This window comes from Alnus glutinosa, chromosome 7, assembly GCF_958979055.1.
Source record: "Alnus glutinosa chromosome 7, dhAlnGlut1.1, whole genome shotgun sequence".
In the NCBI taxonomy this organism is placed as follows: Eukaryota; Viridiplantae; Streptophyta; class Magnoliopsida; order Fagales; family Betulaceae; genus Alnus; species Alnus glutinosa.
This window is the reverse complement of record NC_084892.1, coordinates 2,140,815-2,212,903: the sequence shown is the minus strand read 5'-3', so window position 1 is coordinate 2,212,903 and position 72,089 is coordinate 2,140,815. Positions and strand designations below refer to the sequence as shown.

The following is a 72,089-nucleotide window of genomic DNA, read 5'->3' as shown; positions in this document are numbered from 1 at the left end:
TGGACTTGGTTCGGTCTAGTCTAATCCCATGCCATCAAAAGCCGCCACAGAGAGACGAAAACAAACAGATCCAATCTATTCCCTGCATCTCGCAGCTCCGCCGTTCAGGGATTAGGGTCCGACCGGGCAAGGCGGAGAGCTTCTTGGCTGTAAAATTCAAGCGCGGTGTGGTTGAGATGCCCAGCATAACCATCAACGACTTCATGAGATATCTCTTGCTGAACTGTGTGGCGTTCGAGCAGTGCCACAAGAGCTGCCCCAAGCACGTCACGGTTTACGCCACTTTCTTGGACTGCCTTGTGAACACCTCCTCGGACGTCCAATACCTTCGCGAGCACAATGTTATCGACAATCACCTAGCGGACGACGACAAAGTTGCACGCTTCATCAATAGTCTGGGCAAGGACGTGACCTTTGATATCCGTGACTTTTATTTGTCCAAGCTGTTCAATGATGTGGACAAGCATTATCGGAATAACTTCTGTGTAAACTGGGCGAGCCTCAGGCGAAGATATTGTAACACGCGCTGGTGGTTCATCTCGGCGTGTGCTGCCATTTTGCTCTTACTACTTACGTTTGCGCAGACCTTCTACACCATCATCGGCTATGTACATCCCAAAAAATAGACCTTCTACTGTTCAATCTGCACCATTGTCGCTTAATTATGTGCATCCCAAATATCAATGGGCCTTCTTTTTCTTTTCCATTTTTTATTCTTAATTTTAATCAAGCAAGATCACTGCTAGGTCCCGTTGGGGGCTTCTTCGATTGCATCAAATTACGATCAGATCACAAGAGAGTGTGTGGTGTGTGCGTTTGTGTTTTTTTTAATGATTATTATTAATTACACTTAATCTTTGTTAATTAACTTCCACTCATTTAGAAATTGTTCCCATTAATCATGTCCTCAGTCATACCCAACACGCTTAAATTACCAATCATTAGCAAAAAAAGAGAGAATTATCCTCCCTGTTTCATTAGGAGTCGGGGAACATTTTCAGCAAGAGTAATCAAAATAATTATTGAAAAATTATAAATTTTTATTTTAACTATTCATTTTTTTATATACATTTTAACAAATTTTCTATTCTACTCATCATCTTCTTTAAATGTTATGTGGGAAAGAGTGCGAAATTGGGGGAGAGAGAGAGAGAGAGTGTGAAAGAAGGAAAGGGAAAGAGAGAGAGAAAAAAAAAAAAAAAAAAAACTCTTTGTAGCTGGTGTGAATAGTAAAAATATGTTTTTATGCCTATCCACTATTTATATTACAATGAAAAATTTTAATTTGTCTATTTTGCTAGAGACAAAAAAAATAAAAAAATGACGCATAACCTATTATGTTGGAGATACTCTTAAAAGGGTAAAAATGTTTGAAAATATTAAAATGACAATTTTACCCCTCTAAAAGTAAATGACCAGCTTCTCATTTGAAATAGAGAGAATCCGTTTTACCCCATATTGTTCAAATGGAACCAATTTCCATGATGTGGCATGCACATGCGTTTTTTAGGCCAAATTTAATTCCGTTGCCCTCAAATTTTTTTCATCTTTTTATTTTATTTTTTAAAAAACAAACCAAATAATGATATGGCACATCAAACTAATTAATTAATACCATGTAATTATTATTTGACACATTATGGGCCAATTATACGTACCATATGGCACATGAAATTATGCAAGGGCTCTTCGTATTGCTTTAAAAAATAATTGGTTTTAACTTTTTTATTTTTAGTTTTTAATTTAAGGTATTTTTGTAATTTGAAGTAACTATGTCACATGATACATTCAATTGGCACAAACATGTTAAATGAGGGTCACATGACATTAATTAATTGATTAATCTGACATGTATACCGTTCATCAATTGGACAGTTGGTTGGCAACTTAACAGAGAAATCTATTTAAGATCAGACAAAAGCTGAATGACTTAATTGTCGCAATTAAAAACCTAAAGATTAATTTGAAATCGCATGAAAAAGGACTAAATTTGATTTTTTTTTTTTTTTTTTTCCTTAATATTAGTGGCTACCATCTACCAAAGAAAAAGAATCGCAGCCCTTCCATTTTTTTTTTTCTCCCAAATAAGATGGTTCAGATTAAAAAAAAAAAAATGAACAAAAGATAAAATTCCAGGAATGAAATTATAAAGACTTAATTAGGCAGTTTCTAATTTATATGCGCAATTACGCCCTTGGAATTGTATTGTGAACAAATTAACTTATACTTCATGCTTCAACGTACCTTCGACTCTACAATGAATTGTCGATCTTCATCGAAGGGCTAGACTGGTTGCTTAAATCTTCAAAGAAGCTTTGGGCTACATGGCATTTCCCTCGGCTGGGGCGGGCCAGCCTAACTGTACGTTCTTGATAATTTTGTGAAAGCAAAAGTCAAATAGTTTCATTTCACACCGCGCGAGGACCCAATACAGCCTACTGCTTGTAATTTCAGTGTCTTTGTAAATTGCTCGGAATCTCACTTTGATACTCAGAATTCCATTGAAAGGGTGAAGCTGCTTGTAATTTCAGGGGTATGTAAATTGCTCGGAACCCCACATTGATACTCAAAACTCCAATGAAACGGTGAAGCTCCTTGTGATTTCTCGGAATCTCATTTTGAGGGTCGAAGTTCCATTCAAAGAGTGAAAGCTCATTGAAATTTCAGTCACTTGTAAATTACTGGGAACCATTAGAGTGAGGTTCCGAGCAATGTACATGAATATTCAGCTCCAATAGACACACCCCAAGAGAAACTTGATAAATTGCTCGCAAGAAAACTTCCATTTCACGCCCATTCATAGTCTAATTAAAACACCAAACTCCGCGATGGGAAGCAATTTTGTTCAAGGAGAAGCCAGTCACATAGTCAGTTTTGATGAAAACCAAGAAGACTACTTCAACAATATAGACCACTCTCTGCCCAGACTCCCCTCAAGGTCAGGAAGCGAAGCCACGATAGTAAGTCATCATCAAGAAGTGGTCAACGATGGCCTCAATATAGACCACTTTTTGTCCAGACGCACCTCAAGGCTAGGAAGCGAGTCCGAGATAGAAAGCCATCATCAAGAAGGGGTCAACGAGGGCCACCTAGCGATGATGAGAAACAGGATCTCCCAGATCGCCCCATCATTACGAAGAGAACCCGCCGCCGGTGAAAACCCTTGCATCTTCAGGCTTCCGCAGAGGTTCAAGAACATCAACGGAAAGTCGTACGAGCCCCGGATGGTCTCCATCGGGCCCTACCACCGTGGCAAGGCTCACCTCCAGATAATGGAGCATCACAAGTGGCAGTGCCTCGCCTACTTTCTCAAGAGGCCCGAAGATCTAAAGCTCTACATGGAAAACTTAGTTCCACTTGAAATGAAAGCCAGAGAGTGTTATTCCGAAACCATCAATTACCTCACTACAAGTGAGTTCCTCGAAATGATGGTTCTTGATGGTTGTTTTATTTTAGAATTGCTTCGCTTCCTTTACTTGGTGGAAATCGAAGAATTAGGGGAAGTGAGCCACCCTCTTGCCCGGATGGGGAGGGTAAAATTGTTGAAGATATATGGGGACTTGCTCTTGCTCGAGAATCAGATCCCGTCTTTTGTTCTGCAACGGTTATTTCAACATTCCAAGATGACCTGGTATTGGGGGTATACAGAGCGGCCCTTGTCCTTTATCGGCATAAATGTTTTTTCAGCGATACTGGGAATTCAATACTCCGGAGACAAGTCTCGGTTCAACGGGAGTTTCTTGCATTTACTAGACCTGGTTCGGTCCATTTTTATTCCACCCGATCATGAAGCCATGCTTCAGGATCGTGATGATCAAGGATTCCCACTAGAGTACTGGTACAGACCATTCGATACTATTCCCAGTGTCTCGAAGCTCCGCCGTGCGGGGATTAAGGTCAATCCGCGTAAAGACTGCTTCTTGGTGGCTGAATTCCGGAGCGGTGCGATTGAAATGCCAAATATAATCCTCAACGACTTAATGTGTTCTTTCTTGGTGAACTGCGTCGCATTCGAGCAGTTCTACAACAACAGTTCCAAGCACTTTTCGGTCTACGCCCTTCTCTTGGACTGTCTTGTGAACACTGCCGGGGATGTCGAGTACCTTTGCGACCGCCATGTCATTGACAATTACATTGGGACCGACGTCGAGGCTGCAAGCTTCATCAACATTTTGGGAAAGGACTTGACCTTTGATATTGATTACATTAATTTGTGGAGCTTGTTCTTCAATGTTAACGAGTATTATCAGAATAGGCTCAATAGGCAGTGGACGAGCTTCAAGCGTGAGTATTTTAACAAGCCATGGCTGTGGATTTCAGCATTGTTTGCCTTGGTGCTCTTCGTGCTTGCATTTTTGCAGACCTTTTTTTCCATCTATGCTTATGTACATCCTAAAAACTAAACTATTTGGGCTGAAAACAGAGGAGCCAAAATATCTATGCAGATTTTTTTATTTTTTATTTTTTTTTAGAAGGCTGAAAATATGGGTTGTAGTTAATTTGTTGTAGCTTTTCGTTTGTTTAAGTAAAAAGATGCTTATTCATTATTATTATTCCAAAATATGCCCAAAAGATTTTCATTTTTATTTTTTAAAGTAATGATTATTATATAACTTTTGCACAACTCTAATTATTATTATTATTATTATGATTAACCATTAGATTTATTTTCTGCATGTGGGTTCTAAATATTCTTTTTTGAACAAAGCTCAGAAGATCTTCATTGATAAAAAACTGATCCCAAAGTACAAAGATTTTCAGGATCTAGGGACTCTCTGTTCCCTAGTTACAACATCAATAATACAAGCAGAAAATTGATCAAACCAAGAGTCATTACAAGGAGACGCAGCTCCTGATTTAGCAAGGATGTGAGCTGCTTCATTACAATTTCTCTCCACATGAACAAAAGAATAGAAATTTAAGTTTCCAGCCTCCTGCTTGAGTCCTTCTAACAAATGTCCACTTCGAGAAAGATAGGGGGGACGAGAATGAACATCCTTTATAACTTTCAAAGCATCACCCTCAAAAATTACATTCAAAAAACCAGCTTGATTGCAGAAAATTACAGCTTGAGAAGCTGCCATAAGTTCAGCGTTGTAGGCATCAGTTAGAACAGGAAAGGAAAGACGCTTAGCAGCCTTTAAATGACCCATAAAATCCCTAGCAACCAATCCCACCCCAACATAACCAGCATTACTATTGATGGCTGCATCAAAGTTAACTTTAAAGGTTCCCACAGGAGGAGGCTTCCAACATGATAGCACAGGAGCATTCTCATGTGTAGACTTAGACTTCTTTTCATCACCTTTATGACACCTTTTATAGTCATCAATTAATCTAACATCCTCTTCATAACTCTTATTAGGATGTACAGAGACACCTTCAAAAATCATGGAATTTCTCCTCATCCATATCTTCTTAGCAATAGCAGCAAAGAGAGCCATCTCAAACCTGTCAAAACGATTTAAGCCTTGTTGAAAAATGTCCAGAAAAGATTGATCAACAAAAGCACATTTATGAAAAATCGAATGGTCAGCATTCCACACATCTTTTGCAGCTGGACAAAACCAGATTGCATGTGCTGTGGTCTCCTCCTCAAAGTTACACCAAGGACATCTTCCATCATCAATAGTTGATTTTAAAAATAAATTGTAAGAGTTGTCTAAGAATCGTGTAAGAAACATTACTTTTTTTTTTGACCTATCCTACAAAAATGAACAAATTTTTTTTACAAATTGGTTTGCAGAAAATTTCACACAACCCACATATAAAAGTGATATGTGTCATTTAAATATATTAAAAACACATTTTTTTTTTTTTTTTTTTTGAACAGGCTCCAGCATCCTTCATTGCAGAAAGAAACCCCAAAGGGGAATACAACAGGGTAAAGCCACAGAGCAAATATAGAAATACAGAAGCTGAAATCTCTGCCCGAAGGCAACAACAAGCCCGTAGGCCATAGCAGTGAATGAGGCTAAAGAAACTCCATCCACAAAGTCCGGAAAATCCAGACTTAAAGCAGCTACCGGAAGGGTAGACTGTGATCAAAGAAAAGAATGTACAAAAACAGATACAAACAGAGGAAATCCAAACAACAGCACCATGAGAACCGCAACCGGAGCACAGCCGTGAAAAGCACGTGCCTACTCCGGGAGCCCTTCCAGCATCGAACGACCTCCAACAGCCCGGATCGACACAAAACGAAGCCGGATATGCAAACCGTGACCCACACACGCTAAACCAGGGAGGACACTCCCCAGCGCGTGCAGGCCACGCGCCGCTCAGGACAACACCGCACAGCTCCATCGAGTGACTACCGACACCAGAGAAGGTCGGCGAACACAATAGAAAAGCTCCTGTCGACGAACACCCAGCCGAGGCTTCTAGATCTAGAAATAAAGCACAACTCCGCCGGAGACCGCCAACATTCGCCATTCCACAGGCCAGAGCCTGGGTCCAACAGTTTGCACCAACAACAAACAAAACAACAAAGAAAAAATACTAACCTCACCGAATCTAACTCCGGGTGGGACCCCAGCTCCACAACCCTAAGGTTGGGAGAACAAAACACCCACCACTGGAGACCAGTGGGGTGACAAAAACCCATCCTAGCCCTCACGAGCTAGGGGGAAGACCAACGCCAGGAGGGGGAGACGTGAAGCCTCCCCCCCCCCAGCAAGCAAACTCGAAAATTTCCTCTGTCTCTAGAACCTTTCAGAAAGAGAGAGAGAAGCTCAAGATTTCTGTTGAGCCCTCACTTTATATAACACATATTTTTTATTCTCACATGTTATTAAAATAATATGTATTTTTTATGTGTTAAAAAACACATATCAATCTTATATTTAAATTGTATAAAATTTTTTACAAATCCAATTTGCAGAAAATTTTAGTCCTAACAAAATAAGTGCCATACATTTAACGATCTAGAATGACGCGGCCCAGTTGGAGCTTCTTTGACTGCATCAAACGCAATCAGAATCTATGAGGAAAAAATAAAAAATAAAAAAGGGGATGTTATGGGCTGTTTTTTCAGCCCATAAGATACGGAATCATATTCGAGGCAAGAAGGGCTCGATCCGATTGATGTCGAAAGTCTAAATCAACGAGTTTATATGTGGGGCCAAATGTGCCTAGGAAACAGCCGACATACGTTATTGCTACAAGCCTGCACAGTTTAGGATATGAGAAATGCTCCCTTTTTTATTAAAAAATAAATAAAAAATTGTCATTCAATTTTTGGGACTCACAAGTGGGCCTTATAACTTTAACGGTAAATTTACATTTTTTTTTTTTTTTACGGAGATCAACAAAAAAATGCGCAAAAAAATTAAATCAAATATTTTTCTTAAGTCATTAAGATAAGTGATGATCATTTAATATGATATGGAATTTGATTCCTGCACTATGCTTTCACAACAAGTGCACAAGAACCCCTCACATGAAGGTAGACCCTAGTGTGTGGGGTCCACCCTCATGTAAGGAGTTGTTGTGCAATTGTTGTGTTTGTGTTATAAATCTAACATTTTTCATATGGTATTAAGAGAAATGATTAAAACACTCACACTACACAACAATGACACAACACCAAGACACAATGGAGTGGGGCCCACACATGGATCAATCGTTATACAACGGTTTTAATTGACGGGATTTGATTCTTGTACAACACCAATATAACAACTGCACAATAACCCCTCACATGAGGGTGGGCCCCAGTATGTGGGACCCACCCTCATGTGAGGAATTGTTGTACAGTTGTTGTATTGGTGTTGTAAATCTAACATTTTCCTTAATTGACATATGATCAAGAGGATTAGATAGACCATGCCTAGGGAAGACGGATTGTACTACACCCTAGTTTAGTGTAATTTAGGTAGACAGTCCGTGCCAACCGAAGATGTGTTATACTATTCCATTGATTGTGTGTATATCCTATTAAAGACGTAGCTAGTCCATGCCTAGGGAAGACGGATCGTACCGCATCTTAGTGGTTAGGTGGACGGTCCGTGCCAACCGAAGATGGATTATACTTATTCTTTAGAGGTAATTTATTGACTACTCGAGTGAGACGAGTCCTATATCATGCATAGTATGAATTTTCCTTGTTAATTTATGATTGACCATTGTTATGCGGTGAGTGGTGAAATCAATCTCCTATTCTTTATCTCATCCCTACTATCTTTAAATTTATGTCTTTTACTTTTATGCATTTATTTTTAGAAAACAAAAACCAAATCAAACATATTTTTAATTAAATTATATTAAATCTCGATAAGCTTGATAATAATACCCTACAGTCCTTGAAGTTCGACACCCTCTCTATAGCCTTATCCTACAAGGATTAGTTCAATTGCGAGTGGTTAATTTTATTATTGATATATTTTGGTAAACAAAAGACCACATCATGTACCACGATCTATCACACTTAGATAGTACCACGATCGATCATACATGCATAATTGTACCACGATCGATCACACAGATTATGCCACAATCGATTACATTGATTGTACCACGACCTATCACATTGATCATACTAGGACCGATCACATAAATTGTACAACGACCTATCACATTGATCGTACCACGATCAATCACATAGATCGTACAACGACCTACCATATTGATCGTACCACGACCTATCACATTGATCGTACCACAATTGATCACATAGATCGTACAATGATCTATTATGTGTCAAATGTTCCCCCTGGAACTACTAAAAAATGTCAATGTTCCCTCTAATGACAAAAATACATTTCATAAAATTATTAAAATTAAAAAATATATATAAGATAACAAAAAATTATAGAAAATAAATTTAAATAAAAACTGGTTTTAATTTTTTTTCGTTTGTTTATTTATTTATTTTTTTTAATAATTTTCAATTTTATTTTAATTTTCAGGTTTTTTTAAACAAAAATTTGTTTTTTCCTTTTTTCTTTCATTTTTTTAGTTTTTTTTTTTTTTTTTAAGATTATTTTTCGTTGGAGCCCTTTTGGGCGAAAACGACTCCAAGTCGTTTTGAGGGGTGCTCGACTTGGGGGGCTCGCGGGACACGAAAATTTTCATGTCCTGCGCGCCCTCATGTTTTTGTTCAAAATTTTTCAAATTTTTTTTTTGTTTCTTTTTCTCTTATAAAATGTACCCAGTCCCACTGGCCTGCCCCCACGCAACTCCTTTTTTCTCCTTTCTTTTTCTTTTTCTGTCCTAATTTCTTGTATCTCCTCTTCTCACTCGAACCCAGAGAGATGAAAAGAGAGTTTGAGAGAGGGTGAGACTGAGAGATAGAGATCGAGAGAGAAGAGTCTGAGAGAGGGTGAGATCGAGAGTGAGGGAGTTCGAGAGAGAGAACTGGGAGCCAAGAGAAACGCCAGTCGGAGTAGAGAGGAGATCTGGCGAACCCGTGACCCAAAGACCCGATCTTTCATGGATCGACAACCGGTGGAGCCAGAAGCTGATTTCCGGTGATTAGAAGGGGTTTTCGGCGACTGGGAAGGGGTCGAGTCGGAACCCATGATTTTTGGACGTTCATTGCTTTTAATCTATTGGCAGTGGCTGTTACTCTGTGTTTGATTTTTCTTGAGTTGTGGAGCTGTGTGCTTCTTGCTTCTTTGGCTGTATTGTGTTGTGTGTTGTGGTGTTTGCTCTGCTGTTGAGATGGGTGTGTCTTGGTTTGCTGTTTAGATGCAGGCATAGGGCTGAGCATGGGGGGGGCGGCGGGGATGGGAATTTTTTGACCCCGCACCCCGCTGATAAACCCATGCACCTGCACGGGGCGGGTGGGGATGGGGCGGAGTTGCGGGGCGGGGATCCCCACGGGTTATGCCTCAAAAAATTGGAAAAAAAAAATAGAACCAGATGTGCAATAATTATTATCTCTCTTTATTTCCAAGAGTTCCCTCAGAAACCAAACAGAGACCGACTACATTTTTGAAAATGATAAATTGTTAATATTTGGCCATATAGCAGAGAAATGTAACACATACGTAAGCCTCTCCCTTCTTTTCCTGGAGTTTTCTCGGAAACCTAACAGAGACTAATAACTATAAAGAGAGAGAAAAAAAAAAAAAAAGCAATACAATGTCTGAACCAGAGAGAGAGAATAATTCTGTCGGATTGGCGCGTACAGAGAACCTTGAGAGGGAGAGGAGCAGCAGCAGAATGAACCCTACGCACCTTCAGGGTGGGGAAATGAGAGTCCTCTAGTAGATCGACTCTGGTGGCGGTGAGTGGAAGGCGGGGACACAAAATATCGTTGAGCGGCGTGTGTATGTCCGCGTGGCAAAGAGAGAGGCGCAGGGAGAGATGAAGTAGAATATTAAATGGCTTTGGTGATCTGATAATCCAAATAAAACCCAAATTTCAGTTTGTAAAATTAAATGACTGTGTGCAAGAGAAAAAGTAAAAAATTGAACCTGTAGTTGCTTGAGACGACTGCGGGTGTGTCCCGATGTCCGTGCGTGCGGGGATGAGGGCCGTGCTCGTGCAGGCCGTGAGGGCGCGACGACGTGATGCTGGGATTTGCTCGCTGCAGCACTTAGAAGGAATGAAGGATAGAAGTTAGAACTTAGAAGGATAGAAAAGTCAAGAAAATTTAAAGGGGCCAAAGCCCAAAGGGCTGTAATTTAGCCTGCAGGCCTGGCCTGCTGCCTGCTTGTTTTTTTTACATTTTTCTATTTTTTTTTTTTTTTCAAAATCGGCGGGGCGGGGCGGGGACCCGAGAAATTTCAAGGGCCCCCCCCCCCCTCGCACCGCGCGGGGAGCCCAAATAAGCCCCCGTGGCCCGCACCATGGGTGCGGGTTTTAGGCGGGGCGGGTATTGTGGGGAGGGGCGGGTTCTGCGGGGATTTGCTCAGCCCTATGCAGCAGGCATCCGGGTTTTGTTTCTTGTTGAACTTCGAATCCAGTTTTGATTGGAGTGTAGTTTGCTGTGTTTGGTTATAAAGCTTTTAGTTCATCAAAAGCAAAAAAATAATGACGTCCATGATTTCCGATGATTTCCAGAACCCTTGATTTCTGGTTTGTTTCTGCACAATGACTTCCATGATTTAATTTGTGTATTCTTATCCTTTTCTGGGTGAGTTTGAGTCGCTGTGTGTGGTAAAAGACAATGAATTGCTTAATGCAATTTCGTCGATATGTTGGTACTGGCTTGAGAAAACGACAAATTGCAAGACCCACATTTTATAAATTGGTATATCGGTATATAATTTTTTTTAATTTCTTTTTATTTAGAGTCGTTTATTCTAAAACGACTCAAATTTATTTTTTTTTTTTTTTAATTTTTCTTTACTTAGAGCTGTTTTAGGGACCTTAAAACGGCTCTAAAAAAAATAATGATTTTTTTTAAAAAAAAAAAAATTAGAGCCGTTTTAGGGTCCTTAAAACGGCTGCAATTAATTAGAGCCGTTTTGATCCAAAACGACTCCAACCGATTTGAGCCGTTTTAAAAAACGGTTTAAACCGGTTTGAGCCGTTTTAGTCCAAAACGGCTCAAACTGAGATTTTAATACGCTAGTGTTGAGCCATTTTGAAAGCGGCTAAAAAAAAAGGGCGCAAAACATTTTGAGCCGTTTTAAGACCTTAAAATGGCTCCAAAAAAAAGGGCTCAAAAAGCCCTTTTTTTTTGTAGTGTAGAAGAGTGTAAATTAAGTTCTCTGAGTTTGTTGTGTGAGTTCTGCGTTCTTGTAACATTGTTTTCTTGTGTGAGTTCTTGTAATGTAAGACGGGGAAGTACATATATATATATATATATGAAATGCTAATTCGTAGACGCAGATGTGATTTATTATTTCCTCAATGATATTTTTGTTATGTCAAAAAGTTATGGGACGTTCAACGTAAAAAGATTTTGTTTTCAATTGGCCAATTTGGCCCATCCTCGTATCCTACAGTCATAAGTACTACCAAACATTCAAGGACCCTAGTTACATGATAGGGCCACGTTGGTGCTTCTACGATTGCATCATATAACAATCACTATACGATCAATTTGCGAGATTTTCTAACATCATACGCTACGGAGGAGTTGCGAGGCTATCCGATATGAATCAAGATTCCTTCAAAAAAAAAAATTAAATTTGAATTTGAATTTTTTGAAAAGTTAAATTTAAAATTTTTAAATTGTTAAATTTTAGTCATACTTACATTTAACAGTTCACAATATATTAACAGTCACAAGAAATAAATACTAAAGTAATAAAAATTTAATACCTCAATAATTAAACTGGAGAAAAGTAGAGAGAGAATAAATGGCAATCCTTAGACCATCTCCATTCTCCGGAGACACAGAAATTAAGAACGGAAGAGGATGAGTAGAAAGAATGGGGATCCGGATCCCCTCAGATTTTAAGTAATCTTAGTTCCTCAAATTTCAAAATCGCAGCCGTTTGTTGCATCTAAGGGTCTAAAACGCTCAAGTTATATTTTATCTTATCGAGGAACATGTTCATATATGTTTGACACAAACAGAAAAGAATGATTGAAGGAGAGGGGAGGGGAGGGGAAATGAGTTACTAAACAGGGCCTTTGTCCGGATTTTGAATGGTTAACCCAACCAGCATTTATTAAAAAAAAAAAAAAACCCAATAAGCGTGTTTCTCTCCCTAAAATTTTCATTTCCCCCCACCTTTCTCTCTCCCCCAAATTCTCTCCCTCCCCCTCTCCCACCAAGCAGCGCCGGCCACCATCCAGTGCCTCCGCCCACCACCAAGCAGTGCCGCCGCCCACCATCCGGCCGATCTCTCTCAACCTCACGCAGTTTGGTCGCCTCCACCACGACACCACCGGCCGTTTTCCATCGACGTTCGCTCACAACCACTGCACGCTGTCGAGTGGGATAGTAGCTGAGAAACAACAACCTCAATGGAAGAAAATACCCGGTATCCTACCTCAACTATTTTTGCACGGGTATTAAGACCTGGTAAATGAGAGCTCTTTTCTTTTAATTTGTTTCTTTGTTTCTTTTTCTTTTTTCCGTTTGATTGAATTCTGTACAATTATTGTTGGTTTGGATTTGTGGGTCTCTTTGTGGGAGATGTGTTCCACGTTGTGTAGCCGATATGTTTGATGATTTTCTCTCTCTTGATCTCTGAAATTTTCTGGGAATCTGAGATTTTCCCGAGAAACCCAGTTGGAGTAAAACAGACAAAAGAAAATGTTAAGACTGGAGGTTCAAAGTTGGCTCTAATTGTATGAATTGGGTAGGTTGGAGGTTTGATTGTGTTCAATGGTGAAAGCACCAAAGTTAAGGGTTGATTTGATTGGAAGTTTCAATCGGAGAAGCGGATGATTCGGGAAACTTGAGCTTTGGGTAATGTTCGGTGGATGATCGATTTTGAATCTTTTTCCCCATATATTGCTAGTTTTTTTTTTTTTTGTTTCCGCTGATATACAATTTTTGGTTTCCGTCAAATTTGGTCCAGACTCGAGTTTGTCTCCTAAAACGTAAAAACTTTTGGTTTTGGTCTTGAACATAAAGCAGGATAAAAAGAATCAAGGGGAAATTTCCTCAAGCAATAGTTGTTGACTTCTCCGGTTGAACAACAACATCGAAGATTGACTTTGCATTATTTGTATGTACAAAACCTAAACCCTTTTATTATATTCATTCCCCCGGCCCTCCTCCTCCTGATCCGTTTCTTACCATTATTTTGTCTTTATACTTTTATTATACTCTTTTAGTCCCTCCTCCTCCTCCTCCTCCTCCTCGGCCCACTTCAAGCCTTCAACTTCTTACTATAGTCTTGAACACCAAAATCGTGATGGGAGAAGCTAGTTGCGTCCTCGAGATTCAGAATGGCGACGTGGGCCTCCTAGCCAAGATGCAAGAGAGGATCTCCAAAATTAACCCATTGTTACGAGGCGAACCCCCCGCCGATGAAGACTCTTGTATCTTCAGGCTTCCTCCGAAGTTCAAGGAGATTCAAGGTTTGTCGTACGTGCCCCAGTTGGTCTCCATCGGACCCTACTATCGCGGCAAGCCTGACCTTGAGACAATGGAGGAGCTCAAGTGGCAGTACCTTGCCTACTTAGTCAACAGTACCAAGAAAGACTTAGAGCACTACTTGGAAAGCATTCGTCCACTTGAAAAGAAAGCCAGAGACTGCTATGCCGGAGTCATCGATCTCAATTCCGACGACTTCCTCGAAATGATGGTACTTGATGGTTGTTTTATAATACAATTCCTTCGATTCTCTTTCTCAGTTGGAAGGGGAGAGAGACCGGTCGTGGAACACCACCCTCTCGGTCGGATGCATAGGGTAATGTTACCAAAGATCTACGCGGACTTGCTCTTGCTTGAGAATCAGATCCCGTATTTAGTTCTGGAACAGTTATTTGAAATTTCCATGATGTCTTCGGGGGGGTATAGCTCGACCCTTATCCTTTATCGGTGTAAATGTTTTTTCAGCGATACTGGGAACTCGATACGACGGAGACATGTCTAGGTTCTACGAGCTCAAATACTTGCATTTGCTGGATTTAGCTCGGTCAATTTTTATCCCACCCGATGATAAAGAATTGCTTATGGATATTTGTGAAGGATTCCCACTAGAATACCGGTACAGGCCAGTCAATACTATCCCCTGCATCTCGAAGCTCCGCCGTGCAGGGATCAAGGTCAAGCGACGTAAAAAGGACAGCTTCTTGGTAGTAGAATTCCTGCGCGGTGAGATTGAGATGCCCAATATAATTCTTAATGATTTAATGTGCTCTTTCTTAGTGAACTGTGTGGCATTCGAACAATGCCACAACAACAGTTCCAAGCACTTTTCGGTCAACGCCCTTTTTTTGGACTGCCTTGTGAATACTGCTGACGATGTTGAGTACCTTTGCGACCACCTAGTCATTGAAAATTACATTGAGACCGACACCAAGGCTGCTAGCTTCATCAACAATTTGGGTAAGGGCTTAGCCTTTGATTGGGATTACATCCAGTTCTTCAATTTGTGTTTCCTTGTCAATGAGTATTATCGGAATAGGCTCAATAGGCAGTGGACGAGCTTAAAGCGTGAGTATTTTGATAAGCCATGGTTGTGGATTTCGGGATCCTTTGCCCTTGTGATCTTCTTCCTTTCTTTTTTGCAAACCTACTACACCATACATCCTAAACACTAAACCCTTCCTTCCGCCTCCTCCTGCCCAATAGAAACTGCATGTTCGGTGACAGTTTCGAGAGAATCATGAGTTTTTGAGGGTGTGCTCTTGTAGTTTATTGTTTCTCTTTTGAGTTTTTGTAGCTAGTGAACCGATTTTGCCGCGGGTAAGTTCGATTCTGAGCTTGCTAGGCTAAACGTTAAGCGTACAAGACTACTGTAAAATGCTTGTTAATTTGCGGAAGCAAAGGTGAATTCACTAAAATAAAAATGTCTTTCTTGGCGTTTATTATTTGTCATGAAGCAAGTATTAAAGGTCAAGTAACCATTCCTGTCTTTTAATTCCTCACCTATTTCTAACGTCACAGCTTTGAAGTCGAAAAAATTTATTTCGTAGCACATAACTTATGTGACAGGAAAATTCTTGATACATAAATAATGTGTCAGAAAATTTGGTTTTCTAGCACATAAATTATATGCCAACAAACACAATTTTCTGGCACATGATTTATGTGCCATGAAACCTTCGTTTTCCATTGGTTTAAACATGTTTCTCAATTTAAAAAATTTGATTATTTGGAAATAATTTCAAAATAATCAAATTTTGTAATACCTTTTAATATATATAATCGAAAGTGACAAATAACAAGGGAAAACATATTATATGTTTAATTAATATAACAAAATAACATTAAACAATTTCAATTATTAATTAAGAAACATCCAAATACTATACTAGCTGCTACAAAAAATTAATATGATCAATCCCATAGTCAGCAACAAGATACAAAAGTATTTAGTTAAATTTTTTATCAATTCGGACTGTGTCTCCCCATTCCTGAAGGTGTATATTCCAAGTCTATGGATTTTGTCTACAAAATATTCCCCAACATGTGTCCCCAAAATATATATTGTATGGAACGCTAATTCGTGGACGCAAATGTGATTTATTAATTCCTCAATGATACTTTTGTTATTTCAAAAAGTTATGGGACATCCAACGTATAAAGATTTCGTTTTCAATTGGCCAATTAAGTTGGCCCCCAATTCCCATCCTACTGTCATAAGTACCAAACATTCAACGACACCACATGATATGGCCACGTTGCTTCTTCTACGATTGCATCAAATCACAATCACTTTACGATCAATTATTAGCGAGGCTATCTAACATTCAAACTTTTACAACCACACAAACCTTGTTGTTGTTTTAGCGAGGTGGACAAATTGTCCAATCAAACGCGGGCAAGTAATGTGACATATTCGAGTAAGGTTATAAATTATTTTGTGTTTTTGCAAATGTCATATAAATTTAAAATTACTATGAGGTCAAAATTTAATAATAATCATCTTAAATTTGATAATAAACTTAAAAAATGACATTTTAGAAGACATAAAGCTAAGAATAATGTTACTCGACATATTCATAAAAGAATAAAAAAAAATAAAAAAAAAAGGGAAAAATTGTTGTAGGAGAAAAAGGTACTGCATGTGATGGTACATACCTTTTTTCTTGCGACCGATAGGGGTAGGTAAGGTTGATAATTTTCTTATGTCGGGTTCGGTTGTGTTGAAATATTGGTATAAGATTATACATATTAATCGTACTCAATCTATTTAATTAAACGAGTCAGATTTCATAATCATAATTGGTTAATTCCATGTTGGGTTCGCATTGAGTTTATGGGTCGTATAAAAAATTATTAGCCTTAAATGTTGCGTATCGTATTCAAGTCATATCAAGACATATGTATAAGATTATATTAAATCAACTATGAACCGACTTACTTAATTAAACAGGTCATATATACCTCTTTCCTAACCCACTAATTTTGAGTTAGATTCGTGTCGAATTTGTGAGTCATGTTAAGAATTATCAACCCTAAATAGAATGGCTAGAACTTTAATTTGTGAATTGGTGAAAGTGCTGCGCGCTAGGGGAGTACTACTGTTATTGAGTATCATAATATCTGAGTCAAATTAACCCAATCAATTGTGTTGATTTAGTTTAGTGCAGTTCATGGTAGTAGTTCAATTTTGGGTCTAAATATTTTAAATCCTTAAAATTAGGTTTATTCTTGGATCAAAAGGAATTGTTTACTTGAATCCACCCAATCAAATTCTATAATGATATATAATTCATAGTTTAATATTATACGTTTTGAGAAATTATTTAGTTGAATTTTATTGAATAAATTCTGCAAATATGAGTATAAAAATATGATTGAATTTGTCATGGTTATAAAAAGTGACAAGTAAAATCCAGGTCATGATAACGTAGTCAAACACGTAAAATATTTAATTAAAATAAAAAATAAATTATTAAGTAAAAGTTTGAACAGAAAATCTGATCTAACTCTGATGTATATCGTAGCTACGCCTCTCGTGACTGAACTTTTTTGATTGCATGGTCTCTCTTGAACTCCAGTTTGCCAAACTTTTATTCATTTGCCAAACTTTTATTCATTCCCCCCCCCCCCCCCCCCCCCCCCCCCCCCTTAATAGCTTAAACATGCACCCTTTGTTTGCTAACATTTCTCTCAACTGATCAATCATCTCACCCATCCCGGCCACCTCCGCCACCAATGACAATGACACCATGTCATCTACTTCCACATCTAGATCCAACCTCAATATACTGCTACTAGCTAATTAGGGGTGGAGCTACGTACCAAGAGCCTCGAGGCTTGAGCCCCCCAAGCCCCACGGGTTTTTTTTTTTTAAAAAAAGATTTGATTCTTGTACAACACCAATACAACAACTGTACAACAATCCCTCACATGAGGATGGGCTCCAGTATGTGGGACCCACCCTCATGTGAAGGATTGTTGTACAGTTATTGTATTGGTGTAGTAAATCTAACATTTTTCAATTTTAAATGCCGGCTCCACCGCTCCTACTAATCCTCCTTTTCTCTCAATGGAGTTTATTTATTTATTTTGGATGCATGGGTTATGCCGAGAAACCGATCAAAATTGTTATGACTTTTTTGCCGTCAGCTGTCCTGCTTTTTGAAGCGGTGGGCATTTGAATTAAAGTGGCTTTTGGTCCCCTTTATAGTTATACTATTGAAGGGGAAGCAAAAATGAATTGCTACATGATATGCATTATGTTAGTGACAATACAATAAAATATAATTAGCAACAAAAAAAAAAAAGAAATACAATAAAATGTAATAATTTAGAAAAAAAAAAAAATAAAAAAAAAAAAAGAAGAGGATACTATTACCATAATAATAAAAAAAAATTCAATTATTTCCTTCTTTTTTTTTTTTTCTATTCAAGATGAGGAAGGAGAAAAGGGAAGATTACATGAAAATTAAAAACAAAGAGTAAGTAAACTTAACAATAAATCCAGAACAATTAGAAATCAGTTTCCTTAATTAAAATGGTATGATACAAGCCGGTGTTTTGGAGGGAACTTCTTGCTCATTCATGGCAAATATTAGGCCGCGAGCCCACGCGAGATTGATTTGAGCCCATCAAAAGTTGAAGTTTAACTGTACAGGCTAGACTGTAATTTTGAAGTTTGACCAACTTAATTTTGATTTGAGCCCTCGGCTGTGGACCTGGACCTGGTTGTTTATAATTTTATGAAAGCAAAAGTCAAAAAAATTCATTTCACACCGAGGACCCAATAATGCCACTGTAAACAAGGATACTTATCAAAGTAATATTCAAAGGGTGAAGGTGCTTGTAATTGCAATGTCTTGTAAAATTTCTCGGAACCTCGATCACTTTGATACTTAAATTTCCATTCAGAGGGTTAAGCTCGTAATTTCAATGTCTTCTAGATTACTCGGTCGGAACCACTTTGATATATAGTCAGAGTTCCATTCAAAGGGTGAAGCTCCTTGTTGCAGTACTTATCTTGTGAATTACTCGGAACCTCACTTACAAGAACATTCAGCTCCGATACACACGCACCACAAGAGTACCTTGATAATTAAATATTGCTCTCAACTTCACGTTTTGTGAGCCAAAAAGAAAAGAAGAAGCTAGGGCCTCAAACTCTCCATCGTCCCTTTTCAAATAGGACCTTCAATTAGTTAATGTCTGAAACAGAGAGTTGTGTGACACTGATATCCGCATAATTTATGCAGCTCTCCCCAACCCGGCCCATATAAAACTTCTATTTCACGACCATAGTCTAAAACACAAAACTCCGCAATGGGAAGCAATTTTGTTCAAGGAGAAGCCAGTCACATCGTCAGTTTTGATGAATACCAAGAGGAGTACTTCAGCAATATTGAACACCCTATGTCCGGACGCACCTCAAGGTCAGGAAGCGAAACCCCGATGGTAAGCCAGCGTCAAGATGGGGTCGACGAGGGCCTTAATGTAGACCACTCTATGTCCAGACACACCTCAAGGTCAGAAAGCAACGCCACGATAGAAAGCCAGCGTCAAGAAGGGGTCGACGAGGGCCTCCTACAGATGATGAGAAACAGGATCTCCATGACTGCCCCATTGTTACGTAGAGAACCCGCCGCCGGTGAAAACCCTTGCATCTTCAGGCTTCCGCAGCGGTTCAAGAACATCAACGGTAAGTCGTACGAGCCGCAGATGGTCTCCATCGGACCGTACCACCGCGGCAAGCCTCACCTCCACATGATGGAGGAGCACAAGTGGCGGTGCCTCGCCTACATTCTCAAGAGGCCCCAAGACCTAAAGGTCTACTTGGATAGCATACTTCCACTTGAAAAGAAAGCCAGAGAGTGTTATTCCGAAACCATCAACCTCAGTACCAGTGAGTTCCTCCAAATGATGGTTCTTGATGGTTGTTTTATTTTAGAATTGCTTCACTTTCTTTACTCGGTGGAAATCGAAGAGACACGGGAAGTTAAACGCCACCCTTTTGCCCGGATGAGGAGGGTAATATTACTGAACATCTACGGGGACTTGCTCTTTCTTGAGAATCAGATCCCATCTTTTGTTCTGCAAGAGTTATTTCTACTTTCAAGGATGACTTGGCACGGTACAGATCAGTCTTTGTCCTTTATCGGCATAAAAGTTTTTTCTGCGATACTGGGAATTCGATACAACGGAGACAAGTCCCGGCTCCACGATCTCAGATTCTTGCATTTACTGGACATGGTTCGGTCAATTTTTATACCACCCGATCATGAAGCAATGCTTCAGGATCGTGATGAAGGATTCCCACTAGAGTACTGGTACAAACCATTTGATACTATTCCCAGTGTCTCGAAGCTCCGCCGTGCGGGGATTAAGGTCAATCCGCGTAAGGACTACTTGTTGGTGGCTGAATTCCGAGACCGTGTGATTGAGATACCCAATATAATTCTCAATGATTTCATGTGCTCTTTCCTGGTGAACTGCGTTGCGTTTGAGCAACGCCACAGTAACAGTTCCAAGCACTTCTCCGTCTACGCCCTTTTGTTGGGCTGCCTTGTAAACACAGCCGGGGATGTCGAGTACCTTTGTGACCGCCACGTCATTGACAATTACATTGGGACGGACGCCGAGGCTGCGTGCTTCATCAACATTTTGGGAAAGGACTTGACCTTTGATATTGATTACATTAATTTGTGGAGCTTGTTCTTCAATGTTAACGAGTATTATCAGAATAGGCTCAATAGGCAGTGGACGAGCTTCAAGCGTGAGTATTTTGACAAGCCATGGTTGTGGATTTCAGCATTGGTTGCCCTGGTGCTATCCGTGCTTACATTTTTGCAGACCTACTACACCATCTATGATCATTATGTACATCCTAAAAACTAAACTAGGATGTAAGCATGCACCAGGATAGGTGGCAGAGCCAGAATTTTTGTTTAGGGGACTTACTAATTTTATTTTATTTTTGAATAAAAAAATAAAGTTGAACAGAAATTAATTAAAATATTAAAAAAATAAAGTCGATTATGTGCATTATTGCGAGCCCCCACATGATTCTGCATGTAACTTCTCTTAATTTTTTATTCTTTTTTTTTTTTTCAATTTTTAAACCTTTAAGTAATAAACGAGTATCCACCTGCTTGATTTCTAGTATCTGGTCTGAAAAGATAACAAAACAAGCAATATGCAGCATCTTTTGAAATGTTATATTCCAACCATTCATCATATTCTTTGAATCATGCTAAATTAAAACAATGCCATTTTTTTTAAAATTGTGTTTGTGGAAAATTATGATTAATTTGTTGGCAATGTCCATTTTGTAGATATACTCTTCGAATTTGATCTGTATCACTACGATGGTAATCATAAGCTTTTTTTTTTTTTTTTTTCTTAAACAAGATCTACTGGGAAATTTATTGAATCTACATCACAAAACTCGTTTAGAATTTCATTGGAGTTCAATATAATCATTGCTCTCCATAATATTAGGTAACTACAATTATATATTTTATACAATTAAAATATGAAACAAAAACTATATACATTCATAAATAATTAAATAAAAACAATTACAAAAAGAGCAATCTAAATATAAAAAATATTAATTTAAAAGAACAATTCAAATATAAAAACTAATCACTACAAAAGTTTATTACATACGTAAATGCTGAAATTTTTTAAGAAGACATTGTGCCTTATGAATTATTGAACCATTCGATTTTTTTTTGTACCTTATCACTTTGCAAATGAAATTATCAGAGTTTAGAAGAAGACAAAAAACTATCTAAGACTGAAAGTTTAGATGTGTCTTGTTGGCTTTTTTTCATCGTAAGTTGTGCATCATAAGTTTGGGCCTTCAAGGTGCTTTGTTTAAATGAGCGTTTCAACATTGCAACTTAGTTAAACAGCACGTTTTGAAGACAAAACAAAAAAGTAAAAAAACCCTCTTTGTCTTCAACCTTCACCCTTCTTCAACGTGACGCAACAGGAATTAAAATAAACAAAAAATTATAAAGATAAACCTTTTGCTAACCTGAAGTCTCACCAAATTAACAATAAGGAAGAACAAATCAGCGTCTCACTGGCTTTGGCAGTGTCTCACCACCAAATAAGTCACACCTCAAAGAAACAAACATAATTTTCATTCATCATAATCTGTCTATCACAACAGAACAATATGCTTAAATAGACACTCTAACCCTAACCCTAATGTGACTGACTTTGGGTCAAGGGCCAAATCTACTTTAAAATGACAAATAACTTAAACTAACGTGACTAACTGTGGGCCAAGCTCATTATTGAATTACAAACAAAAACTAATAATTTAATTAAAACTAAATGACATATTTATTCTTGTCTCGCCCTGCATCATTAAATTGACGCAGCAGGAATTAAAACAAACAGAAAATTATAAAGATAAACATTTTGCTAACCTGGAGTCTCACCAAATTAACAATAAAGAAGAACAAACCAGCGTGTCACTGGCTTTATCAGCGTCTCGCCACCAGAGAAGTCACACCTCAAAAAAACAAACATAATTTTCATTCATCATAATCTGTCTATTACATCATAACAATAAGCTTAAATAGACACTCTAACCCTAACCCTAATGTGACTGACTTTGGGCCAAGGGCCAAACCTACTTTAAAATGACAAATAACTTAAACTAACGTGACTAACTGTGGGCCAAGCCCATTATTGAATTACAAACAAAAACTAATAATTTAATTAAAACTAAATGACATATTTATTCTTATCTTGTCATGCATCATTAAATTGACGCAGCAGGAATTAATACAAACAGAAAATTATAAAGATAAACCTTTTGCTAACCTGGAGTCTCACCAAATTAACAATAAAGAAGAACAAATCAGCGTCTCACTGGCTTTGACAGCGTCTCTCCACCAGATGAGTCACACCTCAAAGAAACAAACATAATTTGCATTCATCGTAATTTGTCTATTACAACAGAACAATATGATTAAATAGACACTAACCCTAATGTGACTGACTTTGGGCCAAGGGTCAAGCCTACTTTAAAATGACAAATAACTTAAACTAACATGACTAGTTGTGGGCCAAGCCCATTATTGAATTACAAACAAAAACTAATAATTTAATTAAAACTAAATGACATTTATTCTTGTCTCGTCTTGCATCACAACGTCTGTAATTTTCTTTGACCTAATTACTGAAACGTGAGTTTGTGACAGAAAAAATCATGGTAGAGGGTAAAGGGTGGGCAAATTTGCCCCTTGATGAATTTCTAAGGGGGGGACATTGAGAGAAATTTTACTAAAGGTATAGAGAATTTTTAGGAGGTGAGGGGGGGGGGGGGGGGGGGGGGGGGGTGGGGGGGGGGGGGGGGGGGGCATTTGACTCCCCTTGACCCCCCTCCCTCCGCCCCTGACCAAGATGATGGATTTGTTTATTGACATATCCTACAAAAATAAGTGCAAACAATTCAACAATATTGTGTGATGGGGCCCGGTTGGGCTTTCTATGATTACACTGGTTAAATCACTACTTATTCCAAAAATTTAGGCCGATAAAAATGAATAATTTAATCATTTAATTTATATTCTAACAGAACCAAACACAATCATTTTTCAAAGGGACTATGTTGCATAATGCCGTCTTTGTTTGTGGAAGCAGAGAAGAAAGCAAAGAGAGATCAACCAGCAATTTTTCGATGCGTTTTCACAAATAGTACGGCAAGAATTAAGTGTTGAAAATGTGCTTTATAAATGGAAATGTTAGTGAATGGGATGAGGAATTAAACTAATTAAGCAATCACTAGATTGTAAGGCTAAGGGTGCAAATCAATAGTTTGTAATCCCGCTTCTTAGGCAAATATTGTGTAACATATACGGCTTCATCAAAATGCTAGACTCTATGAGGAAAAAATCAAAAATGAAAAGGGGATGTTGAGGGCTATTTTTTCAACCCAAAATATACGGTTTCACATTCAAAGCAAAAGACCTCAAGAGTATAACTGTTATCAGGTCTTCGCATAAAAAGGCTATTTTCTGCTCTCCAATAATAACATGCCACGTTGGTTTAGTACACCAAAACACTATAGGCTAAAAACACCTGATCACACCTAATTGACAAACTTCACAAAAAGAGGCGAACTTCACAAAAAGAGGCGAAGCAAGAGAATGAGCCTTCATCCCCACCAACCAGGAAAAACATTCCAAAAAATAACAAAGAAAAAAGGAAGAATAGAAAAGTCAACAAAATACACCATTACTTCCAATCCCCTTCCCAAACATCACACCAAGAAACATTCAAACTTGTAATGGGTATATTAGATTAGTGGACCCTAATCAAAATCCCCAATATTTTCGGTCAATAACTAAATATCCACAAGATTCCGCTTGAAATTCCAATCCACAAACACATTCAACTCTATTCATGAAACAGTCAAAAGATTCTGAGACTGTACGAGATGATGTAAAAGTATTGGATGAGGTACACGTGGATCACGTGGACGGCGGCCACAATGAGGAACGCGATCCAACGTTGGAGCATGTGCAGGGTCGACTTGTCCAGCACGTGTTGGTACCGCTGCGACACTTTGAAACTCCATCTGGAGATCGTCGTGGCCAGAGAGACTTCATCGTTGCCGGCAATTCCCGCCTCCATTGGATCAGACTCTCGCTGTATTATTGTTTTGTGCGATCTCTGGTGATTGTCTTTTGTGCAAATCTGATAGGGAGAATGTAGATCTTTGGAGTGAGAGTGATAGATAGTGGGTTTCCACCAAAGAGAAGCTCAGCCGAAAAAAGAAATCAAGGTTTCGATTTTTTCCCATGGATTTGGTGTGATCGGGTGTTTTCAGCCTATAGTGTTTTGGTGTGCTGTACTGACATGGCATGTTATTCTTGGAAGGCAAAAAATAGTCATTTTATGCCAAGACCGTATAAAAGGGGCTCTCAAGGGCTCAATCCAAATGATGTTGATGCCCTAACTCAACGTGTCAACATAGGGGGCTCACAATGTCGTTAGCAACAAATGTGGCCAACGAAGAGCCAACATACGTTATTGCTGGAGCCTGCGACCCAGCTAAAGTACTATTGCTGAACGCCTATAACATAGCTAACATATCACTATTGGAGCCTGTTACCCATAGGGGCATTTTAGAGACTTCATCCCCTAAAAAAGGAAAGCAGAAATGGTTAAGGAATAGGTAAACTTACTGACGGTTAAAACTTCGAAAGATGTCGATTGCCACTTTTTAAACATTGAAAGCAATATAAAAAAAAAAAAAAAAAAAAAAGGTAAAACTTCTCGCCGGAGGGGGAGGAAAGCAAAATGCATTTTCACCCATATGTGATCCCATTAAATATAGACAAATATTAGCTACAAAATGATTTATAGCTAATTCTTACAAACTACTCTAATAAAGTGACTCGTATCTCTTAACTTGTGAAAAATACATTTTTTTTAAGAGCATGTGCTTCTCACAATTTTTTTTTTTTTTTTAATAGCATTTTGACGCCGGACAGAATAGCGATTATTCTGCAAGCTAATCAACAGGCAATTTGCAAGGAAGAAAATTGGAAAATTACCCCAAAGAAAATAGAGACAAACTCTGAATGTGATAAAATTATCAATAATCAACAACTGTTGGAAAACGCCCACAAGCTGGGCTAATATAGCTGAAAATTCGGTATTTAGCAGAATTTTACTAAAAATAGCAAAATCTCGAAAACCCTAATAAAACGAAATACGGAATAAAATAAGCAGTCTGCCAAAAATCTGGCCCAAATCAGGCTCAGAATCACCTCCTAAACAATAAACGAAAAATTACCATAAATGGTAAAAAAATATCTAAAATTAGGGTTTTGGAAAGGAAAACAGCGGATTTTGGGCTCGAAACAAGGTGTACCAAGCGTAGCTGGGTGGCCACAACGTGCCCACCTAAGAGAGCTTTCCGAATTAGGGTCATATGCGCGAATCGGATACTCGTAGCCAAAGTTATAGCCAAAATATTACAACGCACCCGAAAATCTCCCCAATTAGGTAAGATTATGATTTAGTGCCAATTTTGTGCTGATCTGCCTACTCTAGGTAATTCAGTGCCATCAATGTGCAATCTAACAGCTCAGCATCGTCTGACTCGGATCCCCCTGCATCAGTCACCCTGGGTTGGAAAGAACTCGTCCTCGAGTTCACAGCAATATCATCGGAATCCGCAAAACAAGGACTCAAGTGTTTCACATTAAAGACATCAGAAGTCTTCAAATGACTGGGGAGACGCAACCTGTAGGCGTTGTCATTGATCTTCTGCAATATTTCACAGGGTCCGATCTTCCGCTCCTTAAGCTTATTATACTCACCAACAGGGAACCGATCACGAGTTAAAACTGCCCACACAAAATCACCAACATCAAAAAGTACCTGACGACGATGACAGTCCGCTCGAGCCTTGTACTTGTCATTGCTCTCCTGAATGGATAGTTTCACCTACTCTTGGATACCCCGAAGATGGTCGGCTAGCTCGTCTCCTTTAGGATTCAAACGACCTATACGTGGAACATGAGCTAAGTTTAGTACTCCGGATGGATTCTGACCATAGACAATCTCGAATGGGCTCATCCCTGTGGTCCTTCTCTTCGATCTGTTGTAGGAAAATTCTGCTTGAGGTATGGCCAAATACCACTGCTTTGGTTTAGTCCCTGCCAAACACCGCAAAATATTTCCCAAACTCCAATTCACCACTTTTGTCTGACCATCCGTCTGGGGGTGGTAGGCACTGCTAAAATTTAACTTTGTCCCCAGTTTTCCCCATAGGCTCCTCCAAAAACTACTGATAAATTTGGTATCCTGATCTGAAGTGATGGATCGAGGGACACCATGGAGGCGCACAATCTCCCTGAAGTAGAGATGGGCGATCCGAACAGCATCCATGGTCTTCCTGCAAGCTACAAAATGGGTCATCTTGGAAAACCTATCAACCACAACCAAAATGGAATCACAAGCCCGTTGGGTACGGGGCAAGCCCAACACAAAGTCCATGCTGACATCGACCCAAGGAGCGTCAGGAACTGGTAATGGGGTGTACAGGCCTGCATTGGTGAGAACACCCTTGGACTTTTAACACACATAACAACGCTCCACAAAGTGAGCCATGTCACTGGTCAACTTGGGCCAATAGTATATAGTCAGAAGAGATAAGAGCCAACGTCTTGTCCCGCCCGAAGTGGCCTTCATTATGAAGTTCACTAATAATCTGCTGCCTTAGTGAGCAATCTGGAATGCACAACTATAACCCATGAAACAAATAACCATTATGCAAAATAAAATCAGAACAATGATCATTTGTTACCTCCTGAATTATCTTCCCAAAAGAAGGTACATAACAGTAAAAGCGTGAAACCCTGCAACTCTAGTACTCATGGTGGTGAGGAGCATCGTACGACGGCTCAGGGCATCTGCGACACGATTTAGACTTCCTACTTGGTGCCTTAGTGCAAAGGTGAATTCCTGTAAGTATGCCACCCACTTGGCGTGTCGTCTGCTCAGCTTGTGTTGACCATTGATGTACTTCAGAGCCTCATGATCGGTTATAAGAATAAATTTCTTATGTACCAAATAGTGATGCCAATGCTTCAAAGACTGGACGATGGCATAGAACTCCATGTCATAAGTGGAATAATTATTCTTTGATCTTGATAGCTTCTCACTGGAAAAAGCTATGGGATGCCCCTCCTGACTGAGAACGCCCCCAATGCCAACTCCGGACGCATCGCAATTTACTTCGAACACCTTCTCAAAATCAGGGAGTGCCAAGACTGGTGCCCCGATCATCTTCTGTTTGACCAGTTGGAAACTGATCTCTACCTCCTTAGACCGCTGGAACTCACCACCCTTGAGACATTCTGTGATGGGAGCGATCAGGGTGCTGAAATTCCTGATGAATCGGCGGTAGAAGGACACCAACCCATGGAAACTCTTGACGTCATGCAAGGTCTTTGGCTAGGGCCACTCCAAAACTGCATCTATCTTGGATTGATCTGCATGGACACCATCAGTAGATACAACAAAACCAAGAAAAGTTACAAAAGTAGTGAAGAAAGAACACTTCTTCTGATTGACGAAAAGGTGCTCCGTCCTCGACATACTAAAAACAACACGAAGGTGCTCAAAGTGTTACGCCCAAGTTGGACTGTAGATGAGGATATCGTCGAAATAAACCACAACGAATTTTCCCATAAAAGGCCGCAGAACCTGATGCGTGAACCTCATAAAAGTGCTGGGTGCATTGGACAAATCAAAAGGCATTACCATCCACTAGTACAACCCATGCTGCTTCTTGAATGCCGTCTTCCACTCATCTCCAGGCCTTATTCTGATCTGGTGGTAGCCACTTTTAAGATCAATTTTTGAGAAGACTTGAGAGCCGGACAGCTGATCTAACATATCATCCAAGCGGGGAATTGGGAACCGGTATTTTACTGTGATCCGGTTGATTGCTCTGCTGTCAACACACATGCGCCACAAACCATCTTTCTTTGGTATTAACAGGGCAGGAACTGCACATGGGCTCATACTCTCACTGATGTAGCCCCGCTCCAACAACTCTACCACTTGTCGCTGCAATTCTTCCGTTTCTTTGGGACTGAGGCGATAAGCTGGCCTATTAGGCAAAATCGACCCAGGAACCAAGTCAATCTGATGTTGGATATCTCGCATAGGTGGTAGTCCGGGAGGAAAATCTTCTAGCATGAGGTCAGAAAATTCTGCTAGCATCTGTTGCACCTCTGGCGGCAAATCTGGAGCCTCGTCTACTGTACTATTCCCACAAGGCAGTAAAGCAAAAACTCTATCTTCACGCTCAACTTCGACTAAGAACCTGGACATAGAAAATAGGTTAGTATTATCGGCTACCGGGGCAGGATTGACTCCGTCCCGGCGAGGTGCTAACACAATCTTCTTCCCTTTGATGCCAAAGGAATATGTATTCTTCATGCCATCATGCACCACACTGTGATCATACTGCCAAGGTTTGCCTAACAATATATGACCAGCGTCCATAGATACTACATCACACCAAGCATTATCAAAATACTTCTTGCCAATAGAAAAAGACACTAGGCATCGTCTATCTACTTTTACCTCACTCCCCTTGCTGAGCCACGACAGCTTGTATGGCTTGGGATGACGTTCTGTCTTCAATTGCAATTTCTGGACAGCCTCGTCGGACACTACATTCTCGCAACTGCCACTGTCAATGATCATCTTGCAGACTTTGTCGGCCACTGTGCAAGTTGTGTGAAAAATATTGGTTCTCAACCAATCGTCTCCAGAGTCCCCCTTAGGAGTCAGCAGACTCTTACGAATGACCAGAGTCTCTTGACCGTCCCCATACAGTACATCTTCATCTCCATCTTCGTCATACACTGGATCTCCAATCTCCTCATACGTGTCATCTACCACGGCTTCCTCAAATAAGAGGTTCTTGCCCTTATGGCTGGCAGGTTTCCTGCACTCACTTGCCCTATGCCCATGTTCACCACATCTATAACATTTAATATTAGGGTTAGAATTACCCTGCGTTGGCGGCTGGACAGGACGAGATTCTTGGGGCCGAACCGGGCAATTGCCTTGATCGTTTCTGACCACTGGCCGCTTGTTCTGCTGCTTCTCTGCGACAAGTGCACACTAATAGGCCTCAGAAATGGTCCACAGCGAGTGATGTGGTCTTTTGTTTACCAAAATATATTAATAATAATAATTACCACTCGCAATAGAACGAATCCTTATAGGATAGGGCTATATTGAGGGTGTCGAACCTCAAGGACTGCAGGGGTATTGTTATCAAGATTTTTGAGATTAAATATAACTTAATTAAAAAAATATTTGATTTTTGTTTTCTAAAAATAAATACATAAAAGTAAAAGAAACATAAATTCAAAGAGAGTACGAATGAGACAAAGAATAGGGGATTGATTTCACCACTCACTTCATAACAATGGTCAATCATAAATTAACAAGGAAAATTCATACTATGCATGATATAGGGCTCGTTCACTCTAGTAATCAATAAATTACCTTTAAAGAATAAGTATAATCCATCTTCGGTTGGCACAGATCATCCACCTAACCACCAAGATGCGGTACGACCCGTCTTTCCTAGGTATGGATTAGCTACGTCTTTAATAAGATACACACAATCAATGGAATAGTATAACCCATCTTCGGTTGGTACGAACTGTCTACCTAAATTACACTAAACTAGGGTGTAGTACAATCCGTCTTTCCTAGGCATGGTCTATCTAACTCTCTTGATTATATGTCAATTAAAATCGTTGCATAACAATCATTCACATAAGCACAAAAAATATGAAGGATTGAGTTCAATCAATATAAAAGACTTTCTAAGACAATATAAGAAATTCATAATGATTGAATATAAACATTAAGATCAATTCTCACAGTTATACAACCATCATGTATATAGAAAATACCAAATTAAAATACAATTAAACCATTGTTACTTGGAAAGGGCTACATCAACACCCTTGTAAGAATTTAGCCGCTCATCGTGGTGCTGGGATGGCCTCCTGTCATGTTTTTCTCCTCTTCAACTTGTCAAGCCTCCAAGAAGAATTTATTGTCTACAACTAAGCACAAGCACAAGCACAAGCACAAGCACAAGCACAAGCCCAAGCACAAGCACAAGCATAACTTCTCTTGAAGCTTAGGGGTCTATTTATAGAGACTAGGAGAGGCCTAGAAGCTCTTGTAATTCTAGAAAAATCGTCTCTTGAGTCTTCTTGTCCAAGTAGAAGATTGAAACTCCAATCCAATTAGGAAAAGGATTCTGAATTCGTCCAGAATTGAAGTCTTTTATTGCGGGGCAATTTTGGCATAGTAAACGTCCGAATTAGGGAAAAGCTATTTCTGGCATATTTGTTTCATTTTTTATTAGCTTTTTGACTCCACAAATTTCATTGCAATCCAATATCTGAGCCACAAGTTATGATTAAAACACTGAGACATGTGCAGAATCCAAATTTGGACCCAATCCGATTTTGACTCTTAGTGGAGAAATTCCGATTTAATCCTTCACTTGATTTGATTAAACTTAACCACATCATATAAGTCTTCTATTATGATTGGTTAAGTTTAAACATATCTTCTAGGTCTTCTCAAAGTGTACTTTAAGCCCAAAATTAATGGAATTAATTGCATCTTTATTTAAAACTTGAAAACAATAAAACAACACAAAATCAAACAAATAACAATGCTAAGGAATTAATATATATAAGTTAAGGGGCTTGAATGTGCAACATTAGACGCTTATCAGCGAGTGCAGGCTGAGGGCATCTTGTAGGGGCTGTCGCAATCCTCCCAAATACCGCGCCACCATTTGCTCTGTCTCAGATAGATCATTCCGTGCGACCAACTGATAGAACTCCTCGGTGTAATCATCCACCGATCTCATACCTTGCCTCAACGAGTGAAGTCGCTAAAACAGGGTTTGAGTGTAGTCGAAAGGAAGGAAGTGACTCTTCATCTTGATCTTCATCTTCTCCCAATCGGTGATCTTGGCTTTGCCTTGCCTCTCTCTTGACCGCTTCAACTGCTCCCACCATGCAGATGCTCTACCCTTTAATTTGATGGCGACCAGTTCACTTTGTCACGATCGGGGACTTCCTTATACTCGAAAATCCACTCTAACTCATTCAACCAATCGATGAAACCTTCGGCTTGTAACGTGCCAGAAAACTCGGGTAGGTCTACTTTGAAACCGAGGGCTCCATGATGACGTTCCCGACCACGGTGGTCCCGATTTGGAGCGGGATTGTGATACGGGTTGTCGAATGTGGAATCGGAATCGGAGGTCTCCATCTCACGATTGCCGAATTCCTGCACCGCAAGGCGCTGGGCTAACTCTGCAACTTGCCTCTGCAAATCTTCAATCATCACATCCTGAATGTTACGGTCACGGTGCAGAGCTTCCTCATTCGGAACCTGCACACAACGACCACCACGACCATGACCACCAGCCATCGAAACTGATGAAGAACTCGTCTCAGGAAAATGCAGAAGCTCTGATACCAATTGACGCCGGACAGAATAGCGATTATTCTGTAGGCTAATCAACAGGCAATTTACAAGGAAGAAAACAAGAAAATTACCCAAAAAAAAATAGAGACAAACTCTGAATGTGATAAAATTATCAATAATCAACAGTTGTTGGAAAACGCCCACAACCCGGGCTAATATAGCTGAAAATTCGGTCTTTAGCAGAATTTTAACAAAAATAGCAAAATTCCGAAAACCTTAATAAAACGAAATACGGAATAAAATAAGCAGTCGACCAAAAATCTTGCCCAAATCAAGCTCATAATCACCTCCTAAACAATAAACGAAAAATTACCATAAATGGTAAAAAAAAATATCTAAAATTAGGGTTTTGGAAAGGAAAGCATCGGATTTTGGACTCGAAACGAGGCGCACCAAGCGTAGCTGGGTGGCCACGACGTGCGCGCCGTAGAGAGCTTTCCGAATTCGGGTCGTATGCGCGAATCAGATACTCGTAGCCAAAATACTGCAGCGCACCCGAAAATCGCTCCAATTAGGTAAGATTATAATTTCTTGTCAATTTTGTGCTGATCTGCCTGCTCTAGGAAATTCAGCGCCATCAATGTGTAATCTGACAGTTCAACATCGTCTGACTCGAATCCCCCTACATCACATTTAATAAAAAATCAATTTTGCTTTAATAATATATTTTTAATTATTTTATTAGACAGATATGTAGGAATAAATTACAAACCAAATTTTAACTAATTTTTGTCCACCTATACTTTTCTTTTTCTTTTTTCTTTTTTTTTTTTAATATTTTTTTTTTTATAAGTAATCCACCTGTACTTTTCATTGTCTCATCAATCCTGTTTTGTCAAATTAATTAGAAGTCCTCGCTAAATTGATTTAGTCTCTTTCGAATGATATGGAGAGGTCTAATCCTTCTCGTTTAAGAAAGAAATTATTGTCTAGACTCCAACCGTATTTTGCTATGGGACATAATCCAGCGTTTGATGGAACCTACTAATTTATTTTTGTTAATTTTATAAAAGAAATGTTATAACTCTTTCTAATTTTATTCTAAAATTCGTTTATGCTGCATGATACTTTTTTTTTTTTTTTTTAATAAAAACAATAAAGAGAAATCAAGCTGTAATTTTTTTATATTAAAAACAAGATGTCATATTAACATAAAAAGACCCCAAAAAAACACTAAAAGAAACTCTAACATTTCTCATTTAATAAAGGGATAATTGCATCATTGGTCCCTATAGTATGTCATAATTACAAATTACTCCATATGGTTTAAAAAGTTCATGAGAGGTCCTTGTGGTAAACTATAATTACAAATCGATCCCTGTAGTCAAATTCCGTTAAAATTTTTGACAGATTCTGTTAAATGCAATGCCAGCACCACATCAAACCAATAAGATGGTGACACGTGTCCATCTTAATAAAAAAAATATAAATTTATTAAAAATAAATAAATAAACTTACTTTTTAAAAAAAATTCAAAAACAAAAAAAAACAAAAAAGGATCGGGCCACCCTCAACCACCATTGGGGGTGGCCACGTGCCACCCTTGGCCACCTCTGGGGGTGGCCGCAGCCTCCCCAGTTATCAGAGGTGGCTGCATTGGCCTGGGGGTGGCCTTCTGGCCACCCCTGGACCTACTAGGGGTGGCCGCGGCCTCCCTAGAGGCTGGGGGTGGCTCGATGAGGTCCAGGGGTGGCACCCGGCCATCCCTTCCTTTTTTGTTTTTTGTTTTTTTTTTTGTTAAGTTTATTTATTGAATTTTGAATAAATTTATATTTTTTTATTAAGATAGACACGTGTCTTTATCTTATTGGTTTGATGTGGTGCTGACGTGGCATTTAACAGAATCTGTCAAAAATTTTAACGGAATTTGACTTCAGGGATCGATTTGTAATTATAATTTACCACAAAGACCTTCCATAAACTTTTTAAATCATAAGAAGTAATTTGTAATTATAGCATACCATATGGACCAATGATATAATTATCTCTTTAATAAAATTAGGACCAACACTTCCATTTTCTACCGCAGAACATCATGCGATCAACATGCGGTGGCAAGCAGCAAGCGCATCCTTCTTGCGTGAAACTGAAGGGGCTATATATATATACATATACATATATACATATATACATATACATATATACATATATATATATATATATATATATATATATATATATATATATATATATATATATATATATATATATATATATATATATATATATATAGGGGTGTAAACGAGCCGATCCTGAGCGGGTATTGCCTGTTCGGGCTCGGCTCGTTTAACAAACAGTAAAGCTCGAGCTCGAACTCGACACGAGCTGAAAAATCTTGTGCGAGCTCGGCTTGCGTAACAAAAACTATTGTCCGAGCTCGAGCTCGAGCTCGGCCATTTTGGTCGATCCCGAGCTCGAGTACTCGGCTCGAGCTCGGCTCGTATCATAATTTAAATTATTGACTTTAGCAACAAAAAAAAAAAATTAAAAATTAAACCACAAATTTTCAAAATAATGTGCACTTGCATGTATTAGAATTTTGCAATAAAAGCAAACAATAAGGCAATTGCCAATGAGTCTAGAATCTGAATTACAATTATCTATGAATCTATAATAAGTAATTAAATATGGTCAAATTGATCATTATGAATTTATGAGTCATAAATCATAATTTATAACTACCTACTAATAATACTAATATTATATGATCATACGATCTAAGTATTATCATATGATAGCATATTTAATGTATTAACATGATTTAACAACTCGTATGATCTTAAATCTTAGATCTTAGATCACGTGATGTAATGATTATTAAGTATTTAATGATAAACTCATAACATATAATAAAGTGATTGTATATTTTATATTTACATGTCATATGGCACAATGTTATATTATTATATGATCATATAGCCATATAATCTTATTATATAACATGAATAATATGATTAAGTATACAAATTGTCATTATATCATATGACTAATAATTAATTATTGATATTATTCACTTTTATTATTTTATATACCTATAACCAATTAATATATATTAACTAATAACTATTGCTATTTATTACTTAATTTATGCTTACATATAGTATATTATTTATTAATATACTATATTATAAAACTAGTTATATACATATATATATATATATATATATATATATACGAGTCGAGCCTTAATAAACGAGTCGATCCTTATACGAGCGGGTTCACGAGCTTTAGTCGAGTCGAGTCGAGTTTATACGAGTTTGCATCGTTTAATAATCGAGTTTGATTTTCGTGTTCACGAGTAGCTCATTTAATAATCGATTCGAGCACGAGTCGAGTTTATTCGAGCCGATCTCGAGTAAGCTCACGAGTAGCTCAACTCGTTTACACCCCTATATATATATATATATATATATATGACCGCATCAACTTAGAATTTTCCACGACTAATTATAAGCAAGAAAACAGACAAAGTCTTCATTGAAACTAAGGTAAAATACATCGTCAAAATTACGTGATCACAGCCTCACAGGCCTTCTTATAAATACCAAGGCCGATCAAACTGCATATTTCATCTCAACTTCTGTTCTTTCTAGAGAGAGAACGTCCCGAGAGTTCTAGAGAGAAGAAAAGTGTGAGTTTTCGTTTCGCCGAGGGGTAGGCCTCACGGCTTCCCCTCCGGGTGCTGTTTTCTTTGTTTTTGTCTCCTTGGCCTTGTGAGCTAAGGTTTTGTTCCCCCTAGCAAGGTTCCAGTGGTGGTTGTCTTCTCCAAGCCTTTAGGGCTGTTGGAGTTTTGGTCCTCCCGGTGTTTTGTACCGATGGTAGCTTTGTTTGTTCTGTTTTTTCTTGGGCAAGCGGATGATTTCAGTTTCTGGCTTGTGGTGAAAGGCGGGTGTTGGAGGATTTTCTAGTGGAGATGTTGTTCAAATCTAGATCTTGAAAAATCGGCTGGTTTTCCTTTAACAAGAACCCTCCTGTTGCGGTCGTCGGCTTTCTCCAGTCTCGATGGATGCCTGATGAGTTCGTGTGGTGCATTCCTGTTTGGTACGTGACTTGCACACGCCGAGGGCTTTTCTTTCTTCTCTCGCGCATGCGAGCCACAGCTAACTTTTCCGACTTCGGAAGGTGTTGATCTGGGATCTGGAAGGTTGATTGTCGTTGTGGGGGCTCCCGGAGAATGCGCGTGCTTTACACGGGCCGGTTCCGGCGGCTTTTTCCGGAGCTTGTTTTATGGGTTTCTGCTTATTTTTGTTGTTTGTATAATCTTCTCTTGATTCACAGTCTACCATAATGGTAGCTGCTTTAAGCTAGTTTCCTAACTTTGTGGGTAGAGAATCTTTTCTCTAATCACTACGATGCCCTTCGGGCTTTGTTGTACTTCGCCAACGAGCGTTTGCAGCTTCTATATTGGTGCCTTGTTCTCTGTATTTGGCTTACTATTTGTATTCCCCTTTTGGGGTGTTTTCTCAGTAATGAAGACGGCACAATGGTTCAAAAAAAAAAAATACCAAGGCCGATCGACCCCTTAAGCCCCACATAAGTTTCGCCTGCCTCCCTTCTACCAACATTTTCATTTTCTTGGTACGCAAACAAAAGCTAGTAACAGCATATATGGTTCCCTTCCCTCAGTTCTTTGATCAACTTCATTGATCTGGTCTTAGTACGACCACCATGAATGACTCTTCGGGGGCGACGCAGCATCATGAGTTTCCACAACTCTCAATGCCTTCGAATTCCAACGCATGCAAGTCTGAAGAAATATTAATATCACCTAAATCATGTCTTCACACAAACCACGTACAGCTTCCTCAACCCACAAGACCTATTCATCGTAACGATAATGACCCTGGTGTGCCATCAACCACAAAGCGCGGTCGCCATGGTCAACTAGAAGCTTTATCCCGAAAGACGGAACGCTTTAAAGTGCGGCTATTGTATTTATATAGACCTCCAAAGAAGTAATACAAATTAATACGTGCTCAGAATTTTGAATACAAAATATATACATTAATTTAGATTCTATATTCATTGGCTACAAAATTTGTTCAGGTTTTTTAGGGAACAACCGTTACCTAATTTAATTTGTACTATTCGTAATTACTTTTACACTGTTTTAATTTATTTTGGGTCTGTTGTTGGGGAGCCCACCCAATTTTCTTTTTTAGGATCATTTATTTTCTCTTCCTTTCCGATCAGGAATTGAAAGGATTCTCTCATGTAACCCCTTTTTTTCAATCAATTAAAAAAAAAATTATACTTCATTCATTTGCAATAAAATGAGCTTTTTTTTGGGGGGGGGGGGGGGGGGGGGGGCTTTAATACGTTTTTCCTTATTCTTTTTTCTTTAAGAAATTCTAAAATACGTACCATAGACATTTAATTTCAGGTCGATATTTGGTTTGTTTTATATTGTTGACAAGTCACAAGAAATTGCAACACGATATGCTAGCTTTAGGAGTCATTAGATCTTATGTGGGTGCAAAAGATATTACTAATGAAGATGGATAATATAAAGGAAAATATTAATTTTAGACTCTACATTATAACTAACCAGATACAATTAGTTATAAGTGTAGGAATATTTTTGTTTATTCATAATTTTTTTAAAATAAAAATACATTTACATTACAACTAACTGAATACTCACCGATTCAATTTACCTAGAGAGAATCCTAATACGGTTTTTATGGTCTTGATTATAGAAGCAAGTGCTTTGGAGTTTGGAGGGAACTTCATTCTGATGGCAAGTTTAGGGACGTGGGCCAACACTAGATAGCTTTTAACTCACCCAAAACATGTAATTAAACTGGACTAGGCTAAACTTACAGTCTAAACCTTTCAAAAAACATATGGGCCTTTCAAGGCCGGTTTGGGTCTAGCTATAAGGCATTTCCCCCCTACTGTGGCTGGCCAACCTTGCCTATCAATAGGCCACGTACAACTTGAAACTTTTGCTATTGTTTGTAATTTCGGCCCGAATTGCAACTTATCCCTTGTAATTGTGAGAGGTTTTTAATGGACCGTGACCTCTCACAATTTCAATTTTAAACAAAGCACACATAAGTAATGGACTTGGACCACATGAATCTCCTATATTACGTGTACAGCAAGTGAGACCGGCCTATGATTATTGGACTTGGACCACATCACATGCATGAATCTCTCCAGCTTATCACCATAACGTGTGACCCCAAAGACCAAGTCTTTAAGGTTATCAAGAGAGACCAGTTCAGATATTTTAACTTTCAACGGTCAACCACTTGTCTCTTTTCACAGGCCTTCCTTCCTATATAAACCGAAGCCTACCTCATAGCTCATACTGCTCACTGCTACCGTAGTTTTCACTTTTTGCCAGCGGCCTTCGCTTCCAATATTCTTCAACGCACACAGAGCTAACCAGTACCCATTTCCTTAGAATTCCATCTGCTCGATTGTAAACAAAACAAGAGCGCGAACCATGGATCATTCTTCTTCGTTGCTTCTTCAAATTCCCCAACCCTCCACGCCCACATACAGAAATGGTACGCCTTCCAACTCACCCATGCCTCAAGACAGATTATCTCCTCAACTTCATAAACCAAACCCCAAACGATTCTCTCGATCCATAAAGACTCTTCATTCTCACAATAATAGTCCCAAAATTTTCGTGCATGGAGACAGACTTCCAATTATTCGAGACCTCAGCGGGAATATTCCAGCAACTCCAACGACATGCAAAAGAGCTGCGGTGACAGAAGAAAAGATTGAGGAGCTAAGCAGAGGCATCTCAGGGTTGTATGTGAAAGGTCGTGGTGGCAGGCAAAGAGGTTTGAATTCTCCAACCACAAATCAAAGCCGTTTGAATGTCAATTCGACCACAACTCGTGGGGGTTCTGGATTGTTTGGTAGCTTAGTACGGAAGCCTGGACGTTTCAAAGTACGGACAATAGTTTTGGGAGGGACTACCAAGGGGGAAGACAAATAAATCTGTAAAATCTATTAATTCTGTAGTTGTTTAGGCTATATATATATATATATTCTCTGGCTGCCTAGCTAAGAGCATTCACACATCACCGCCAGTACCACCAGGTACTAGCCTTCCACCACTGTCGTCTACAACGTGTACATCAACGACCACCGCCACATCCTATGAACGTTACCAAGTGGACCATTCTAACCGAGTTCGTCCAACACTCGGCTAAACTAGCAAGTGCAAGGTCAAGGAGACCCCGAAGGTGGCGGTGAGGGTGGAGAATGGAGATCGATGTCGTAGTGGTGACGGTGGCAATTGAAGAGAGAGAGAGAGAGAGAGAGCAAAAAAGAGATATTTTGGTTTTTAATCTAGAGTGATGACATGGCAATTTGTGAACCATTCATTTACAATAAACAAGAACGATTTGACAAATTGTAGGCCCTCTAATTCCTCAAGTATTACAAAGTAGCTAGTAAAGTATCTTAATCCATCCATGAATGGGGGGCCGAATGGCAATGGAGATGGTGTCGTCACACAAAGCAAATATTATGCTAAAATAAATAAATAAACAAAATTCAGAATTATCTCTAATTAAATTTGTTCAATGCTGGAGAAAATTTCAAGAGAGGGATGTATCTTCTAACTTGTAACTTCTAACCTATACTCAATAATATCATGGTGATGGATCGAATACACATGATTTATATTTATAGGCTAAATTAGAACCCTCAATTAAAACTTTTCCGTAATTATTCATCCCATTAAAAAATAAAAATTAATTCTATTTTGGTTCACAAATTAATAATTCCTTATTTAAAATGAATTACTGAACACTCATGAGTGTGTTTAATTTATACTACAATAAATACATGTGGCATACGAGCAACACTTTTAACATATATTAAGGAATTTCTTATATTGACACTTGAATTCCTTATGGTGTTGGGATCATTAATATTGGCCACGACTTTCTTTACTCCAATCTATTCTTCACTCACATACAAAATACTATATACACTGAATCATGACAGTAAAATCATTATATAATGACTCAATGAATCATCCGGCCGGTCCTTCCATGTATTATAATGTATAATATTCTTTAAATAATCAATATTTTTTAAGTAACTACACTAGCTTTATGAATGGACTTCTTATAAGCCATTCAAGTCTGATTTTATTTATATACCAAAGGATAAAATTTATTACATGTGCACAAAACTTTATTACAAGACTTGATGTCTATAGACTGATAGAGCGAAACTAAGTACAAAATGAAATTTCCTTGTAGCCTTTTTTTCCTTACTTAATTAGGAAAAAAAAAAGTACAAAATGAAATAATGAGTCCCATATGCACCACGTACATGACTTCTATATTTTTTTGTCGATAAACTTTTAGTCATTAGATCCACAATCATTAATTTATTACTTATATGCTTAATAGATACTTCATGTCGATCTCTATATGTTCCTTGTCACATTGAGATACTTTATGTCGATATGCTTAATTGATCTATTTTACTTTTATCATTCTTATAGAAGAAAATTATAGTAGAGTTATTGCAAAAAATCTTGATAACTATAGCCAGCCTACTCATCTCTAGGATATAAACCTTCCAGCAAAAAGAAAAATATATTTTGAAGTAAACTTTTTGTAATGATTCACCCCCAATGACATAATATTGTTCGCTTTTGGCTCCTCCAAACTAGATTCCTTGGAGAACACCCATCCCGGTACTACGTACTATTGCATGCAGAAGCACGCTTAAGTATTAACTACGGAGTTCTGATAGGTTCATGGTCATCACGGCTTTAAAATGCGTTATGCGAATAATGGTGCATTTATACATATAATTAAGCACATCTCCATTCACAAGCGATGTGGAATGTCACACTTTTTGTTATCTACACATTAACCAAAACCTGAATATGAACAACAAAATACCTCCAAATGACGAGTGTGTCTATAAGTTAAGTTGTAATCCAATTGGTTCTTTACACAATACTTTATTTGCAACTCTCCAATATTTCAAACTTTAGTTTCTTTGTATCGACCATGTAATGCCCCCTAAATTAACTAACTTGGAGTGTCCTTGTAACCTCCACAAGCATATTTAATAAGAAAATAACCCGAAAAGATTAACTCTACTCATCAAAATTAGAATACTAAGCAGCAAAAATAAATAATTTAATTTTATTCTATCAACATTAATCATTACGACCATAACATTTATTGAGAGTCATCACATTAACTGAAATCATTACATTATATTCATCATTGCTATAATCTAAATTTATACTAAATCTAATAACACAACATATCTCAAAAACACCAAGCTGTAGCTTCACCAAAAAATATTAATTACGTTTGTGAAATCTTGCGACGAGTCCTCAAGTGATAACTAGATTAATATTATTAAGTAGATCACATATGGATAAAGGATAAGTCCACGTTAACAGGTTGGCTTGTAATCAGGGACGGAGTTAGAAAATATTTTGGGTAGGGGCCAAGCCGTCAATACAAGAATTACAAATATATTAAAATAGGGGTAGTCACGCATGAGTAAAATTCTGGTAGGGATAACAAAAAATGTTAACGGATGGGCAAATTTTGTCAATAGTTGAAATTTTGGGGGTTGATATATTGCTACCTTTTAAGTATATTTGGTGGCAGATCAATAAAGAGGTCAAACTTTCTTTTTCTTTTTCTTTTTCTTTTTTTCTTTTTTTTTCTTTTTTTTTTTTCCTATTTTTTGGAGGGGAGTAGAGTGTGTTTTTCCCAATTTTAAACAGGGTGGATGTACCAAAATGATAAGAGCAAAGATATTTAATTAAAATGTACGATAGAGCTTTGTGTTCATTTGCTATTGTTAGAATATTAATTAGACAATTAACTTCACTATATTTATAGAGTAATGATTTACTACCACCTAAATATACAACTTTTCACCACCTTATTTATGTGGCAGGTGGTCCCCCACCTTAATTTATTTTTAAAAAATAATAAAACTCAAAGAATAATGATTCACTGCCACCTAAAGATACAACTTTTTACCACCTTGTCTATGTGGCAAGGTGGTCCCCCACTACTTTTTGAATATTTTTATTTTTTAAAAATAAATTAGGTGAGGGACCACCTTGCCACATAGGCAAGATGGTGAAAAGTTGTATATTTAGGTGGTAGTGAATCATTACTTAAACTCAAAAAGTAGTGGGGGACCACCTTGCCTATGAGGCAAGGTGGTGAAAAGTTGTATCTTTAAGTGACATTGAATCATTACTCATTTTTATAAGTTTAAGGTCGATATGGTCGGTACGCTGAAATAGACCTATGATCGATATGAGTGGAAAAGCTATCCTTTTGGAATACTTATTTTATTGTTTAGTTTCTTGATTATTATTTTTTTCCCTAAGTATTAACTACTTCCCTAAAATGAATGTTGGGGAAATAAATAGCTCCGAAGCTACATGGCCTTCTATTTAACTCATATTTCAAAATATGAGTCCGAACCAGACCAACCCAATCCAACCCGACTGGTTCGGCTCGGTCCAAACATACTGGATCACCTCGGTCATAACACTTCGGTCTGGGTACCTCGGATGTTTGTTGATTCTCATTATGGATAAATCAGTTCGGTGCTTAAAACGCTTCGGACTATGGCATGACCTAATGGACTGGACAACTCGGACCTCAAGCCCCGCAGAGTGAGGAAAACGCCGAGCTCTCCTAGTTCGTATGGAGCCAACATGTCTTGGATGTTCCTACCTAGGAGTTTTGGTCAGTGCAAGCGTTGTAAGGTTATCTCCTCATCTTCAGCAAATAAACATTTGTTAACTATCAAGATTTTGTTTCCAAGATTCGTGGAAATTCTGTTAAGTCTCCAATCCCAGAATTTGAGGAACAAATATGTATTCCAAGATTAAAGGGATACAGATTCACGTGGGATTCATTTGAAAAAAGAAGAGTCCTATCCAACCTATACTCGATTCAAATTCTATGAAGATAAGATCTACACGATCTGTTACTGAGACTCCTATTCCAAATATACTTCAAGAATTCCAACAAGTCTATAAATAACGCTGTCATACCAGGTATTAAGAGAGGTTTTTTCTAAACTCTGAGATTTTCTAACTTCTCCATTAAAGTCATAAAGTTTGTACCGACTTAATCATCGGAGTGGGCGTAATCGGTGCCCCTGATTAGTCGTTTGTTATTTTTGTAAATCTCAAGGAAGGCAGGGTAAACGAAGACCTTGTTTGGCAAATCACTATGCGACATGTTACCATACCGGAAACTGTACCAACAATGAAGAAAAATCATTTCTCCTTAAAAGGATCGTAATAGCTAGGTATATATTCCTCATGAATGAAATAGCTTTAAAGATAAATATCCTTAAAAAAATAAAAAATAAATAAATTGTCACTTTGACATTTGAATTAGTCATTGTTTTTTTAAAAATAAAAAATAAAAAAATAAAAATGAAGGGTGTTGGTTGGATTGCCACATCTCTCTATCGTGAGATAAAAATTGAGTAATTTTAGAAGAAATATTTGTCTCTATTTTGTTCTTCCAAATATGAAGTAACCAAATTCAATAATAATTTTAAAATCACATCATTTCAAGAAAGAGGGATAAGAGAATCACATAAGTCTTTTTTTCTTTTTTTTTCTATTTTTTTTTTCTATTTTTTTTTTCAGTATTACTTATAAAAATGCAGTTGGTAGCATTTTTCTGTTACTATTGATAGGTCTAATCTCGTCAGCTTTTCTCTAAAAAATAAAAAAATAATAATAATAAAGAAAATCTTAGATATCAGGCTTGAGATGAATCGTCCATTTTGATCAAATAAATCCAAAGTGCAAATGAAATTCACGTGCGTAAACTTTTTTCAGAATTTTTAATTAGAAGGAGCAATCGTTTTACACGAGACGAGACACTGATCGAGATCTTGTGAGAGGCGTATCCTTGGAAAGTGAGCAAAAGCGGGGCCGGAGAGGAATAGTAAGAGAGAAGGGCTATTTGATAAAAGAAAAGTATCATTACCAATATATTCGGTACGACAAAAAAAGCTTTTTAAGTTTTGAAAAATAATTTTTATTTTTAAATCTCATAAATTATTTTTTGAATTTGAGTTTATTTTTCTCTAATTTATCATTAAAGTATCTCAGCTCAGCATTATATGGTGAATAATTTTTATTTTTAAATTTCATAAATTATTTTTTAGGAGCAATCGTTTTACACGAGAGGAGGCACTGAGAGCAGAGAGCCTGTGATCAGAGGCGTATCCATGGAAAGTGAGGAGCAAAAGCGGGGCCGGAGAGGAATAGTAAGAGAGAAGGGCAATTTGATAAAGAAAAGTATCATTACCAATATCTTCGGTATGACAAAAAAATAAAAAAATAAAAATTAGTTTCAAAAAATTATTTCTATTTTTAAATTTCGTAATTTATGTTTCGAGTTTGAGTTTCTATTTCTCAAAACGCCGGATCATCACTTGACCACCAACAAACCATCCCCATGCAACGCCTGACCACCATTGATTCACCCTCGAACCACCACCAGGTCATTGTCGTCGGGCACTACCGGACCATCACCGAACCACTAACAGGCCTCCACCAGACAACTGTCGAAACTCAAATTATTAGGTTAATTTTTTTAAATTATTTTCAATTAATATTGTTATATTGTGAATACAAATTTATTTTTATTGGTTAATATGAAGAAATTAAAATATAAAAAATATTTGTAATTTTTCGTACGTACTAAGTGCTGAAAAATATTTTCTCTAATAACATTTTTTGACTAAAAATACTTTACGCCTAAACAAACGAATGCGTTAAGCCGTTAATCTATTAATTTTATGTTTAATTCATATCGTATTTTCCTTTAATGTAAAAAACATGTATGGTCCCTTTTAGTTTTAGATTCACTCGCTCTTCATATGGTTAGGTACTGAAAATGCTCTCATCTATGGATCATTATTATTAATTTTTTTTTTTTTTTTTTTTTTTTCAGAGAATCTAAGGATTAATTGTTGGTTTGGGCAAAAAGACTAATGTTATCTTTTAACAAGAAAGAAATGTATAATTGCCAATGCGTTTTAGATTCACTCGCTCTTCCCGTGGTCATGTATTGTAAAAGCTCTCATCTATGTATTATTATTATTAATAACTTTTTTTTAGAGAATCTAAGGATTAATTGTTGGGTTGGGCAAAAAGACGAATGTTATATTTTGACGAGAAAGAAATGTATAATTGACAATACGTTTTAGATGAGATATGATATTTTGCTACTCCAAGACACAATTTTTGATCACCTTACTCATTTGGCAAGGTGGCCCCCTAGCTAGCTTTAGCTTTTCTTTTTCTTTCTTTTTTCTTTTTACTTTTTTTTTTTTAGATTCACTCGCTCTTCATGTGGTCAAGTACTGTAAAAGCTCTCATCTATGGATTATTATTATTATTTATTTATTTTTGATAGAATACAATGATTAATTAATTGTTGGGTTGGGCAAAAAGACGGTGTTATCTTCTAACAAGAAAGAAATGTATAATTGCCAATGCATTTTAGATTTTCTCGCTCTTCACATGGTCATGTACTGTAAAGGCTCTCATCTATGGATTATTATTATTATTATTGATTTTTAGAGAATCTAAGGATTATTTGTTGGGTTTGGCCGAAAGACGGATGTTATCTTTTAATAAGAAAGAAATGTATAATTGCCAATGCGTTTTAGATTCACTTGCTAGCTCTTCACGTGATCAGGTACTGTATAAAGGTTCTCATCTATGGATTACTATTATTATTATTATTTTTTTTTTTTAGAGAATCTAAGGATTAATTGTTGAGTTTGGTAAAAAGACGAATGTTATCTTTTAACAAGAAAGAAATGCATAATTGCCGGCCAATGTGTTTTAGATTTACTCGTTCTTCACGTGTTGAGGTACTGTAAAGACGGATCTCATCTATGGAATATTATTATTATTAATTATTTTTTGAGAGAATCTAAGGATTAATTGTTGGCTTGGGCAGAAAGATGAATGTTATCTTTTAACAAGAAAGAAAGGTATAATTCCAATTCGTCCTTGCTGAATCGATTTGATGAGTAATGTTATAATTAAGGAAGATGAGAGTTTTTTTGTATCCTCCAAAATATTATGTGACTTTAAAATCATTATTTGATCAAAATCTATTAATGATCATTTTAAATTTAATGATAATTTTAAAAGTCAAATGATATTTAGGTAGACAAAATGATAACTCTAGGGGTGAAAATTCGGAGCCGGTTTTCAGTTATTGGCTAAAACCTGTAACTGGATTTGTAATAATTAACCTGCTACCCCTGTTGGTACCCGGTTTTCCGGAACGGGTACTGAAATTTAAAAAAAAACTGAGTTTTTGATATTGAGATTTTCTAAAGCCTATAAAAGTCCATCAATGAGGCTGAATGTGAGACATGCTGATCGATTTGATTTTAGAACTTCAACTGGGGAAGCTTCAAGCTAAGGGAGATAAGTTTGAAGGTTAAAAACATCATCGCATTATTACAGGTAGTAATGTCTGTCTCTGATTGCTTCTTAAGTGGATAATTTCTGCACTTTACTGTGTTTTCTTGTTTTCTTAATACCCTAAATGTCTCTTTAACTTCATATATATATATATATATATGGTTTTTGGTGTATTTCTTTCCTGTGGGTTCTCCTACTTTGTACTCTTTTTTTTTTTTTTTTTTTTTTAATGCATGCAATACTTGTTTATTCAAAAAACTAAAGTTTCCACAATAATTGTATTTAGGTAATGAAAGCATGCATTACTATTTTTTGTTCAAATGTCATTTATCTAACACTTTAATTTTGCTGAAATTGAAACTAGCTAATAATCTAATTGAAAGAGTTTATATTAATTACGATAATGATAAGGTATGCATACAAAATAATGCAAATTGTTCATTGTCGTGTAGGCAAACATTGACATGCATCATTACACTTTTTTCATACTAGATTAATAATGATCGATGTCAATATATATTCATATATAATAATAGATCATGCTAATATGTACCATAATTCATGCGAAGGTAGATTGTGTGACGACCCCTTTTTTTTTTTTTTTTTTTTGAAAACATACAAACGGATCTTCACAGTGGCACAACTACATGTCGCTCAGCCAACCAATGGCGCATGCCCCATAACATGCACCAGATAATCAGAGTTACATCTAACAGCAGAATATAATAATTAATGTGTTGCAGAACACATACCATAAGCGGAAATACATCTAATACATAACAGTTAATTACAATAAGAACCATTTATAAGTCTATCTATTTAAGGCTTATAAAACATATTACATTAACTACATACTAAAATATAGGCTCAACAAATACATATGTCAAGTAAGACACGAGCCATAAATAGAATACAAAAAATACGGACTACCCATGAGTCCGTGGTTTATGACTGTCGCGATGTGCTCTAATCATAGCATCTTACACGCTAGGTGGACGAGTTAATATCTATATCCGCAGAACCTGCAACCAAAGCATCAATGTCTGCACGGTTGCGGGGGTTGCCGCATCCGCACAGGTGGAATTATGAGCCCATCGCCTTAGCATAAATAATTACACTAAGATCTCAGAGGTATACTATTCACTGAGTTTTCGCAAAGAACCAACTTTTCCTTTTTAATCATGCATACACTATAACAGCTACCGATTTTATAAACTTTTGTTTGAAAACCCCCATAGCTGATATAGCACACACTGGCTAATAGAAAACATTTAAACATACTTGGCAGCTAAGATTATACGTAGAAGTTCTGTTGTAGAAACAACTACGTACGACCTCACCTACGATAATACTTTTTGATGCAGTGAGACTTAGAAAACAATGTCATTTAAATCATGCAACCATCCGATACCAATATGCATAAGTTCTTTTTCTATCGAGACTCTTATGCATACTAATACGTCTAGCAAAACTACAATATACTTATCATGAAAACATCACACAATTTAAATAATGATATGCATGCTCATCATAGTCTTCTTATTCATTGTGAGCCTTACGCTCTCTTTGTTATTATGAGCCTTACGCTCTCTTTCATTATTATGAGTCTCTTACGCTCTCTTCGTTATTATGAGCCTTACGCTCTCTTTGTTATTATGAGCCTTATGCTCTCTTTCATTATTATGAGCCTTACGCTCTCTTTGTTATTATGAGTCTTACGCTCTCTTTCATTATTATGAGCTTTACGCTCTCTTTCATTATTATGTGTTCATGCTTTATGCTTTACACTTCAAACTCTATACTCTTATTCTTTGCAAATCATGCTTTCTGACTCTATATTCTTATTCTTTGCAAATCATGCTTTCTTCAAATACCATGAACCAATCAACATGAAATTTCATCATTCTTCTTTGCATAATTAAATCCCAACTGCAACACACTTTCAGATACTTCAAATCAATTCAAAACCTTTCATTCATGCATTATTTCGTAACATCATTGATATTTCAACATAATTGAAACTACTTAAAACATCCAAAACATACATGTTAACATATCGTTGGTTCAGTAAGAAAATCATATATCATTTGCATTTCTATAAAATACATAAAAATATCTTTTCTCAGTGAGTAGAATACTCACCTTGGCTGGGCGGATATTAAGCACTAGGTCTCCTAGACACCACCATGCAATGCAATACTGTAAAAACAATACATTACACATTATTGACAACTTCTGATATTGGACTCACATTTAGCTCTTAAATTGCTTAAGAGCTAAACCATGAAAAACCCATAATATTTTAAGGGTTCCAAACTTCTACCCATAAAATCTAGACACTAACTAAAATTCAAACAATACTAACTCAAAGTATTTACTAAGGATTAGATATTAAAAATCATTATTTAATCATTTACTCATAATATTAATTACTAACCCGTAATTAATTCCACTAACTAATACATTATTTTCACTAACACTTTTATAATAATATTAGCCATAAAATTATATTCACTAATCTCTAGATTATTTCTCACTAACATTTTCTCAATATCATTAACTCTAATATTATGTTTATAAATCTTTTTACATCAATTACTAACATATTAACATAATTTAACAATCTAGATTTTAATTATTTAAAACTCCCAAATTAATTTAACCTATCAAATTAGGGTTTCCAAAATTAACCCATAATTTGTAAAACACTAACTTAATCACAACGAATATTAATCTCACTAACATAAACACTAATATATTTAAAATAACATTTACCCATAAATTAGGGATTAAAGGAACTTACCTAAAAATTTACCCAAATAATACCCAGTGTTTGGAGAATCTTTGCAAGCTCCAAATAACACAAAGCCTAAAGAAAACACTATATCAAATCATATTTTGCTAGATTTAACCAAAAATTTCAAAATATAAATTTAACAATTTACTTCAAAACGATCGGTAGAAATGTAAATCCGAGTGCTAGGATTACATTTCCGAAGACGGATCGAAGATTGGACCGTTGGATCTTCTTAAATCAAAGATTTTCGTAAAGAAGAAATGAGAAATCCTCATTCTTTCCTCTTTTTATTTTTCTTCACGGGTTAAGAGGCATACTGCCTCTTTTCCCCTTTTTCTGAGATAAGGCTCTCGGGAGCCTCATCTTTCTTTTATTAGTATTCACTTTCACGCATGTGGGGCGCATTATATATATATATATATGTAATTATTATTATTATTTTTTTCTTTACTTTTCTTTGTTTTTCTTCTTTCTTTTTTTTTCTTTTTCTTTTTCTTTTCCTTTTGTTTTATATCAAGGCCATTGGGCCCTTTTTTGTGTGAAGGGCTTCGCCCTCTTTCTTTCAGGTGGGGCGCAGGTCGCCCCACCATCATATATATATATATATATATATATATATATATATATATATTACTTTTACTTTTTTTTTTCTTTTTTCTTCTTTTTTTTTTAATTTCTTAATTTCTTTTCTAATATATTTTCTTTTTCTATTTTCTATTTTCTATTTGCTATTTTATTTTCTTTTTATTTTCTAATCATTTTTATTTTCTCTTTTATGATTCTTTTTCTTTTCTTTGGAATTTAACAATATTCTCTTGCATTTATTTTCTTGGTTACTATTTACAAGTCTATAAGATACTTTGTTTTATTTTACCACACTAAATATACTTACTTTTATTTAATCTTAATAAACTCATTTTATAAACTTTAGTATTTTAAAATATTCTCCCATTTTAAATACACTTTATTAAATTTTTTAATTAATTATTTACTCAAATTTATACTTTAATTATTAAATAATGACTTGGGCATTACTGATTGAAGACAGAGGTTATTCCAAATCCAGCAATGTATTACGAATTGATAACTTAATTTAGTCATTTTAATATGTTAATATTTTATTATATATATATATATATATATATATATATATATATATATATATATATATATATATGCTAAAACCGGTAACCAACTCCGGGGTAGCTGGTTACTGGTTATTACCAATCGAGTACTAAACCGATTTTCTGATTACCCAATTACCGATTAGTACTCGGTTACTGGTTATCAGCCGGTTATAACTGACCGAATTTACACGTCTAGATCGATAACTCTTGTTTTTCTTATAATAGCATTACTCCAACTCTACTGCCAATTAGTCTTTGCAATTGGCAAATTGAGTCACTTTTGACGTGGAATGGTCTGAAGACTCAAATAATTAAGAAAAAGTCCGTGGGACTTAATTACCATATACTTCTCAAACTTAGAGACAAAAAAGAAAAGAAGAAAAAAAACTATATACTTGTCATAGGTAATTGTTTTTTTTTTTTTTTTAACTGCATTTATTAAAAAGGAGAAGCTTGCAAGGTACAAAAAGTTCAAGAATGGTGAACTCCTCAACAATAAACCAAAATCAAAGAAATAGTGCCAAATCTAAAAACAACAAACAAAAAAATTGGCGTATTTTTTATACCAAATGAGTCAAAAATGCCATGATCTTCTAAACCTTCAGCAAATTAAAGCCAAATTAAGAATGAGCCGCATAGGTGATAGGTTTGAAGCTATCTGCACAGGAGGAGAAGGTACGGCCGGGGACCCACGTCTAATGAAAGCACTTAATTTTCTTTTGTTTGTGTATTTTTTTTAAACTATTATTATCTTCTCAAATTTACATCTAAAAAGTTGCAATTCTCTCTCATAACAATCTAGCCATTTTGTTTGGATTTTAAGTTAAATTTGACTTTTTTTTTTTTTAAAAAAAAAGATAAAAATATAATTGTATTTTTGTACCAATAATAGAAATATAATGAACATTTGACTCATTCTCGATTTAACAAAATTAAAGCTAGCAAGCAATTATTTACACCAAAGAAATAGAAAGCGCTTGTGATTAATTAGTTTGTTAGTAGAGATCACATAAAATGGAAAAGTGAGGAGCATAAGGGAGGCATACTTACAAATGTGAGTATATCTAATATATTTCATTTGTTGTCACATGCATTGTTTCTCTTAATTGATAGGTCTCTTTATTTTGTAAAGAGAAATGATGTTTCTTTCTTCTCCTTTATCTGTGGAGCCCATGGATGATAATTAGTATAGGATCCTCTCTTTCCTAAAAGACTATAGAATGCATCATTGTCAATTGGTCCTTGCTAAATCGAGTAACTTTTGACGTGGCAAGGTCTAATTATTGGGAATGGATTGTCCTTTTGTGGGGAGCAAGATCTATTTAATTAACACACCAGCTAGCTTCAACGGCACAGCCATTTGTCTAAGCCATCAAAATTCATGATGGATCCTGCAGTACTAGGAGAAGACAGTCACATACTCGCCGTTGCGGGGGAGGAGGATGACGGCGTCGGCCTGGTCCATAAAATGTATGAGCAGATGAGAGAGATCCCAGTGTTACCACCCGCCGTGGGTAAAAACCATTGCATCTTCAAGCTTCCCCCAAGCTTCAAGAGTGGAATCGATAAGTCGTACAAGGAGCCCCAGAAGATCTCCATCGGGCCCTACCACAAAATTGATAATCAAATCAATATCAAGTGGCAGTGCCTCGAATACTTGCTACAGAAGAACGAGCCAAACTTAAAGCGCTACATAGAGAGCTTACGTCCACTTGAACAACAAATCAGAGAGTGTTATTCCGAAGAGATCGACCTCAGTACTGACGATTTCCTCCAAATGATGGTTCTTGATGGTTGTTTTATATTAGAATGGCTTTGCTTCACTTGCACAGTTGGAAGGCATATGGAGGACGTCAGTGACAGGCACCCTCTCGCCCAGATTGACAGGGTAATATTACTGAAGATCTATCCCGTCGACCTGCTCCTGCTGGAGAATCAGATCCCGTTTTTTGTTCCAGAAAAGTTATTTGAAGTTTCCAAAATGACTTTGAAGGGTATTGATCTATCCTTGTCCAGTATCGGTGCAGAAGTTTTTTCAGCGATACTGGGAATTCAACCCTCCGAAGAACATCACTCTAGGTTCCGCGAGGTCAAATATTGCTTGCATTTGGTTGACATTGTTCGGTCAATTTTTGTCCCACATGATGTATTGATGTATCCTGATTTTCCATATCCATCGCAACCAGAGTTCCGGCGCACAACATTCGATATTATCCCCCGCATGTCGAAGCTCCGCCGTGCAGGGATCAACGTCAGTCCACGTAAAAAGGACAGCTTATTGATGGTTGAATTCCGTGACGGTGTGATTGAGATGCCTAAAATAATTCTCAATGATTTAATGTGCTCTTTCTTGATCAACTGTGTGGCATTCGAGCAACGCCACAACAACCGTTCTCTGGACTTATCGGTCTACGCCCTTTTCTTGAGCTGCCTTGTGAAGAACGCCGAGGACGTCGAGTACCTTTGCGAGCACAGAGTCATGGACAATTACATTGAGACCGACTCTACTAGCTTCATCGAAAATTTGGGCAAGGGCATTGCGACCGACCCTGGTAGCTTCATCAACAATTTGGACAAGCATGAGGGCTTTCTTGAGGGTAAATTATACTTCTTCTCTTTGTGCTCCCGTGTCAACCTGTATTATCAAAATAGGTTCCATTGGCAATGGACGAACTTCAAGGCTGAGTATTTTGACAAGCCATGGACGTGGATTTCTGTATTCGCTGCCCTTGTGCTCTTTGTGCTTTCGTTTTTGCAGACCTACTACACCATGCATCCTAGACGCTAAACCCGCCTCCTCCCACATAATAAACACTGTTTGGTTACAGTTTTAAGATGACGATGTTTTGTTTTTAAGAGTGGTTTACTGCATCTCTTTTTAGTTTTTAAGAGTGTACGTGCTGGTGTGCCCTTGTAGTTTTAAGATGATGTTTAATTTTTAAGAGTGTGCCCTAATTTTGTACATTCAGATTCGATTTTCTTTATTCATTTGCAATAGAATGGCTTTTTTTTTCTTTTTTTTTTTTTTTTCTTTTTTTTTTTTTGCTTTTTCTTTAAGAAATGCTAAAATAAGTGCGTACCAAAGACATTTAATTTCTAGTAGATATTTGTTCCGTTTTATGTTTGTTGAGACGTAAGCCACCAGGAATTGCTACCCGCGCGATATGCTTTAGGAGTCATTAGAGATCACGTGGGTAGATATTACTAATGAAGGTGTATAATATATAAAGGAAAAAGTTCAATTTTAAATTCTAGATTTTTATACTATTTCAATTTAGTTTAAAAATTTTCAATTTAGACAATTAAATCCTTAGGTTTTTTTTTGGTATCAAATAAGTTACTTATTAACCTACCGTCCAATTAATTAATAATATATACCACATCATACCAATAAAATAATGCTCCAATGTGACCCATAATGATTTATAAAACATGTTCCAAGGAAAGCCAGTAATGTTGGCCATAGTTTGGCCAAGTTTGCTTTGTCACAAATGGTAGATAAAATTTGGATAGAGGAATGCTCTTCTTTTATTCAGAATTGTGTACTTGCTGAGCAAAAAGACTAGCTTTATTAATGATATAAATCATTTTCTCAAAAAAAAAAAAAAAATGATGCCCCGCGACTTTTGTTTAGTATGTCATGTGCCAATTATACGAGTTAACATAATTACTATAAATTACAATTACAACGTAAATGAAAATTTTAAGAAAATCAAAATTAATTTGTTAGGAAAAAAAGAGAGAAATTAAAGGTGACTAATTAACAACCATTAACTGGTAAGGGGCTCATCCTTGACCGAATGAGAAGTGGCAGCCCATCCCTAAAAGTCATCCACCTCTTATTTCCAACAACTATATATCTTCGGTCAAATTTTGGTCTCTCAAAATTTAGGAACTAAATTTAAATATTTTTCCTAATATAAAAGGGTGATTACAGAAGCAAGTGCTCTGGAGGGAACTTCACTCTGATGGCAAATTTAGGTCTTTCGTTTGGTAAGTAACCATGTCGTGGAATATTTGTTTTAAATAGTAATAAAAAGTGATTGATGTGATAAAAAAATAAAAATATTTTATAAAAAAGTAAAAGAGTTTTATTTTATATTAAACTTTTTATTTAAATAATAATATAAAATTATTATTTTTTATTCATCATTGCTATAATGTAAATTTATACCAAATCTAATAACACAACACATCTCCAAAACACCAAGTTGCAGCTTCACCCAAAAATATTAATTACGTTTGTGAAACCTTGCAACGAGTCCTCAAGTGATAGTTAGATTAATATTATTAAGTAGATCACATGTGGATAAAGGATAAGTCCACGTTAACAGGTTGGCCTGGAATCAGGAACGAATTACATGAATTACAAATATATTAAAATAATGGTAGGGGTCAAAGCATAAATAAAAAATATATTAAGATTGAAGATGAAATAAATATATAAAAACGAAATTAGCATAAATTTAGTTTTGACAACAAAAATTAAACAAAATAAGTGTTTCATAATACATCAAATTTAGCCAAACACCTATCAAAATGGAACCCGTCGTTTTTTTGAATCTCGAAAATCATCTATAAAATAAATTTACATGGTTATGTTGGAGTCTTTAGAAAAGTAAGAAAAAAATTTTATAAATTCGCAACTAACAAACTCACATAAAGAACAATAGAATATAATAGCTTTCACATGTCAAATTCTCCAATTAATTGTTTAGACTTATAAACTATAATAACCAATATTCTCAATTTTTAATAACCATAATATCCAAATTACAATACTACTTATATTAGGAATTGACCTTAGAAAACTAACCTCAAAAAGTGCGACTTGCATTAGTGATTTTACATCGCTTCTGTGTTGCGAATTAATTGTTGTTCTATATCGTAAAAATCAGATTAAATCAACAATTTTTAAAATCAAAATTTTATAATACTGTAAAGTAAAAACTGAAAAATAATAATCATAAATTGTCAACAAGGCATTCAATAATCATTGAATACACCAAATGATTTTTATGACACACAAATTAGTCAAACAAATGAAAAAAAAAAAAAAAAAATTGTACAAAAATTTGACTTTTACTTCTTTAGACGTCACTTCTCATTGTTCAATTTGTACAAAATTTGTCTTTTTCTCCTTATTAGTCAATGTTGGGTTAGTGTAAATTTTTTTAAAATATTTTCTTTTAAGTCTATTTTACTCTTACGACTAGACACTTCTGATCGACTAGACTCTTCTTTAGGCTGTATTAGGCTTTATCAGTTTTTTCTATTTTCTTTTGTACTCATCTTCTCGACATTTCTCGTATTTTCAAGACTCTTCTCTAGACCCTTCTTCACCTGAGTCTAGCTTCTTCTAAAAGCCAATCATCCTTATTCCTCTTCACTTCTTCTTTAGACTTCAGTTCATGTTTTCAGTTTAATTTCGCCCCAAGGCCGTAAGTCACGTTTTCATTTATCTCTTCAATTCTTCATCATATGACCAAAAAAAAATAAACAAAATATTAGAGTTTTGTGAACTTGCAAAGTTAAAATGAAGGGGAAGCATTAAAGGCTGAAGCAATGGCCCGATAAGATCAAACACGGCGAGGTTTAAGACACTTTTTTTTAGGTTTAATTGGGTAAGGTATTTTTTTTTATGGAATTTTGTTCTCTAATTTTATTATTTTTTTTGCTTTTGGACATGTGGAGTGTAGTTTGTCATAGGGCCTTTTTAGGTTTAATGGCTTTTGACATCTATAGCAAATATGTGGATTGGAGATTGCTTTTTTTTAGATTTATTTGGTAAAGGCAAAAAGGAATTAATTAATGGGATAATTGCACCATTGGTCCATGTGGTATGTCATAATTATTTTTCACTCCCTATGATTTAAAAAGTTCATGAGAGGTCCTCACTGACTACCAATACATGCTTCAGCAAGGCCCTAATTATAGGTCCTATTGAACTTGCATCGTGATCTTGGTGCACCAATAAAACAATTTTGCAGTTAAAATAAAAAATAAAAATACCCGCTTTAGACCATAGCATGATGTCCTGCATTTTCTCTGAAATTCCACAGCTTATGCGCTCAGGTATAGTTATCATAAATTATTCAACTCTTTATCTAAATCCATTCTAACAGGGTATCTCGAAAACGAGAGCTAATATTAAACAGGATATGATCTCCCAACTCATGAATTTTAGGCCCTTTACATCACCATCAGCCAAAATTCTAAATAAATAATATTGTTACATACAAATTTTATCACATATTCCAGTAATCATACGCTAGGAAGTAGAGATAAGTACCACATATTACAACTAAAGGGCACAATATTCAAAACCAAGAACACAGCAATATCCGGCCTATACATAATTCAACAAGCAACATTCGCTTTCAACCCTCTTCCAATGTACAGTACGTAAGTAAATACATCACCTGAAAAAACAGTAAGGACACATTAGGCAATAGAAATTAACAAAGGAATATCAACTCTTTGAAATTCCACAGGAAGCTTGTGCGCTCAGGTAAAAAAATTCTGAAAATGTGTTTTAACGTTTGAGAAGAGAAAAAAAATTATTGATAAGGTTAACGAGCATAAGCCTAGTTGTTCATAAAAAGGAAAGACGGTTGTAACGTACTTCGCAATAAGTCAGCTGTCATATAGCAATTCATAGAAAATGATTCCATTTACAGCCATTCATCTAGAAGACTACTGATGAACAAGGCAGATCCAAATTAAAACCAACCAGAGACTTTTTTATCCTTTGTCTCAAGCCAAGTTAGCCAAATTTATGGTGGAGGGGTTGAATTTCTATTTTGTATAACATGAAATATATATACATGGATTCTATAAAATAAGTTCTTTGCAGGTAAACAACATTTCGTTTTCATATCTTGGCAAAACAAATCGCTCCTCTGACATTATAATGTTGGTAACAGTACTTTTGTTGTCTGAAAATGGTTTCCTACCTGTTCTTCCTGCTCGATGAAGATGAGCCACGGCGGTTCCTAGCAGATCAAAGTTGTATATATGAGTTGTTTCTGGCAGGTCAACCCCTCTAGCTGCTATATTTGTAGCTACTAGAAGATAGTTTCCTCTTTGTCTCACTTCCTGCATTGGAAAAAATGGATTTATCAGAGCATGTGGATTTTTGTGTTCAACTCCCCCAGGACATAATATGCCCAAGTGACGGAGAAGAATAAGAAATTGATAGGAAAGCAAACAGCAACAAGAAAAGGATAAATGCAATTGAATTTGGAAAAACTAAAAACCCTAACTCGATTCATGTGAAAAACAGAATTTCAGAAAAAAAGTGAAGGTTAAAAAAAGTTCACAAGCAGAAAAAAAGTTCAGAATTTCAGAAATCAGGCCGTGGAAATTTTCTACTCCGAGGGAGAGCGAGCGGCGTCGGTGTCGGATTTCCAGTCGAAATGGGAGGAGATTTTTGAGGGAAAGAGAATGGAGGGAATTTTGTTGGGGGGAAATGGTTTTTGTTCCTCCGACCCGCGATTGTCTTCCTATTTTGGTTTCAAATTTTCTTTAAAAAAATTACGAGATTTGCTATACATGAGATTTTTTAAAGAAAATTTGGTTCAAAAGTTGGTTCAAACATGCTAATGACGCTCCAAAAACATATGAAGAGCACCTTCGGTGTTTCCATTTTTATACTCAAGCCTTCCTAATATAGCTCTTGTTTCCTAAAAAAATAAACTCTCTTAGCTTTACAAAATATGTGAGGAAGATTTTGAGAAAGCTTCAAGGAAACCCTATATTGCACCATAAATATAACTTGGGCATTTGCAGGAAGCCTTAAAATGAGTCTCAAATAAAAACATATAAACATTTGTAGATCGTTATCAATAAATGTGACGAGATGAATTTTGGTGAAGGAAGTGCTCTCAAATGCTTTAATTGAAATGATTAAGCTTAGAAGGGCTGACCTAAAATTTTTTTTGAGGACGATCTCAGCAAGGCATTTGCAGCTTTTGCCACTAAGGGTAAAATAATTGATTCTCTAATCTTTTATATCTTCCCATAAGCAAATATTAAGCTACTAGTGCTAGAGATAGATCGCCAATATCTCCAAAAATTGTAATAATATCTTAGTGATTAGTAAGAATGAATCCAAAATAAGGAACCTATGTCAGCAAAAAAGAGAAAAAAAAAATGCGAAGTTCACGCCGAACCTAAGACAACAATTACAAACAATAAACACTAATTAATTCTTCTTCTGATCCATTAATTCCAAATATATTAACACCTCTTAATCTAGCATCCAATGTTAACACGTCCTTGAATTAGTGATAATAACAGTCCCATACAAAATCACAACATATAAATAAATACAGTCAAATAGCAGGGCAGCAAAGGAGCACTGTATGCTTCTTATATGCTTTCTAGTTGGCATTGAGCTAGCAAGCCGATTTGCCAACAAATAAATTGTTTAATGGGGGAAGGTAGAACAGTTACATCCTCACAGGCATGCTTTTCAAAACTAACAAGATAATGCAATGACCACAAGATTTTGTTCTCAACTAAATTGCACACTGAAGTTCTATGATGAGTTAAATATCAACTAAAATCAGTGTCTTTGAGTTGGCATAAACATATACTAAAATAGCCAGCTAAGCCCTACAGTACGCCTCTAAGGATTTGTTCATGCATGACTTCATACGAGTCCATATATACATGAACAGAGTCCAATTACATCAAATATGAGAAAGGGCACTGTTAGTCAAACTGATCAATCTGAATCAGACAGGCATTTACTAGAAAAAATAGCATGATTTCTAGTATGAACTAAACAAGCATCCATCTCACAGAATTTTAGTCACTCATTTGCAACTCCCAAAGCAACTAGAACCATATTTTAATGGACAAGAACTTAAACAATACGAGCAAAGTTTCCCTTTTCTTTTCCCCAGTTTTCTCTGAAACCAAATTTGCCTTATGGCAGATTAAACAAAAAAGGACCCATAAACTAAAGCTCGAAACTTTGAAAAATTCAAAGGCTGAACTAAAACCCAACAGTTAAAAAAACCAACAAAAGCCTAAACTTTAGCACCAAACAACTATAGATAGTGCTTCGATGGACGGCGAAAATCATGAAAAGAGAGAAGCAGAAAACTTACAACAGGGAAACAGCGAGAGAGAAGGGGGGGTGCTCCGATGGGTGGCGGTTGGTGGGTCTTGGTGGCCGACGCTCCGTCGACCGAAAAGGGAAATGGGTTCGAAGGCCGGCGCTCCGTCGACAGAAAAGAGAAATGAAGCCGGTGCTCTGATGGGTGGCGGACGCTCGGGTCTTGATGGCCGGAGCTCCGTCGACAGAAAGGGAAATGCCGTACGGTGGGCTAGGCGAAAATGGTGGTCAGGGAAAAATTTGGGGGGAAAGACAAAATGGGGAAATGGGGGAAAATGAAAACCTAAAGCCCACGATTTTGGAAGCGGGATAGTGGAGAGAGAGACCTGATTGGAGGGCCGGAGCTTGGTTGGCGGGGGAGCGAGATGGTGGAGACAGGTAGAGATCGTGCGTCGGCAGGGGAGAGAGAGAGAGGGAGAGCTGGTCGGAGATGGGCGGTGTGGGAGGGGGTGGTCGGCGCCGGAAATGGGGGGAAATCGGCGCCGGAAATGGGGGGAGATTTTTGAGGGAAAGAGAAAGGGGGGGAAATGGTTTGTGCTCATCCGACCCGCGATTTTGTCTTCCTATTTTGGTTTCAAATTTTCTTTAAAAAAATTACATGCCACGTGGAAAGGGACGGAGAATAGACGGATAAAAGTCTCATGTATAGCAATTCTCCTAGATAGCTTTTAACTCACCCAAAACATGTAATTAAACTGGACTAGGCTAAACTTGCAGTCTAAACCTTTCAAAAAACATATGGGCCTTTCAAGGCCGGCTTGGGTCTAGCTATAAGGCATTTCCCCCCTACTGTGGCTGGCCAACCTTGCCTATCAATAGGCCACGTACAACTTGAAACTTTTGCTATTGTTTGTAATTTCGGCCCGAATTGCAACTTATCCCTTCTAATTATGAGAGGTTTTTTATGGACCGTGACCTCTCACAATTTCAATTTAAAACAAGCACAGTTAAGTAATGGACTTGGACCACATGAATCTCCTATATTACGTGTACAGCAAGTGAGACCGACCTATGATTATTGGACTTGGACCACATCACATGCATGAATCTCTCCAGCTTATCACCATAACGTGTGTCCTCAAAGACCAAGTCTTTAAGGTTATCAACTATCAAGCGAGACCAGTTCAGATATTTTCGGTCAACCACTTGTCTCTTTTCACAGGCCTTCCTTCCTATATAAACCGATCGAAGCCTACCTCGTACTGCTCACTACTACCATAGTTTTTACTTTTGCCAGCGGCCTACACTTCCAATATTCTTCAGCGCACACAGAGCTAACCAGTACCCATTTCCTTAGAATTCCATCTGCTCGATTGTAAACAAAACAAGAGCGCGAACCATGGATCATTCTTCTTCGTTGCTTCTTCAAATTCCCCAACCCTCCACGCCCACATACAGAAATGGTACGCCTTCCAACTCACCCATGCCTCAAGACAGATTATCTCCTCAACTTCATAAACCAAACCCCAAACGATTTTCTCGATCCATAAAGACTCTTCATTCTCACAACAATAGTCCCAAAATTTTCGTGCATGGAGACAGACTTCCAATTATTCGGGACCTCAGCGGCAATATTCCAGCAACTCCAACGACATGCAAAAGAGCTGCGGTGACAGAAGAAAAGATTGAGGAGCTAAGCAGAGGCATCTCAGGGTTGTATGTGAAAGGTCGTGGTGGCAGGCAAAGAGGTTTGAATTCTCCAACCACAAATCAAAGCCGTTTGAATGTCAATTCGACCACAACTCGTGGTGGTTCTGGATTGTTTGGTAGCTTAGTACGGAAGCCTGGACGTTTCAAAGTACGGACAATAGTTTTGGGAGGGACTACCAAGGGGGAAGACAAATAAATCTGTAAAATCTATTAATTCGATCTGTAGTTGTTTAGGCTAATATATATATTCTCTGGCTACCTAGCTAAGAGCATTCACACATCACCGCCACTACCACCAGCTAGCCTTCCACCACTGTCGTCTACATCAACGACCACCGCCACATCCTATGAACGCCACCAAGTGGACCATTCTAACCGAGTTCGTCCAACACTCGGCTGAACTAGCAAGTGCAAGGTCAAGGAGACCCGGAAGGTGGCGGTGAGGGTGGAGATCGATGTCGTAGTGGTGACGGTGGCAATTGAAGAGAGAGAGAGAGAGAGAGCAAAAAAGAGATATTTTGGTTTTTAATCTAGAGTGATGACATGGCAATTTGTGAACCATTCATTTACAATAAACAAGAACGATTTGACAAATTGTAGGGCCCCCTCTTATAATGTCTGAAGTATTTTCTTTGTAGTCTTTTGTGTTTGGTGCAACTCAAGGTCAACGGAACTTAATTTTTAGTTTGATCAAAAAAATTTATTTAAGTTTTGAAAAATAAATCGTAAATTATTTTTTAAATTTAAGTTTTTTATTTTTGTACTATAGGTACGTTTTTAGGAATTCGCTACCGCTAGCCATTGAAGTTTTGTTGGTAGTCTAAATTTGTCGCCGAAGGTTTCCAAATTTTAAGATTCTGTGGCATCGGCCGAATTCAAGTCGGTGTCGCCGGAATCTAGCATAGTGACTTAATTCTGACAACTATGCCATTCCAGCCATATTGATAAGCTAATAAACGGCCTTTCCTGACTATTTTCTATTCCATCCAATAGAGAGTGTTAATGAAGGGATCAGATCCTCCTACAATTGGGGATTCGACAATTTCTTCAACTCTTTTTGAATGTTTAAATAAATTTGTAGGGGCATTTTAGTTTAAAAATATTTTTTTGGACTAAATTACTCCTATAGTATAAGGAATTGGAGAGGATTCATTTCCCGAATTCGACATAGGTCTTATCTTATCAAAAGCTTTTTACAATCTCTTGTATTTTTTGAGAGGATTTCGATCCTTTCTCAAGTGCCGGTAAGATCTAGAGTTAGTATAAAGTGCGGGTCCCATTAGAGAGAGATTTTCAATAATTTCATTATTCAGATTACTAGTAATTAAGACAGCAAACATGAGAGAGCTCTTATGGAGCCAAAATGTTCTAGTAATTACTCTTTATTCGGACAGGTAAACCCATAAGAACACTTACATTTGCTGTTCAAATTGCGGACATTGAATTGCTAATCTAAAAAGTGTAAATACCATCGACCATGATTAATTTGGTCAACACTCACCACTCATCTCATTGATTCAAGGGAAAACTACGCTTTACTCCCATCCCCCCAATGTTTCATCTATTTTTCAATCTTTCCTCCAAAATGAAAAAATTTGCAATGGACCCAAACAAAGTTTCCTAATTTTACAATGTAGCCTATCCATTAGAGGATTCCGTCTTTCCTAATAGAAAATGCCACACATGCCCCACATGTGTGATTTTTGCTGTCTTCTTCATCAAATTGCCCTCATGTTTCACCCGTTGAAATTTCGAAAATGCAAAAAAATTAAAGCATGCAGTTTGGTTGTGATTGTTTGATGCGCCAAGGTGTTCTTTTATAAGCATTCACCAGTGGATTAGCCTTGGCAATGGCGTTGTGACCGATGGCCTTGAAATCAAACGTACGCTTGTGCTTCTTTGGGTACCGATACATCCCACATAAGGTCATCCCACACTTGAACATGAACCTAGTCAGCCCCACCTTCTTGTTACAGCTCCAGCACCGATTCACCGTCTTTGGTTGCTGCGGTTTCCAATCATCCCCAAGATTCCCAAACGCAAAAGGCACCATTGAGGCTGACAACGAACTAGGTCCAACTCTGGCGGCGAAAACCCCCACCTGCTAATCATTAATCTCTGGTTTGTCGGTGTTGTGGGGCTGAAAGACTTCTCCATGGCAACCTTCGCCGACGCCACTTGCTCCTCCTCCATGCAACCGTCTTCGGGTCCGATGGTCTAGAGCTCGTCCTCTCGTTCTGCTCAAAACTCATCTTCTTCCTTGCTCTCTAATTCTTTTTTGCATTTTCGAAATTTTAACGGGTAAAACATGAGGGCAATTGGGTGAAGACAACAAAAATCACATGTACGGGGCACGTGCGGCATTTTCCATGAGGGAAGACGGAATCGTCTAACGGATCGATAGGCTACATTGCAAAATTAAGAAATTTTGTTGAGGTTCATTGTAAATTTTTTCACTTTAGAGGCAAGATTGTAAAGTGAGTGAAATATTGGGGGTAAAGTATAATTTTCCCTTAATTCAATGATATGATTTAGAAAACAACAGAATTTGGTAAACACTGTATTTAATTTGGACAGTATACAATATTGTTTTATACTGTGATGATCTCCCATTTCTTTTTTTTCTTTTTTTCCTTGGGTGCTTTTGTTATCATTCTCACTCAATTGAAAATAATTAAGTGCATGTATTAGCCATGGAGACTAGGACTCGTATTCAGGAAATAAGAAAAGCATGAAAATACTGTTGAAGTTCCAGTATGACATTTAAAGTTGAAGAATTCGTTACTCTTGCTTTCAAGACCAGAAAAGAAAAGTATGGAAACATGATTAGAAATCAAAGATTGGGAATATGCAAAATTCAAGTAACTTATAATTTTGTACGATACTGGTCAATCTCTTGGTCTTAAGTGTTTGGGCAGGTTATGATGTTGGTGATAACGAATATGCCTTGTTTCTAGCTTGATCAATTTCTTTGAATATTTGTGATCGACATTGTGTGGTTTATCATCTTAATTAAACTAACAAAATTTGAAGCTGGATTTTCAACTATTCGTTTGTTTGGTTTTAAAACCGTGGGTGATACCGTGACACACATATATAGTTAATTTCCAAGAGGAGATCTAGTAGACACCGGCCTATTTATACTCAATTTTTTTAGCAACGATTAATTCAATAATTGGTTAAAACTGCTATGTTAGCATAATGAGAGAATTTTCAGATAAAAATGCAGTTTCTAGTATTACTCAAAAAATATATATCCAAGGCCAAGGCTAGCTAATTGGCAGTATCACAATAAGATAAAAATTTGGTATATAACATTACTCTTTTTTAAAGAATAGTTTTTTTTTTTTTCAAATTGAATTAGATGAAATTCTTTCAATCCTAGAATAAAAAGATAATAGGTTCTGTCAATTATTATTTTTTATTTATGGGTTTTATTGTGGACATTACGTACATATGAGATTCATCACTTTTATATTAAAAGAAAACTTAGAATATTATTAATTGTATACCTCACATAGAAGATCCATTTTTAAGTTAGAGAATGACTCTTTGAATATAGAATTAATCCCGCCATTGAATTCTTAAGCATTTTTTAAACACTTTGAAAAATAAGATAAATAGATAAAATCTATTATATATAATCTCAAATCCATACTCCAAAAATTATTCCTAATACCCGTAATCTCATTTGGCATGTATATTGATTGGGCAATGGTCATTAGGGCCAAGCTGGACCTTTGAATATGTAGGGCCTACATGTGAGTCTTACAGATTAAATAGTTAATTTACAAGAAAGGTAAATATAATTGCCAATGTGTTTTACACTCCCTCGCTCTTCACGTGACCAGGTACTGTAAAGGCTCTCATTTATGGATTATTATTATTATTATTATTATTATTATTATTATTTTAGAGAATCTAAGGATTAATTGTGTTGGGTTGGGCAAAAAGACGAATGTTATCTTTTAACAAGAAAAAATGGTATAATTGCCAATGTGTTTTACATTCACTCACTTTTCACGTGGCCAGGTACTGTAAAGGCTCTTATTAATGAATTATTATTATTATTATTATTAATTTTTATTTTTGAGGTAATCTAAAGATTAATTGTGTTGGGCTGGGCAAAAAGACGAATGATATCTTTTAACAAGAAAGAAAGGTATAATTGCCAATATTTTTTACATTCACTCGCTCTTTACGTGGACAGGTACTGTAAAAGCTCTCATCTATGGATTATTATTATTATTATTTCGAGAGAATCTAAGGATTAATTGTTGAGTTGGGCAAAAAGACGAATGTTATATTTTAACAAAAAAAAAAAAGAAGGTATAATTGCCGATGCATCCTCGCTGAATTGATTTGATGAGTAATGTTATAATTAAGGAAGATAAGAGTTTTTTTTTTCTTTTCTTTTTATCCTCCCAAATGTTACATAACTTTAAAAATTATTATTGGATAAAAAATATCTATTAATAATCATTTTAAATTTAATGATAATTTTAAAAGTCACATAACATTTTGGTAGACACGATGATAACTCTAGTTTTTCTTGATCAACTGTGTGGCATTCGAGCAATTCCACGACAACCATACTCCGGACTTATCGGTCTACGCCCTTTTCTTGAGTTGCCTTGTGAAGAACGCCGAGGACGTCGAGTACCTTTGCGAGCACCGAGTCATGGACAATTACATTGAGACCGACGCTACTAGCTTCATCGAAAATTTGGGCAAGGGCATTGCCATCGACGCTGGTAGCTTCATCAACAATTTGGACAAGAATATTGAGGGCTTTCTTTGCTTCTTCTCTTTGTGCTTCCGTGTCAACCAGTATTATCAAAATGGGTTCCACTGGCAGTGGACAAGCTTCAAGGCTGAGTATTTTGACAAGCCATGGACGTGGATTTCTGTATTCGTTGCCCTTGTGCTCTTTGTGCTTTTGTTTTTGCAGACCTACTACACCATGTATCCTAGACACTGAACCCACCTCTTCCCACATAGTAAACACCGTTTGGTAACAGTTTTCAGATGATGTTTTGTTTTTAAGAGTGTGCTAGTGTGTGCCCTTGTAGTTTTAAGATGATGTTTAATTTTTAAGAGTGTGTCCTAATTTTATACATTCAGATTTTATTCATTTGCAATAAATTGGCTTTTTTTTTTTTTTTTTGCTTTTTCTTTAAGGAATGCTAAAATAGGTACGTATCAAAGACATTTAATTTCTGGTGGATATTTGGTCCGTTTTATGTTGTTGAGACATAAGTCACCAGGAATTGCAACCCGATATGCTTTAGGAGTCATTAGATCTCACGTAGGTGCAAAAGATATTAGTAATGAATGTGGATAATATAAAGGAAAAAGTTCAATTTTAAATCCTAGATTTTTATGCTATTTCAATTTAGTTTTAAAATTTTCAATTTAGACAATTAAATTAATCCTTAGGTTTTTTTTTTGGTATCAAATAAGTTCCTTAATAATCCTACCGTCCAATTAATTAATGATATATATTCCACATCATACCAATAAAATAATGCCCCAATGTGGCCCATAATGATTTATAAAACATGTTCCAAGGGAAGTCAATAATGTTGCCCATATATAGTTGGCCAAGTTTGCCTTGTCACAAATGCTAGATAAAATTTGAATATAGGAATGTCCTTCTTTTATTCAGGATTGTGTACTTGCTGAGCAAAAAGACTAGCTTTGTTAATGATATAAATCATTTTCTCAAAAAAAATAAAAAAAAAATATGATGCCCCGCGACTTTTGTTTAGTATGTCAAGAGCCAATTGTACGAGTTAGCATAATTACTATAAATTACAATTACAACCTAAATGAAAATTTTAAGAAAATAAAAATTAATTTGTTAGGAAAAAAAAGAGAAATTAAAGGTGACTAATTAACAACCATTAACTGGTTAGGGGCTCATCCTTGACCGAATGAGAAGTGGCAGCCCATCTCCCCTCTTTGCCAAGAGTGGGCTCACGTACGACACAGTGGATGGCTTTCACCGCCTAAAAGTCATCCACCTCTTATTTCCAACAACTATATATCTTCGGTCAAATTTTGGTCTCTCAAAATTTAGGAACTAAATTTAAATATTTTTCCTAATATAAAAGGGTGATTATAGAAGTAAGTGCTCTGGAAGGAATTTCACTCTGATGGCAAATTTAGGGACGTGGGCAAACACTTGATAGCTTTTAACTCACCCAAAACATGTAATTAAACTGGACTAGGCTAAACTTGCAGTCTAAACCTTTCAAAAAACATATGGGCCTTTCAAGGCCGGCTTGGATCTAGCTGTAAGGCATTTCCCCCCTACTGTGGCTGGCCAACCTTGCCTATCCATAGGCCACGTACAACTTGAAACTTTTGTTATTGTTTGGAATTTCGGCCCGAATTGCAACTTATCCCTTGTAATTGTGAGAGATTTTTTATGGACCGTGACCTCTCACAATTTCAATTTTAAACAAGCACACATAAGTAATGGACTTGGACCACATGAATCTCCTATATTACGTGCACAGCAAGTGAGACCGACCTATGATTATTGGACTTGGACCACATCACATGCATGAATCTCTCCAGCTTATCACCATAACGTGTGACCTCAAAGACCAAGTCTTTAAGGTTATCAACTATCAAGCGAGACCAGTTCAGATATTTTCGGTCAACCACTTGTCTCTTTTCACAGGCCTTCCTTCCTATATAAACCGATCGAAGCCTACCTCGTACTTCTCACTGCTACCATAGTATTTACTTTTGCCAGCGGCCTCCACTTCCAATATTCTTCAACGCACACAGAGCTAACCAGTACCCATTTCCTTAGAATTCCATCTGCTCGATTGTAAACCAAACAAGAGCGCGAACCATGGATCATTCTTCTTCGTTGCTTCTTCAAATTCCCCAACCCTCCACGCCCACATACAGAAATGGTACGCCTTCCAACTCACCCATGCCTCAAGACAGATTATCTCCTCAACTTCATAAACCAAACCCCAAACGATTTTCTCGATCCATAAAGACTCTTCATTCTCACAATAATAGTCCCAAAATTTTCGTGCGTGGAGACAGACTTCCAATTATTCGGGACCTCAGCGGCAATATTCCAGCAACTCCAACGACGTGCAAAGGAGCTGCTGTGACAGAAGAAAAGATTGAGGAGCTAAGCAGAGGCATCTCAGGGTTGTATGTGAAAGGTCGTGGTGGCAGGCAAAGAGGTTTGAATTCTCCAACCACAAATCAAAGCCGTTTGAATGTCAATTCGACCACAACTCGTGGTGGTTCTGGATTGCTTGGTAGCTTAGTACGGAAGCCTGGACGTTTCAAAGTACGGACAATAGTTTTGGGAGGGACTACCAAGGGGGAAGACAAATAAATCTGTAAAATCTATTAATTCTGTAGTTGTTTAGGCTATATATATATATTCTCTGGCTGCCTAGCTAAGAGCATTCACACACCACCGCCAGTACCACCAGCTAGCCTTCCACCACTGTCGTCTACAACGTGTACATCAACGACCACCGCCACATCCTATGAACGCCACCAAGTGGACCATTCTAACCGAGTTCGTCCAACACTCGGCTGAACTAGCAAGTGCAAGGTCAAGGAGACCCGGAAGGTGGCGGTGAGGGTGGAGATCGATGTCGTAGTGGTGACGGTGGCAATTGAAGAGAGAGAGAGAGAGAGAGAGAGAGAGAGAGAGAGCAAAAAAGAGATATTTTGGTTTTTAAACTAGAGTGATGACATGGCAATTTGTGAACCATTCATTTACAATAAACAAGAACGATTTGACAAATTGTAGGCCCTCTAATTTCTCAAGTATTACGAAGTAAAAATGTATCTTAATCCATCCATGAATGGGCCGAATGGCAATGGAGATCGTGTCGTCACACAAAACAAATATTATGCTAAAATAAATAAAGAAACAAAATTCAGAATTATCTGTAATTGTATTTGTTCAATGCTGGAGAAATTTTCAAGAAACGGATGTATCTTCTAACTTGTAACTTCTAACCTATACTCAATAATATCATAGTGATCGATAGAATAAACATGGTTTATATTTATAGGCTAAATTAGAACCCTCAATTAAAACTTTTTCGTAATTATTCATCCCATTAAAACATAAAAATTAATTCTATTTTGATTCACAAATTAATAATTCCTTATTTAAAATGAATTACTGAACACACGTAAGTGTGTTTAATTTATTCTACAATAAATACATGTGGCATACGTGCAACACTTTTAACATATATTAAGGAATTTCTTATATTGACACTTGAATTCCTTATGGTGTTGGGATCATTAATATTGGCCACAACTTTCTTTACTCCAATCTATTCTTCACTCACATACAAAATACTATGTACACATGAATCATGACAGTAAGATCATTATATAATGACTCAATGAATCATCCGGCCGGTCTTTCCATGTATTATAATGTATAATATTCTTTAAATGGTCAATATTTTTTAAGTAACTACACTAGCTTTATGAATGGACTTCTTATCAGCCATTCAAGTCTAATTTTATTTATATCCCAGAGGATAAAATTTATTACTTGTGCACAAAACTTTATTACAAGACTTGATGTCTATCGACTGATAGAGAGAAACTAAGTATAAAATGAAATTCCCTTGTAACCTTTTTTCCTTACTTAATTAGGAAAAAAAAAGTACAAAATGAAATAATGAGTCTCATATGCACCACATACATGACTTCTATACTTTTTTGTCAATAAACTTTTAGTCATTGGATTTACAATCATTAATTTATTACTTATATGCTTAATAGATACTTCATGTCGATCTCTAAATGTCCTTTTTCACATTGAGATACTTTATGTCAATATGCTTAATTGATCTACTTTTACTTTTATCATTCTTGTAGAAGAAAATTACAATAGTTATTGCAAAAAATCTTGATAAATGTCTCCCCCCCTCTCTCTCTCTCTCTCTCTCTCTCTCTCTCTCTCTCTCTCTCTCTCTCTCTCTCTCTCTCTCTCTCTCTCTCTCTCTCTCTCTCTATATATATATATATATATATATATATATATAGAGAGAGAGAGAGAGAGAGAGAGAGAGAGAGAGAGAGAATCTTAAGACCTTTAACAAATTTTCTCAACCATTAAGGCATGCGTTGTGAATTCATAACATGAAATAAATTATGCTTCAATAATAGATTCAACAACTATAGCCAGCTTACTCATCTCTAGGATATAACCCTTCCAACAAGAAGAAAAAAATATTTTGAAGTAAACTTTTTGTAATGATCCACCTCCAATGATACAATATTATCCACTTTTGGCTCCTCCAAACCAGACTTCTTTGGAGCACACCCATCTCGGTACTACGTCCTATCACATGCAGAAGCACGCTTAAGTATTAACTACGGAGTTCTGATAGGTTCATGGCCATCACAACTTTAAAATGCGTTGTGTTAATAATAGTGCATTTATACATAAAGTTAAGCACATCTCCATTTACATGCGATGTGGGACGTCACACCTTTTGTTATCTACACATTTACCAAAACCTGAATATGAACAACAAAATACCTCCAAATGATGAGTTTGTCTATAAGTTAAGTTGTAATCCAAATTGGTTCTTTACACAATACTTTATTTGCAACTCTCCAATGTTTCAAACTTTAGTTTCTTTGTATCGACCATGTAATGCCCCCTAAATTAACTAATTTGGAGTGTCCTTGTAACCTCCACAAGCATATTTAATAAGACAATAACCCGAAAAGATTAACTCTACTCATCAAAATTAGAACACTAAGCATCAAAAATAAATAATTCTATTATATTCCATCAACATTAATCATTACGACCATAATATTTATTAAGAGTTATCACATTAATTGAAATCATTAAATTATATTCATCATTGCTATAATGTAAATTTTTACTAAATCTAATAACACAACACATCTCAAAAACACCTGCAACTTCACCCAAAAATATTAATTACGTTTGTGAAACCTTGCAACAAGTCCTCAAGTGATAAGTAGATTAATATTATTAAGGGTGCGTTTGGGATTGCGATTTCATAGATAATAAGTGCGATTTTAAACCAAATCGCAAAACATAGATAATTTGGGAACTGCGTTTTTAAAAATTGCGATTTGAAAACGCAGAAAATCTGCTTTTTAAAATTGCAGATAAGATGATACTTTTTTGAAAACGCAGAAATTTAAAGGTAAATTCGCGATTTTAAAGACTAAACTGCGATTTTGCCAAACGCTTAACTGCGTTTTTAAAAATCATTTTTTTCAAATCGCACATTTTAAAATCGTTATTTTAAATCGCACTTTTTAAAAATCGCAAACCCAAACGGACCCTAAGTAGATCACATGTGGATAAAGGATAAGTGCACATTAACAGGTTGGCCTAGAATCAGGGACGAATTACATGAATTACAAATATATTAAAATAGTGGTAGGGGTCAAAGCATAAATAAAAAATATATTAAGATTGAAGATGAAATAAATATGTAAAAACGAAATTAGCATAAATTTAGTTTTGACAACAAAAATTAAACAAAATAAGTGTTTCATAATATATCAAATTTAGCCAGACACCTATCAAAATGGAACCCGTCGTTTTTTTGAATCTCGAAAATCATCTATAAAATAAATTTACATGGTTTTGTTGGAGTCTTTAGAGAAGTAAGAAAAAAAATTTATAAATTCGCAACTTTCTCACATAAAGAACAATAGAATATAATAGCTTTTACATGACAAATTCTCCAATTAATTGTTTAGACTTATAAACTATAATAACCAATATTCTCAATATTTAATAACCATAATATCCAAATTACAATACTACTTATATTAGGAATTGAGCTTAGAAAACTAACCTCAAAAAGTGCGACTTACAT

The 72,089-nt window shown here is 36.7% G+C and overlaps 5 protein-coding genes and 1 long non-coding RNA gene across 7 annotated transcripts in view; 5 read left to right on the top strand and 1 right to left on the bottom strand.

Annotated features, from left to right (window-relative positions):
- LOC133872305 (UPF0481 protein At3g47200-like) overlaps positions 1-787 on the top strand; it is a 1,666-nt gene extending 879 nt beyond the window's left edge. Inside the window, exon 1 of the mRNA XM_062309786.1 lies at positions 1-787. This exon is cut by the window's left edge and continues 879 nt beyond it. Coding sequence (XP_062165770.1) covers positions 1-626 — 626 coding nt within the window. The 3' untranslated portion in view covers positions 627-787.
- Positions 788-2,609: 1,822 nt separating this feature from the next.
- Positions 2,610-4,561, top strand: LOC133873697 (UPF0481 protein At3g47200-like). Its single transcript, XM_062311440.1, has one exon. It carries the CDS (start codon positions 2,829-2,831, stop codon positions 4,401-4,403), a length of 1,575 nt encoding a protein of 524 aa, XP_062167424.1. The 5' UTR covers positions 2,610-2,828; the 3' UTR covers positions 4,404-4,561.
- A 9,208-nt stretch (positions 4,562-13,769) lies between these two features.
- LOC133872616 (UPF0481 protein At3g47200-like) lies at positions 13,770-15,123 on the top strand. Its single transcript, XM_062310190.1, has 2 exons — positions 13,770-14,172; positions 14,417-15,123. Exons 1-2 carry the CDS (start codon positions 13,770-13,772, stop codon positions 15,121-15,123), a joined length of 1,110 nt encoding a protein of 369 aa, XP_062166174.1.
- A 4,147-nt stretch (positions 15,124-19,270) lies between these two features.
- Positions 19,271-20,842, top strand: LOC133872615 (UPF0481 protein At3g47200-like). The gene has a single exon (XM_062310189.1). It carries the CDS (start codon positions 19,271-19,273, stop codon positions 20,840-20,842), a length of 1,572 nt encoding a protein of 523 aa, XP_062166173.1.
- Positions 20,843-47,258: 26,416 nt separating this feature from the next.
- LOC133874396 (uncharacterized) lies at positions 47,259-49,648 on the bottom strand. Of its 2 annotated transcripts, none has more exons than XR_009901261.1 (4): positions 49,442-49,648; positions 49,300-49,365; positions 48,639-48,695; positions 47,259-47,539 (listed from the first exon to the last, which is right to left on the bottom strand). It is a non-coding gene; the product is annotated as an uncharacterized LOC133874396 (long non-coding RNA). The 2 variants fall into 2 exon arrangements; XR_009901262.1 differs by having other exon boundaries at positions 49,486-49,648.
- Positions 49,649-51,804: 2,156 nt separating this feature from the next.
- Positions 51,805-53,208, top strand: LOC133872614 (UPF0481 protein At3g47200-like). Its single transcript, XM_062310188.1, has one exon. The coding sequence runs from the start codon at positions 51,805-51,807 to the stop codon at positions 53,206-53,208; it is 1,404 nt and encodes a 467-aa protein (XP_062166172.1).
- Positions 53,209-72,089: the final 18,881 nt, after the last annotated feature.

Bases quoted from the DNA above. Each gene is read 5' to 3' on its own strand.
- LOC133873697 (XM_062311440.1), top strand. From the start codon at position 2,829: ATGGGAAGCAATTTTGTTCAAGGAGAAGCCAGTCACATAGTCAGTTTT.
- LOC133872616 (XM_062310190.1), top strand. From the start codon at position 13,770: ATGGGAGAAGCTAGTTGCGTCCTCGAGATTCAGAATGGCGACGTGGGC. The intron at 14,173-14,416 runs GTTGTTTTATAA...ATGTTTTTTCAG, and splicing joins CGAAATGATGGTACTTGATG to CGATACTGGGAACTCGATAC.
- LOC133872615 (XM_062310189.1), top strand. From the start codon at position 19,271: ATGGGAAGCAATTTTGTTCAAGGAGAAGCCAGTCACATCGTCAGTTTT.
- LOC133872614 (XM_062310188.1), top strand. From the start codon at position 51,805: ATGGATCCTGCAGTACTAGGAGAAGACAGTCACATACTCGCCGTTGCG.